At 44.8% G+C, this 72,089-nt stretch overlaps 4 protein-coding genes across 6 annotated transcripts in view; 1 reads left to right on the top strand and 3 right to left on the bottom strand.

Annotated features, from left to right (window-relative positions):
- Positions 1-15,253: 15,253 nt before the first annotated feature.
- Positions 15,254-20,865, bottom strand: LOC307235190 (uncharacterized protein). 2 transcript variants are annotated; one of them, XM_080007210.1, is made up of 3 exons: positions 20,556-20,865; positions 20,113-20,426; positions 15,254-17,630 (listed from the first exon to the last, which is right to left on the bottom strand). In XM_080007210.1, the coding sequence occupies exons 1-3, from the start codon at positions 20,672-20,674 to the stop codon at positions 16,516-16,518; spliced, it is 1,548 nt and encodes a 515-aa protein (XP_079863336.1). In that variant the 5' UTR covers positions 20,675-20,865; the 3' UTR covers positions 15,254-16,515. The 2 variants fall into 2 exon arrangements, with proteins under 2 accessions (XP_079863336.1, XP_079863337.1); XM_080007211.1 differs by lacking the exon at positions 20,556-20,865 and having other exon boundaries at positions 19,235-20,229.
- A 14,308-nt stretch (positions 20,866-35,173) lies between these two features.
- LOC307238091 (uncharacterized protein) lies at positions 35,174-46,767 on the bottom strand (the record flags this gene model as incomplete). Its single annotated transcript, XM_080010947.1, has 2 exons — positions 35,174-36,450; positions 46,575-46,767. 2 exons carry the CDS (start codon positions 46,765-46,767, stop codon positions 35,174-35,176), a joined length of 1,470 nt encoding a protein of 489 aa, XP_079867073.1.
- Positions 46,768-48,158: 1,391 nt separating this feature from the next.
- Positions 48,159-53,972, top strand: LOC307238083 (uncharacterized protein; the record flags this gene model as incomplete). Its single annotated transcript, XM_080010934.1, has 4 exons — positions 48,159-48,219; positions 50,435-50,561; positions 51,072-51,205; positions 51,533-53,972. The coding sequence occupies 4 exons, from the start codon at positions 48,159-48,161 to the stop codon at positions 52,498-52,500; spliced, it is 1,290 nt and encodes a 429-aa protein (XP_079867060.1). The 3' UTR covers positions 52,501-53,972.
- Positions 53,973-71,007: 17,035 nt separating this feature from the next.
- The window catches only part of rnmt (RNA (guanine-7-) methyltransferase), a 4,705-nt gene continuing 3,623 nt past the window's right edge, over positions 71,008-72,089 (bottom strand). For both annotated transcript variants that reach the window (XM_080007239.1, XM_080007240.1), the window contains exon 11: positions 71,008-72,089. This exon is cut by the window's right edge and continues 2 nt beyond it. In XM_080007239.1, coding sequence (XP_079863365.1) covers positions 72,054-72,089 — 36 coding nt within the window. In that variant the 3' untranslated portion in view covers positions 71,008-72,053.

The following is a 72,089-nucleotide window of genomic DNA, read 5'->3' as shown; positions in this document are numbered from 1 at the left end:
GGCATCCCGCTCCCCAACCTCCAGCCAAGGCAGCCCCTGAAGAAACTCGGCAGCACATTCTTGATCACAGTACTCCACCCTGTAGAGGGTGGTGTAGAAGGCCACCGCATGTCGCATCGTCATCTCTGCCAGCCTGGTGGTCACCCTGCCATCCAGAAGGCAGAGACAGGCCATCTGTCTGGACTGCTGAACAGCCTTCTCCAGGTTGAAGAAATAGGAGCTGGGGGCATCCATATCCCTGATGTTGAGGTAGCGAGCCCTGACCATGGCACCTGTACTCTCTCCTCGAGGAAAGTGCTCAGCTCCTGCCTCTTCTGCTGCAGCCTCCCACTAGCAGGGGCTCTGCCACTAAGGAGGCTTCCCTCAATGTCCCTGATATCCTGCTTTAGTGTGTTTAAAGCCTCCTTAACCCTGCTGGTGCAGTGAGTACAGTGCCGTTGGCAGAAGACACAGATTTGTGCTTCGCCCACCTCCCACCACTGACTCAAGGAGCTAATGTCTCACGGTTTACATTAAAATGCCAATAAGAAGAATGCTTGGTGCCGGGTGCAGAGCATAGCTCCAGAGTGACGAGGTGATGATCTGTGAAACCCACAGGGTCAATGGAATTACTTAGTAGTCTGGAACTAAGTGTGTGTGATGGAAAGCCTGTCCAGCCGAGCTGCACTGACCCTACTGTCTAAAACCTCCACCCATGTGTATTGTCTGTCTGTCGTAAGTTTTGTCCTCCATGTGTCCATGAAGTCATGCTGAGCTGTAAGTTCAGACAGACAGGTGGAACAAACTCTGTGGGGTTCCTCACTGGTCCCATCCAGACTATAGTCCAATGTACAGTTCCAGTCCCCACCCATCACAGTGTAGTCACTCTGATCCCCCCTCTGCAACGTTTTCTTTATTTTTTTTAAAAGCTCCACCCTCTGCGAGCCTAGATTGGGAGCGTAAACATTAATGACACAGAAGGTAGAACCTCCTGCCTCCGCCCTGATCATCTGAGCTCTACCTGCTTCTATGTCGGTGCTGGTCAGAACCTTGATATGTGACCCTTTTGAAAGAGAGAGGGAGAGACTCTTTTCAAAATGGGGGGGGGGGGGGGGTACAAAGTGCTTATAGACACAAACAAAAACATCAAGATGTCAATGTTCAGTAGAGAACTTCAAGACCCCAAATGAGGCCAAATCACCTGAGCTCAGCACTAGTACGTTGACCAGCCTTTTACCTATGATCAACACCTGGATTCAGGTCAGATCTGTCCAACGTGATACAAGTTTTAGAACTATCTCATCTGCTTTCCCTCATTCTACTCCGCTGATTGTTTCACTGCATTTAAAGGCCTTTACACTTAGAAATGGACCATGTCTGGGTTTGTTGTGAATATTCAGCTGTGGAGTATAATGACTGAAACGACACTCATTACTGGAAGTGTACAGTAGACTTCATGTCACTAGACGTTAACGTCTTATTGTCTGAAGGAAACTGGTTAAACATGGAGTGTTGCTGTGAAATAGCTTTGTTTTCAACTATTTAACAGTTGATCATTTCCCCTTTTCAACTCATTTTAAAGGACTCTGCTTCATAAATGTAAAGTTATTTCCAGTGTTGGCCAGGTCTTGTGTTGATTGTGCGTCCGTGGGTTGTGTTGTAAATATGTTTTTGTGTTTCCCTGTAAAGTCTATGTATTTGTAAATGGTGAAATAATTTGTTCAGTGAGTCACAAAGCTGAACATAGTTATTTTATTTACATTTGATCAAAGTGGTTTCAGTTGAACAAGGTCCTTCATGAAAAGATACATCCATATGTCCCACAACATACATTATGACGTGGCTGAAACGTTGGAAAGAGCACAACATACTTTTGTCTAGGTATGTGACATAATTTCCCCTTTCCACACGTACGCTGGGATGAAGTGACGTCAACTACGGGAGCTCTATCATCCTCCACTGCTGCTTCATTTTCCCTTATGACCATGATATTTACTGCAGCATGGTCACCTTCGTAGCAGCACGGTGGCTGAGCCCCGAGTACTGTCGCCTCACATCAAGGACGTCCTGGCTTTGAGCCCGACTGGTGAAATTTTTATTTTGCTAATGATACCCATGTACACAAGGGTTTCCGTTGGTGCTCTGAAATGATTTCATTGAAATATGATTTTTTTTTTTTTTCTTGCTCCGCCACATGGCTTTTTGGAGAAGCACTATTACATTACATTGATCAGACGCTTTTATCCAAAGCGACTTACAATTGTTCAAACACCGACGGACGCAGCCATCAGGAGCAATTAGGGGTTAAGTGTCTTGCTCAAGGACACTACAGCATGCTAGCAGGAGGAGCCTGGGATCCAACCAGCAACCTTTAGATGACTAGACCACCAGCTCTACCTCCTGAGCTACCGTCCCCAACTATTGATTAGTCGTGTGAGCATGAAGCTGGAAATTGATGGGGTGATAATGAATGTGGTCAGTGCATATGCTCCCCAAGGTGGGTGTGAGATGGAAGAGAAAGAAGAAGAAGAGGAATCTTTCATTGTCATGCAACACTACAACACATGCATACACACACACACACACACACATGCACATGCTTTGGATGGTGGCCGGTGAAATAAGGCCTCTGCATTTAACCCATGCTGGCTTATCCTTCCTCCGGGGGGGCAGCCAGGAGCAGTGGGCAGCATTCGTCGACGCGCCCGGGGACCTGGTACCAAGTGTCCATCGCTGGTTAGACGATGCTGTGTGCATGTGGTGGAGGTCCTTACTGATGGTAGGTGGAAACCCCATGTGAGCACCGGGAGAACATGCAAACTCCACACAGAAAGACTCCTATTTGGGAGATAACCCGCCGGAGCACAGTGTCAACAGCGCCCCAGTCGGGAATCGAACACAGGACCTTCTGGTATGTCTTCTGTGCCACAGAAAGAGTCCCCAAGGGAGAGAGAGTCGTCGTTGGAGCAGATCTCAATGGGCATGTTGGCGAAGGGATCAGAGACATAGGTGACGAGAAGGTGATGGGTAGGTATGGTGTCAAGGAGAGGAATGTGGAAGGACACGTGGTGGTGGATTTCACCAAAAGGATGGAATTGGCTGTTGTGAATATGTATTTCAAGAAGAGGGAGGAACACAGGGTGACATACAAGAGTGGAGCAAGGTGCACACAGGTGGACTACATCTCATGCAGGAGGTGCAATCTGAAAGGGATTAGTGACTGTAAGGTGGTGGTCGGGGAGCGTGTTGCTAGGCAGCATTGGATCTGTATGATGATTCTGGAGGCCAGGAAGAGGAAGAGAGTAAAAGAAGAGCCAAAGATAAACTAGTGGAGGTTGAAAAAGGAGGAGTGTTGCATGCATTTTAGGGAAGAGGTAAGTCAGGTGATAGGTGGGAATGAACGGTTACCAGATGACCGGGAAACAACTGCAGAAGAGGTGAGGGAGACGGCCAAGAAGGTACTCGGTGTATCATGCGGGAAGAGGAAGGAAGACAAGGACTCTTGGTGGTGGAATGAGGAAGTACAGTAGAGCATAGAGCAGAAGAGGTTGGCGAAGAAGAAATGGGAAAGTCAGAGAGATGAAGAAAGTAGACATGAGTACAAGCTGATGCGGAGCAAAGCGACAAGAGAAGTGGCAAAGGCAAAGGAAAAGGCGTACGACGAGTTGTATTACAGATTCAAGATTCAAGAGGGTTATTCGTCACATACAGTGGGGCAAAAAAGTATTTAGTCAGCCACCAATTGTGCATGTTCTCCCACTTAAAAAGATGAGAGAGGCCTGTTATTTTCATCATAGGTTCACCTCAACTATGAGAGACAAAATGAGAAAAAAAAATCCAGAAAATCCCATTGTCTGATTTTTAAAGAATGTATTTGCAAATTATGGTAGAAAATAAGTATTTGGTCAATAACAAAAGTTCATCTCAATACTCTGTTATATACCCTTTGTTTGCAATGACAGAGGTCAAACGTTTTCTGTAAGTCTTCACAAGGTTTTCACACACTGTTGCTGGTATTTTGGCCCATTCCTCCATGCAGATCTCCTCTAGAGCAGTGATGTTTTGGGGCTGTCGCAAGGCAACAGGGACTTTCAACTCCCTCCAAAGATTTTCTATGGGGTTGAGATCTGGAGACTAGCTAGGCCACTCCAGGACCTTGAAATGCTTCTTACGAAGCCACTCCTTCGTTGCCCGGGCGGTGTGTTTGGGATCATTGTCATGCTGAAAGACCCAGCCACGTTTCATCCTCAATGCCCTTGCTGATGGAAGGAGGTTTTCACTCAAAATCTCACGATACATGGCCCCATTCATTCTTTCCTTTACACGGATCAGTCGTCCTGGTCCCTTTGCAGAAAAACAGCCCCAAAGCATGATGTTTCCACCCCCATGCTTCACAGTAGGTATGGTGTTCTTTGGATGCAACTCAGCTTTCTTTCTCCTCCAAACACGACAAGTTGAGTTTTTACCAAAAAGTTATATTTTGGTTTCATCTGACCATATGACATTCTCCCAATCCTCTTCTGGATCATCCAAATGCTCTCTAGCAAACTTCAGACGGGCCTGGACATGTAGTGGCTTAAGCAGGGGGACACGTCTGGCACTGCAGGATTTGAGTCCCTGGCGGCGTAGTGTGTTACTGATGGTAGCCTTTGTTACTTTGGTCCCAGCTCTCTGCAGGTCATTCACTAGGTCCCCCCGTGTGGTTCTGGGATGTTTGCTCACCGTTCTTGTGTTCATTTTGACCCCACGGGGTGAGATCTTGCGTGGAGCCCCAGATCGAGCGAGATTATCAGTGGTCTTGTATGTCTTCCATTTTCTAATAATTGCTCCCACAGTTGATTTCTTCACAACAAGCTGCTTACCTATTGCAGATTCAGTCTTCCCAGCCTGGTGCAGGTCTACAATTTTGTTTCTGGTGTCCTTTGACACCTCTTTGGTCTTGGCCATAGTGGAGTTTGGAGTGTGACTGTTTGAGGTTGTGGACAGGTTTCTTTTATACTGATAACGAGTTCAAACTCAAAGGGGATGGTAGCTCAGGCGGTAGAGCTGGTGGTCTAGTGATCTAAAGGTTGCTGGTTCGATCCCAGGCTCCTCCTGCTAGCATGCTGTAGTGTCCTTGAGCAAGACACTTAACCCCTAATTGCTCCTGATGGCTGCGTCCGTCGGTGTTTGAACAATTGTAAGTCGCTTTGGATAAAAGCGTCTGCTAAATGACTAAATGTAAATGTAAATGTAAACAGGTGCCATTAATACAGGTAACGAGTGGAGGACAGAGGAGCCTCTTAAAGAAAAAGTTACAGGTCTGTGAAAGACAGAAATCTTGCTTGTTTGTAGGTGACCAAATACTTATTTTACCGAGGAATTTACCAATTAATTAGTTAAAAATCGTACAATGTGATTATCTGATTCTTTCCCCCCATTCTGTGTCTCATAGTCGAAGTGAACCTATGATGAAAATTACAGGCCTCTCTCATCTTTTTAAGTGGGAGAACTTGCACAATTGGTGGCTGACTAAATACTTTTTTGCCCCACTGTACATATACGTACAGACTTTCACACATTATGCAGTGAAATGTCAATGCAACGCACCTGGTGATTACACAAAATATGTCCTAGAATGAAGTAGCTATCTAAGAATTTCTACTAGACCAACTGACTGATTCCTTAAACGTAATGCAGTAAGTCGAATACGATAGAATAAAATAAAATAAAATAGAATAGATGAAGGAAATAGGCGTATGTATATGGGATAGGCTAATTATGTATATACAGATATGTGCATTAAAGTGGCATGTGAATAAAGTGAGGTAGTGTTTGTGAGATATACAGCACAGTATACAACAGTACAGTGCAGGTTGGCGAAGAAGAAATGGGAAAGTCAGAGAGATGAAGAAAGTAGACAGGAGTACAAGCTGATGCAGCGCAAGACGAAGAGAGAAGTGACAAAGGAAAAGGCGTACAACGAGTTGTATGAGAGGTTGGACGGTAAGGAAGGAGAAAAGGACTTGTACCGATTGGCAAGACAAAGGGACCAAGCTGGGAAGGATGCACAGCAGGTTAGGGTGATGAAGGATTATGATGGGAATGTGCTGACTAGTGAGGAGAGTGTGTTGAGAAGGTGGAAGGAGTACTTTGAGGAGTTGATGAATGAAGAAAATGAGAGAGAGAGAAGAGTGGATGATGTGGGGATAGTGGATCAAGAAGTGCAGCAAAATTAGCAAGGATGAGGTGAGAACAGCATTAAAGAAGATGAGTGGAAAGGCAGTTGGCCCAGATGACAAACCTGGGGAAGCATGGAAATGTTTAGGTGAGATGGCAGTGACGTTCCTAACGAGACTGTTTAACACCATCCTGGAAAGGGAGAGGATGCTGGAGGAGTGGAGAAGTAGCAACTGGTACCCATCTTCAAGAATAAGTGAGACGGGCTGCCGGGGTACCTGTCCTCTGCCGCTCTTGGTGCGTGGGCTGCTCATCGCTGGGAGATCGGGCTGTGTGTGGGGATGCTGTCTGCCACCCTCTGTTCTGTCCGCATGTTCGGTAACTGGGGGCTGACCAGAGGCGGGATGTGGGCGCGGACCTGCGAGGCATGGCGGAGATGCAGGGCAGACCACTCTGCGCCCGTGGCTGATCACTGTAGGTTGGCTGCCAACAAGCACGGGAGGTGGGCATGCTAGGGCACGGTCGCGTCCGGGGGGAGGGGGTCTGTGTGGTTGCTCCCCGGCCGGCTGCGACCCTGGATCGATCTGGTCATGATTCGCCTATCTCTCCCAGTGCCAAAACTCATACTCAGCCCATACACCCCACAATAGGCCAGGGCTTGCGGGATGGGTGGGTGCAAGCTATGTGGTGGAGATGCGGCGGGCAGCAGCCATCTTGCCTGCCACGGGTTCGACTTGCCTGAAGGACTCGCACCCCAAACCCTGCAATGTTAACTGCAGTTACCAACAGCACACATTGAGCACTGGGCTTTTCCGGGGTGGCTGGTGGCTGGCGGGTCAGTGTAGGGGTGTAATGGGCCAGGGGGTGGTTGACCTGGCGGGGCTGTGGAGTGCGCCGCCGGGTGCCTTCCGGGGCCCCAGGGGGGGCTGTTGCTGTTGTGGGTGTGTTTTGGGGTGTGGGGGGCAGCTGTTGGCCTTTCGGGGGGGGGGGGGGGGGGGTGTAACATCCGGGTGCCCCGCAGTGAGCACATGCTTCTACATGTATGGGCACTTGGGCCGCCCCCTTGCGCGGGGCGTGGGTGGGCATGGGAGTCCTGCTGGCTTGCCTGTGGGGCGGGCGGCTCAGACGGGGTGTCGGTCTATCACACACACACACACACACACACACACACACACACACACACACACACACACACACACACACACACACCTGCTTCGAGTGCACCCCATTACCCTCCTTGTTGCATCCCTCTCCTTTCCTCCCTCATTTGCTGCCATAGCTATGACAGGAAGAGGCCACGTCACCAGTTGTAGTTCCAGTTTTCCTGGACCTAATTCACTGTTTTTCAATATATGTCGTCATCCAATGTTTATGTTTTAGTGTAAATGTTGTTTGTTTCTATGTTTATTTGTCTCACCGTGGTGATTCTCCCTCTTGGAGTAGTGATCAGTTGTTTATAGACCCAAACATGATAAATAGTTCTCCAAAGAGGGGGGTTGGTGGTGGTTCACCAAAAACTGTGCTCTGGTCATTCTATAGGTCGTCCACAGGACAGAGTTATTGCAGCAGTTCTTGGTGATTTAAGAATGAATAAAGAGTTTAATTGCAGGTTGAGAACTACTCTGTGTTGTATGTCAAGCATGCTGACAGCACATGGTACAGATCAGCAGTAACTACAGGGGAATGAAGTTGATCAGCCACAGCATATAGCTTCATGCTTTGGCTGATCAACTTCATTGAAGGGTAAAGGGTAGTGGAGGCTCGGTTAAGAGGAGAGGTGGGGATCAGCCAGCAGCAGTATGGTTTCATGCCAGGAAAGAGTACTACAGATGACATGGTTGCTTTAAGAACGCTGATGGAAAAGTACAGGGAAGGCCAGAGGGAGTTGCACTGCGTCTTTATGGATTTAGAGAAAGCGTATGATAGGGTGCCGAGAGAGGAAGTGTGTATTGCATGAGGAAGTCGGGGGTGGCAGAGAAGTAGGTAAGAGTGGTACAGGATATGTATGAGGGCAGTCAGACAGTAGTAAGGTGTGTAGTAGGTGTGACCAAGGCATCAAAGTGGAAGTGGGACTGCATCAAGGATCAGCTCTGAGCCCTTTCTTGTTGCAGTGGTGATGGACAGGTTAACAGATGAAATCAGGCAGGAGTCTCTGTGGAATATGATGTTCACAGATGACATTGTGATCTGTAGCGAGAGTAGGGAGCAGGTGGAGGAGAGCCTGGAGAGGTGGAGGCAGCATTAGAGAGAAGAGCAATGAAAGTCAGCAGGAGTAAGACACAATACATGTGCCTGAATGGGAGGGAGGGCGGAGAAAGGCTGAGAATGCAAGGAGTGAGGTGGAGAAGGCAGATGAGTTCAAGTACTTGGGGTCGACCATCTAAAGCAGTGGAGAGTGCGGGAGAGAGGTGAAGAAGAGAGTACAGGCAGGGTGGAGTGGGTGGAGAAGAGAGTACAGGCAGGGTGGAGCGGGTGGAGTGATGTGTGACAGAAGGGCTCCAGCAAGAGTGAAGGGGAAGGTGTACAGGACGGTAGTGAGAGCAGCCATGTTGTACGGTTTAGAGGCGGTGGCACTGACTAAAAGGCAGGTGGATGAGGTGGAGGTGGCAGAGTTGAGGATGTGGAGGTTTTCATTGGGAGGGACAAGGATGGACAGGATTAAGAATGAGGACATAAGAGGGACAGCTCAGGTTGGACAGTTTGGCGGAAAAGTGAGAGAGTCCAGATTGAGATGGTTTGGACACGTGTGGAGGAGAGATGAGAGTTACATTGGGAGAAGGAGGCTGAGGGTGGAGCTGCCAGGCAAGAGGAAAAGAGGAAGCCAAAGAGAAGCTTGATGGTGGTGCTGAGGGAGGACATGCAGGCGGGTGGTGTCAGGGAGGAAGATGTGCAGAACACAAGGTGTTGGAGGCAGATGATCCGCTGTGGCAACCTCTAATGGGAGCTGCACAAAAAAGTAGAAGAAGATCTAATGTACTGTCTGTAACGTTGTTATTGTTGCGTAATGCATGTTTCGACACAGGCGGGTTTGAGCCACACACACTGTTACAGAGTAGTATTTTCTCATTGGATGAAAGATCTCAGAACGGACCAATCACATGAAGGTAACCTGAAATAGACAATGTCAACTTAAAATATGTCAACATGTAGGTGGAGATAATGAGACAATAAATAGACGTATGGACACTTGTGGCTCTAGAAATAGAAGTAAGAATATGGATGACTATCAAATGCACATAGACATGTGTAAACATTGCACTTTAAAAAGAAATGTGTCACCTCACCTACCTGCAGTTTTAATTTGTTAGCTTAGCCTGTTTACGTTCCCCGCCCGGTGTTAGAACATGGAGGTTGATGATGTAAATGTAAAATACTCCCATGATCTGGGTTGAACCTGTTTGGGACACAGGTATCTGTTGTTTCAGGTCCACAGCTAGTATCCTCTAAGCCTCGTCCACATCATGAGGATGATCACCGATGATTCAAGATTCAAGAGGTTTATTCGTCACATACATATACATACTTTCATACATATATGCAGTGAAATGTCAATGCAACGCACCGGGTGACTAGGCACAATATGTTCTAGACTGAACACAATAGCTACCTAATTTCTACTTGACTATCTAACTGAAACTAACTGATTCCTAAAACTTAATGCAGTAAGTAAATCGAATAATATAGAATAAAATAAAATAACTCAAAAGGTAATGCAGAGTGGGGGAAAAAAAATAGTAATAAAGGTAATAGACTTATGTATATGAGACAGGCTATTATGTAAATACAGATGAGACATGAATAAAGTGAGTATGGAGATATACAGTACAGTATGCAACAGTACAGCACAGATATACAGTAACACTGAACAGAACAGCAATACAGTACAGTATACATTAACCCAGAACAGTGATACAGTATGCAGTACAGTATGCTACATACAGTACAGTGAGGCAGTCTGAGTGTCTCAGTGCTTTTTGTTTGGACCACTGATGAGGTCGGCATTGACAGTCCTTATGTCTTGAGGAAGAAACTCCATCTCAGTCTCCGTTCTCACTGTGGAGGCTCTTGCTCCACCGCAGCAGCTGGAACAGTCCGTTGTTGGGGTGGTGGGGATCCTTCGTGATCCTGCAGCACTGCTCCTACACCTCCTGGTGTATAAGTCCTGCAGGATGGTTGAACGCAGCACCCTCTGCAGGGCCCGCCTGTCCTGAGCAGTACAGTACAAAGCAGGCAGTGGTGTTGCCTGTCAGGATGATCTCCACCGCTCCACAGTAGAAGGACTTGAGGATCCTCACGAGACCCTGAGTTTCCTCAGCTGCCTGAGGTGGTAAAGACGCTGCCTTGCCTTTCTCACCAGTGTCTGTTTGTAAAGTCCAAACAAATCTGACCAAACAATCTTGTGTGTGTAACAATATATCTAAATCTATGTGATCACATATCAGCACACAGTGTTAATTCCCACAGACAGTACACACCGTGAACTATCTAAAGACATAAACTGTACAAAGGGGGAACAACATCCACTCCTTCGCCCGTCACAGAGTTTGCCTGATCTTCAACACGTACCAACCTGTGACCAAACTGACCATATATTCTCTGACTCCCCAAATTAAACTGTTGATCCCAGAGAGCGAACAGGATATAAACATCAGGTCGGACCGTGGGAAACGGAGCATCAGTGGTGATAAGCTTTACTAACAGCTTACAGAGTTTGGGATCAAACGCTGTTTTGGGAATAAACACTTAAAGTAAAAGGCGTCTCCAGGGAGACTGAACTCACGCCAAGAGGACACGCCCCCAGTATCTCAGAGCAGAGAGTATTTAGTCTAATTTATACAATACAGAAAAACAAATTCTACATACGTGGCAAATTTTTCTGAATCTTTCAAATTTGGCTGGGTGGTTAAAAACACATTTTTCTGTGGTGTGGCAAACTCAGAACACAACTTATTTTCACTTTACAGGTATTTTATCGTAAAACTGCAAGTCCTCTAACTCTGAAAATGAGAGTAGGAAGCTTCTCAACTAACTTGGGCCATACTCTGAAGTAGTACTGTTACTCCTAGTTAATCTTACAATGTGATTCCTAGGAGAGGTTCTCAGACGTTTGAGTACAGGCCCTGATCTACTGTGGAGGCCCAAGCACTTGAGAGTGAACAGTTTGGATACAACAACGTCCCTTCATGTCAAACTAATTGACGGGGTATTTGAAAACTGCCATGTTGCTCATCTCTGTCTCACAGCCAAGTCGGGTCCTGACATCCCAGATGACAAAACCAACACTACTGACAAGTAGTGAAGGCCGACAGCTTGGCGCCGCCCCCTGTGGTCACCTGCTCAAACTCCATGTAGATTACGCAATTTTTCGTATTGTTTTACAACGCCATGTCTGCAAAAAACTCATCGGCAGTGATCTCCTACAACCGTGACGCACTCATGGATGTAGAAAAAAATCCTGAAAAAACAACTTCGGACATTTTATCCGCTGATCAAGAGCTGCAGGGGAGATTGTATGTGCCAACATTATCAACAAAGACAATGGCATCAATGGAGTCGCTATTCCCCTGGTGCGGTAATGGAGGAAGCCCCGCGGTAAGCAAGGTGGCATCCAGATCAGAATGAGGACGCAACCTTAGCCCCCACCTCTGCCCAGAATTGTTCTTGCCAATGTCCAGTCCTTGGAAAATAAGATGGATGACCTTTGGGCGAGGATTACTTTCCAACAGCACACGAGAAAGTGTGGCGTCCTCAGACTGACGGAGACATGGCAGAACCCGCTGGTGTCAGACCACGCCATACGTCCAGCCGAGTCCTTCTCCGTGTCCTGCGGCAACGGATTGGAACAGTTGGGAAAATACAAGAGTGGAGGCGTCTGCCTCAAGATAAACAGCCCCTGGTGTAACTCCAACAACATCAAGACTCTCTCCCGCTCCTGCTCGCAGAACCTGGAACAGCTGACCATCCCATGCTACCATTCTACCTCCCCCGGGAATTCAGCACGGTCATCATCACAGCTGTTTATATACACTAGAGCAAACCGACACGACACAGCACTATCGGACCTGTATGACGTGTTGTGCGGACTTCAGAACAAACACCCTGACGCAGCTGTGGTGGTGACTGGGGACTGACAGGGGGAACCTTAAGAAAGTTCTGCCTAATTTCCATCAACACGTCACATGTTGTAAAGCAGCAGCTGGATCTGAGCTACTGGCTGCTTCTGACACTCCCCAGTCCTCTCCATCAGCTTGTGTTTCCATCTGTTGAGTTGAGGTGCTGGCTACAGCTTCTGCCTCTCTCTCCTCCTCAGTTTGGCGCTGATGAAGCTGGGATCACTGAGCGCACTCTTCATCATGTTCAGTCTTCACGGGGAACTCCTCCTCTTCCTCTTTAATGTGTGGGGGCCCTAAGCCAAGGTTCACCGCGATCAGCTGACATCACCTTTAGATCACTAGACCACCAGCTCTACCGCCTGAGCTCCCATCCCCATAAACAACTGTTCTGTATTCAGCGGCTGCTGAAAGAGGAACTTCACCCCCAAAAGGCTACCGTAGATGAATGGTTTCTTATTTAAATTAAGGTTGTTGTTGTATTATGGATGATATTTGGTAATGTTTTTCTGTTTATACCACAGAAAAGATGATTTTGCATTTTTCTATCCATCGCAAATAATATCGAGTATAGGCAATTTTTTCTGATAACCAAATATGACGCCCTAATGTTTACGCATAAAACCCAAAACTCCACACCTGTATTTCTCACATAATTCACTGATCCTCACACGTAACCTATACCCATCACCCACCATATTATTGGACCACATATGTCCTTGTAATTCATGTACTCACTGCAAATGTTGTGTTATGCATTTGCTCCGTATACTCACTATAGTTTTTTTATTATGCATTTCATTATGCATTATGCATATCATGCATTATTATGCATTCTATGTCTACTATGATATGTTGTGGTTTCTCTTTTCTTGAGTCAAATGAATCTATTGTAAGTCACTTTGGACAAAAGCGTCTGCTAAATGCCATAAATAAACAAATTAATTAATTAATACATTTGTTCATCATCATCATCAGGTACATCTATGTTCGCTGTTTGTTTGTGTACCATATATCCATACTCATTGTTACCATTTAAAAGCCATATGTTATCCAGCATAACCAGCGGTACCCCTGAAAGTAATTCATTGATTCTCATTATTCTGTTGAGAATGAATGTTCAGAATGTGACTTTAGAAGTCCCTACGGGGGGGTGATGTGGTTAATTGTGTCGCGCATTTCTGAATTCGCCAGGAGCAGCCAAATAACTTGGAGAATGAAGGAAAATAAGATTTTTCCAGATTGGTGTTGCTTTGTGTTTTTTCTCTCAACGTATTTTCAAAACAAAGTTTGATTCATAAATAGTAGAAAAATGTTAAACCATGGAGTTAAATATTCCCATTTGATTAAAAGGGGAAACGCAGTTTACTTACGAGACGCTGAACAACAACGATCAATGGTTTCCTTTAAAGCAATAGTCCAGGTGAAAATCATTCCTCCATATTCCATGTGATATGAAGTCACAGTGTGAAAACGTTTTGATAGAGTTCAACCTTTAAATCGTACTACTTTCACACACACACACACATTATTGTTGAGGGGGCGTATACCAACGTATACCATTGAAGAAGTAATGCTGACGTCACTTCCGTAAACAAGACAAGGTTTCGGTTTCACTTGTCTGTGATAACTTTTATCTCCGTGTTGTAATGGATCACAAGAAGCGGGTGGCAGAAGATCTTAATCATATTGAGGACCTTAATCTAACTAACTTTGAAGGTGATTACCTCAGAAACACAGTTTGCCACACCCTCGCAATTAAAAGGTCATAGCTTTAAAAATATTTGCTTGATTTGCACAAGTGACAACGTTTTGAAGCTCTGATTCTTCACTCAAATCAAGACATTATTTGTAAAGCTATAACTTGTTAATGACAAGGGTGTGGCAAACTGTTTCTGAGATAATCACCTTCAAAGTTTACCCCCCACACTTGGCTTCATTCGGCCAGCTCCCGGAATGCAAATAAGTTGGAGGACCAACAAAGTCGCATGGCTACTTATCAGATGGCCACTTGACACCCTGCTGAATGGGGCAATCTCTGCATTGTTTTTGTGTTTTAAGGGAATGATTGACAGCGTCATCGTCACAGAACCTTGTTTTTAAAATAGCTTTTATTTAACAGTAAGAATATACATGTTTTATGAAAGTGAAGTTATTTAGGAGTTTAAAAGTGTGGACAACAAAACAAAATATTGAGTTGATCAATAATATGAGTCTCTGTGTCTCATTATGTAGGCTAACCCCAACCCTACCCCAGCTACGCCCTGAGAGCCTGTTTGAGGCGTCTTTTCATTTTCTTTTCACCTCAGGCAGAATTAACAGGCAAACTGGAGAATGTTGTGCATTGCTACTTGGTCATAATCTGCATCACAAACCTCAGCGGACTTCATCATATCATCAACTTCTTCCGTTGTAACAATGGCCGTATCGTCGGTCTCCTCCAGTGGTTCTTCAAAATATTCTTTCATCGTCACATTCAGGTTAAAATCCGCTGTTTGAAATGTTCCCCAAGTCCGGGAGAACGCCGTTATCAGATTCAGCATCGTCGTTCTCATCGTCGTTCTCGGCATCACTGTTGGAGAACTGACTATCTTCGCGGAAAATTAAGTCCACTGCTTAAACTGACTGGGATCTATCGCACTGGTCAGGTTAAGGTCCGAGATATGATTCAGAGCTTCCGCCACATATTCTGCCGAATATGGATAGATGATGTTCACCTGGATGCTCGCTTTAAAGGAAACCATCGATCTGCGTTGTTCAGCGTCTCGGTAAGTGAACTGAGTTTCCCCATGTCATCTAACGGGACTATTCAACTCCACAGTTTAACATTTTCAACCATATATTAATCAACCTCAGCTTTGAAAATACGTTGAGCGATAAAAATCACATGGTAATGCGAATCTGGAAAAATCAAATTTTCCTTCTAGAAAGGTTTTTTCCAAATTATTTGGCTGCTCCTGGCCATTTAAGATGTGCGCGACAATGCAGGTTTCGTTGTGGTGAGTCAATTTATTTTCACTTTACAGATATTTTAACACTTAATGTTAAGTCATGCAAAAAATAAAAAATAAAACACGAAGGTAATTCGATGGATGCAATTCAATTTACCTGGAGTTGTAGACATCATAGTTAGCAGCATATTAGGAAACATACATACGGTACATAATGCATTACATCAGAATACAAAAAAAAAAAAAGCACAAATTACATTTGCATTACAATTACAATTACAAAAAGCCTTTAAAATGCATTAGTGTTTCCATTTTGCATCTCAGACTGTTGTAACAACTGCAAGCCCTCCACCTCTGAAAATGAGTGTAGGAAGCTTCTCACCTAACTTGGGCCCTACTCTGATGTAGTATTGTTATTCCTAGTTAATCTTACAATGTGATTCCTAGGAGACATGGAATATGGAGTAATGATCTTCACCTGGACAGTCGCTTTAAAGGAAACGATCAATCGGCTTTGCTCAGCGCTATTCAGCGTCTTGGTAAGTGAACTGTGTTTCCCTATGTAATCTAACAGGAATATTTAACTCCACGGTTTAACATTTTCTACTTTTTAGTTATCAAACTTGGTTTTGAAAATATGTATCTGGAAAAATGTCATATTTCTTCTAGAAGGGTTTTTTCAACTTATTTGGTGGCTCCTGGCCATTTTAGAAATGCGCGACAATGCCGGTTTCGCTGTGGTGGGTCACAATTTAGTTTCACTTTACAGATATTTTAACTCTAAATGTTAAGTAATGCGCAAAAAAAAAAAAATACACATTAAGGCAATTGAATGCACTAAATTCAATTTCCCTGGAGTTGAAGAAGTCATAGTTGGCATCAGGATACATACATATATTACGAACTAACTACTCCCCGGGCGCCTCTATATATATCCTCTATAAGCCCACTGCTCCTAGATATGTTGGCTACTAGGATGGGTTAATGCAGAGACATTTCAAATGTCCCCGTTGTGGGACTGATAAGGGTAGATAAAATAAAATAAAAAATAATTAAAATAATGCATTACATCAGAATACATAAAAGATTACAAAAAGCCTTTAAAATGCATTAGTGTTTCCATTTTGCATCTCAGACTGTTTAAACAACTGCAAGTCCTCCACCTCTGAAAATGAGAGTAGGAAGCTTCTCAACTAACTTGGGCCCTACTCTGAAGTAGTACTGTTACTTCTAGTTAATCTAACAATGTGATTCCTAGGAGAGGTTGTGGAGGCCCAAGCACTTGAGAGTGGACAGTTTGGATACAACAACGTCCTTCATGTAAGATGAGGAAGCGATTTATCACCTGTGTGAGTACGTTGATGTATTTTGAGATAACTACTTGAACTAAACATCTTCCCACACTGTTCACAGTGGTACGGTTTATCACCTGTGTGAATACGTTGATGTTTTTTGAGATAACCACTTGAGCTAAACACCTTCCCACACTGGTCACAGTGGTACGGTTTATCACCTGTGTGAATACGTTGATGTATTTTGAGATCACTACTTGTACGAAACATCTTCCCACACAGTTCACAGTGGTATGGTCTGTCTCCAGTATGAATCCGCTGATGTCTTTTGAGATAATCACGTGTACTAAACATCTTCCCACATTGTTCACAGTGGTACGGTCTCTCTCCAGTATGCATCCGCTGATGTGTTGTGAGATAATCACTTGTATTAAAGATCTTCCCACACTGGTCACAGCGGTACGGTTTGTCACCTGTGTGAATACGTTGATGTCTTTTGAGACTACAACTTGAATTAAACATCTTCCCACACTGGTCACAACAGTACGGTTTCTCTCCGGTATGGATACGCTGATGTATTTTGAGCTCACTACTTGTATTAAATCTCTTCCCACATTGGTTGCAGCAGTACGGTTTCTCTCCGGTATGAATACGCTGATGTATTTTGAACGCACTTCTTGAATTAAACATCTTCCCACACTGGTCACAGTGGTGTGGTTTCTCTCTGGAATGAATCCTCCGGTGTATTTTGAGATTACTATTTCTATTAAATCTCTTCCCACACTGGTCACAATGGTACCGTTTCTCTCCTGTATGAATACTTTGATGTATTTTAAGATCACTACTTGTATTAAACCTCTTTGCACACTGGTCACAGCGATACGGTTTCTCTCCAGTATGAATACGCTGATGTCTTTTAAGGTCGCCAGACTTAAGAAAACTCTTGTCACACTGGTTACAACAATGTCTTTGTGTGTTCTTCTGTTCCCTGGTGGTTCCAGAGGTTCCTATTGGCTGAGAGGCTGCAGAGGGGAGGAGACTCTCTGCTCTGATCTCTCCACTCCTCAGCTGTTTGACGTGAAGCTCGCTGTGACTCCTCTTAATGTGCTTAGGACTGGAAAATCCACGAGTCTTCACCGCTGGAAGAACAGAGGCAGAGAAAGAAAAGAGCTGATGACAAAGAAGGTAGGTCATGGCAGAAAGATGGCCGACTGTTGTTGTCGTTCCGTACCACCGTGCTGTGCTGGGACCCGTGAACCCGCTTTGTTTTGCCAACTGAGCCGAGCAAAAGTAGGGCCTGACGGGAGGACCTGGTACTCAGAGTGGAGGACATGTGGAGGGTCTCCAATTATTTTCTGTGCCTGTCTGATACAAAGAGCCTGATGGGTGGGATGTTGCCCCACTCCCAGAATCTTCATGGCTCTGTGTGAGGAGTGTAACCTGAGTGTGGAAGTATTGTCACCACACGCCGCCAAGTGGCATTTTCAGGGACCTCCAGCCCAGAGACGGGGGTTGTTAACACCAGTTTATTGTAGAGATGAGGCTCAGTGGAATTAGCCAGGAGCAGATGGAACATGTCATAGGGCTCCCATCCTGACCGGTTGTGTGGATGGGATTTTTAAACCTGATGCTCGTTAGCCGTCAGGTGTGGCTGCTCAAGCCATCACATCCACCACACTGGGTTTTTAGCTGGACAGACTCTTTGGGGCTAAGTCTTACTCAAAAACGCTACAGCATGCTAGCAGGAAGAGGCAGCGATTGAACCAGCAACCTTCTAATAACTAGACGATCCACTCTTCAACATGTAACTGGCTTCACTTTGCATCATTCAGCAAAGTCCTGTTGTAGCGGTCGCTGGTGGTTACGCTGGGGTGCCAGTCCAAGTCTTGGTCTGACAATTTATAATTGATAAATGCCGCCAGCAGAACCCTACAAAGACCTGATATTGCAACCAGCCACTTAACTAGTGGTGCCACACAACTTAACAAACACAAACAAGCAAATTAGGAAACACACAACACAGCCACATTCAATAAACTCCCAGTGTGTTGTGAATTTTAAATATACACACAGTGCAATAGAACAACACAATATATTGTCCCGTGAAAGCCTCTCCAGGAGTCACTGCCTCGGTACAAACAGTTCCTGCCCCAGGCCGACGTCCCGTGGGAACGAGTCTTTCTAAAGTACATCACTCCATGGTGACGGAGGGATGACGGACTATTACAGCAAACTGAAACGCGCTGCCAGGGATTGGAGGACGATCGGCAGAGTCTCCAGACGGATCCTCTTACAGGTGTGTCTTTGCCGATGGAGCTTACGCCATACGACCTTTCGAACACCCCTACTTCCGCATTGGGCCGTTCCATGTGACATAGAGGACTGAGGCCTTAAAGTCGCAGAGTCCCACACTCTGTCCATGAAATTTTTATATTTGTTTGTTTTTTTAATGGTACATCAGCAAAGTGAAGAACTGAATCATCTGTATGAAGCCAGATACCTTGAGAACTTTGTACCAGTAGAAAGCAGAGGTAAACCTCTTTCTACACCACAAGGTTTTAAGAGACACTCAATGATTTGAACAAACTATAAATGTCAATAACATTGATTTAGTGTTGTGGATATCTGTAGTGCTCCAATACTTTTGCTTATTTTATTGAATGGGGAATCAACAATTAATGAAGTTACTACTTGTTGACATTCATCGAGTCAACAGCTTGGTAGGATAAAAAGTAAAACTTACCTGACGGAGGTTCTGTGGTCTCCTCCTGACCTCCGTCACTGTCCTCAGTGTCAGTTTGAGAGGCGTGTGAAGAGAAGAGCTGCTCAGCACCAGCTGGTTGTAAAGCAGCAGCTGGATCTGAGCTACTGCACTCATCATCATGTTCAGTCTTCACGGGGAACTCCTCCTCTTCCTCTTTAATGTGCGGGGGCTCCTCCTGGCCCAGACCGGGGCCCTGCTCCTGCTGCTCAGGGGGAAGCTCCTCTTTACAGACAGAGAGCTGCTGGAGCTCTGGAGGCAACGCTGACAAACAAACACAGAAAGATGACTGAACCAGACCTGCCATCATTGGGGCAATACTTGGAGTACCAACGGCATGAAAGAAAACCATGTGTAACGGGGAAGCGTTCTCTGCGATTCTCTCCCCGATCACCCCCTCTCCGTGCGTAACGCGCAGAAAACAATATTAAAGGTGTCCACGAGTCGTGCCCGGTTCTCCGTGCCTTCACCAGATGGTTTTAGTTGTTTTATCTAGAGGAACGGGGCACGGCGATCGGGACACACGGATAACCCCGCTCACATTTGTGTCCGGACAATTCACACATATAAAAATACATTTATCATTCCTCTTATTATATAGTGTTCAACTGCTGTGAGAACAGTCTGCAACCTGCTCTGTTTCATACCAGATCATATATAGTAATTATTTCACATAACTGTACATGAATAACATGTCATACATAAACCTTTAATTTCCTTCATGCTTTTAGACCACGTACATAGCACCAAGATGGCGGCCGTTGAGGAAAGACTTTGTTTCCGTGGCTGATAATTCATTTGTAATTGCCATGTGGTAGATGTGACATCAGCTTTTGAAAATGTATACGAAGGGTCCAGACCTGCTCTGCTCAGCTGGACTCCAGGCCTCAGGATGGAAGCCAGCACTCTGTACAGCCTCCGCATCTCCTGCTCCGAGCGCCTCCGTCCGCTCTCCCAGTGCAGCACAGAGCCTTCAAACTCTCTGAAAACGTCTCCTCCTGCCGCTATCACCTTGTCGCTCAGCGCGTCTCTCACTTCTTCTCTCACCTTCACCTTGTCGCACAGGAACAGAAGCTCTCCCACCGCCGCAGAGATTCGCTCTCGTACCGAGAAGGTGACGAGTTGGAGCCGCTCCGCCATTGTTGTTGTCGTCGTGGAGCTTCTGGTCACGTGTCTGTGTCGGAGGCGGCGGGAGAGTGAGCGCTGTGATCTACTTCCGGGTCAAAGAGCCTCCACCCAAGAAAAGGTGTAGAAGCCGAGTTGGAGCAACAAGAAGGAAATAAAAGCAGTGATCAACACTGACCTCAGCTGAGCTGGGCTCAAAGCGCCGCTGTCTGGCTGCGGGACTCCCCGCTCTCCGGTGCCCCCTGCTCGGGCTCCCTCTGCAGGACGGGTCGGGGCTCCGCGGCGGCCTGCTAGCATGCAGCTAATGCTAAGGGAAGCGATATAGCGCTGCTCGTTGCGTGGGAAATGAAATGAAGAAGCCAAAGGATCCACAAGTGAATGGAGCTTTTGTAAAGGTGTGTAAGCGTTTGAAAGCTGGAAGAGATAAAAACAAATAAGTAGGGATGGGAAGCTTGGTTGACTCTGCTGCTGCTGCTGCTGCTGCTTCTTTACTCTTTATTGTGGGTTGGCAAAGCAGCTTGGAGGCGCATTACCGCCACCAGCTGGACTGGAGCGGCAAATACTGCACCGTACTGCACTGTACTACACTGTACTGCACTGTACTGCACTGTACTACACTGTACTGTACTGTACTACACTACACTGTACTGTACTGTACTGTACTACACTACACTGCACTGTACTGTACTGCACTGTACTGCACTGTACTGTACTGTACTGTACTGTACTACACTACACTGTACTGCACTGTACTGTACTGCACTGTACTGTACTACACTGTACTGCACTGTACTGTACTGTACTGTACTGTACTGTACTACACTGTACTGCACTGTACTGTACTGTACTACACTACACTGTACTGCACTGTACTACACTACACTGTACTGTACTGCACTGTACTGCACTGTACTACACTGTACTGCACTGTACTGTACTACACTACACTGTACTGCACTGTACTACACTGTACTGCACTGTACTGCACTGTACTGTACTACACTGTACTGCACTGTACTGTACTGCACTGTACTGTACTGTACTACACTGTACTGCACTGTACTGTACTGCACTGTACTGTACTGCACTGTACTGCACTACACTAAACTGTACTACACTGTGCTGTAATACACTGTACTGTACTACACTGTACTGTACTACACTGTACTGCACTGTACTACACTGTACTGCACTGTACTGCACTACACTAAACTGTACTACACTGTGCTGTAATACACTGTACTGTACTACACTATACTGTACTACACTGTACAGTAATGCACTGTACTACACTACACTGTACTGCATTACACTGTACTGCACTGTACTACACTGTACTACACTACACGGTACTGTACTGCACTGTAATACACTACTGCACTGTACTGCACTGTACTGTACTGTACTGTACTACACTGTACTGCACTGTACTGCACTGTAATACACTGTACTGTACTACACTGTACTGTGCTGTACTACACTATACTGTACTACGCTGTACTGTACTATACTGTAATGTACCCCGTGCTTACATCGAGATTCAAGATTCAAGATTCAAGAGGTTTATTCATCACATACATATACATACTTTCATACATACATGCAGTGAAATGTAATGCAACGCACCCGGTGATAACACACAATACGTCCTAGACAGAACACAGAAGCTACCTAAGAAAATTTCTTTCTACTAGACCAACTAACTGATTCATAAAACGTAATACAGTAAGTCGAATACTTATAGAATAAAAATAAAAATATATAGAATAAAATAAAGTACAATAAAAATAAAAATAAATAAAATGGAATAGATAAAGGGAATATGCTTATGTTTATGGAATAGGCAATTATGTACATACAGATATGTGCATTGAAGTGGCATGTGAATTAAAGTGGCATGTGAATGTGAATAAAGTGAGGTGGGGTTTGGGATAATACAGCACAGTATACAACAGTACGGCGCAGCAATACGGCATCACGAACAACCCTGAACAGTGATACAGTATGCGGTACAGTATGCTACATACAGGACAGTAGGTAGTGGAGCCTAGTGCATGGCTCAGTTAGGACCCCTGGTGAGGTCAGCATTGACAGTTCTAATGGCTTGAGGGAAGAAACTCCGTCTCAGTCTCTCTGTTCTCGCTGTGTGACTGTGGAGGCGCTTGCCTGACCGCAGCAGCTGAAACAGTCCGTTGTTGGGGTGATGAGGATCCTTCATGATGCTGCAGCTCTGCTACTACACCTCCTGGTTTATAGCTCCTGCAAGGGGGGGAGGGTAGTTCCAGTGGTACGTTCAGCTGAACGCACCACCCTCTGCAGGGCCCGCCTGTCCTGAGCAGTACAGTTCCCAAACCAGGCAGTGATGTTGCCTGTCAGGATGCTCTCCACTGCTCCAGAGTAGAAGGACTTGAGGATCCTCACCGAGACCCTGAATTTCCTCAGCTGCCTGAGGTGGTAAAGACGCTGCCTCGCCTTTCTCACCAGAGTGTCTGTGTGAACAGTCCATGTTAAGTCCTCTGTGATGTGGACTCCCAGATATCTGAAGCTGCTCACCCTATCGACAGAAGTCCCATTAATCACCAAGGGCACGTGCGTCCTCGATTGTGATCCACGCCTAAAGTCCACAATCAGCTCCTTAGTTTTGCTGACGTTCAGGTGGAGGCTGTTGTCCTGGCACCAGAGTGACAGGTCAGCCACCTCCTCGCGGTAGGCCTTCTCGTCGCAGTCGGTGATCAGGCCCACGACCACGGTGTCGTCAGCAAACTTGATGATGGTGTTGGAGCTGGACCTGGCCACACAGTCATGTGTGTACAGAGTGTACAGTAGGGGGCTGAGGACGCAGCCCAGGGGGGGATCCTGTATTCAGGGTGAGGAAGCTTGACATGTGCTTCCTCACCTTGACCACCTGGGGGCGGGCTGTGAGGAAGTCCAGGATCCAGGCAACATGGGGTTTCCTCCACCTAACGTCAGTAAGGACCCCCCCAAAAACATGCACACATCATGGTGTGACCAGCGATGGACGCGCGTCAACGAATGCCGCCCACTGATCCTGGCTGTGCCCCCAGAGGAAGGACAAGCCATCCAAAGCATGTGCATGTGTTGTAGTGTGGTGTGACGATTAAAGATTGTTGTTGTTCTTCTTCCATACTAATACAAATCTATATACACTGGGGCAAAAAAGTATTTAGTCAGCCACCAATTGTGCAAGTTCTCCCACTTAAAAAGATGAGAGAGGCCTGTTATTTTCATCATAGGTTCACCTCGACTATGAGAGACAGAATGTGGGGAAAGAATCCAGGAAATCACATTGCAGGATTTTTTATGAATTAATTGGTAAATTCCTCGGTAAAATAAGTATTTGGTCACCTACAAACAAGCAAGATTTCTGGCTTTAACAGACCTGTAACTTTTTCTTTAAGAGGCTTCTCTGTCCTCCACTCGTTACCTGTATTAATGGCACCTGTTTGAACTCGTTATCAGTATAAAAGACACCTGTCCACAACCTCAAACAGTCACACTCCAAACTCCACTATGGCGAAGACCAAAGAGCTGTCAAAGGACACCAGAAACAAAATTGTAGACCTGCACCAGGCTGGGAAGACGGAATCTGCAGTAGGTAAGCAGCTTGTTGTGAAGAAATCAACTGTGGGAGCAATTATTAGAAAATGGAAGACATACAAGACCACTGATAATCTCCCTCGATCTGGGGCTCCATGCAAGATCTCACCACGTGCGGTCAAAATGATCATAAGAACGGTGAGCAAACATCCCAGAACCACACGGGGGGACCTAGTGAATGACCTGCAGAGAGCTGGGACCAAGGTAACAAAGGCTACCATCAGTAACACACTACGCCGCCAGGCTGTTTTTCTGCAAAGGGACCAGGACGACTGATCCGTGTAAAGGAATGAATGAATGGGGCCATGTATCGTGAGATTTAGAGTGAAAACCTCCTTCCATCAGCAAGGGCATTGAAGATGAAATGTGGCTGGGTCTTTCAGCATGACAATGATCCCAAACACACCGCCCGGGCAACGAAGGAGTTGCTTGGTAAGAAGCATTTCAAGGTCCTGGAGTGGCCTAGCCAGTCTCTAGATCTCAACCCCATAGAAAATCTTTGGAGGGAGTTGAAAGTCCGTGTTGCCCAGCGACAGCCCCAAAACATCACTGCTCTAGAGGAGATCTGCAGGGAGGAATGGGCCAAGATACCAGCAACAGTGTGTGAAAACTTTGTGAAGACTTACAGAAAACGTTTGACCTCAGTCATTGCAAACAAAGGGTATATAACAAAGTACTGAGATGAACTTTTGTTATTGACCAAATACTTATTTTCCACCATCATTTGCAAATAAATTCTTTAAAAATCAGACAATGTGATTTTCTGTATTTTTTTTTTTCTCATTTTGTCTCTCGTAGTTGAGGTATACCTATGATGAAAATAACAGGCCTCTCTCATATTTTTAAGTGGGAGAACTTGCACAATTGGTGGCTGACTAAATACTTTTTTGCCCCACTGTACTATACTAATCGGCATGCTACAGGAAAACAAAACTGAGAGTATTAAAGATGTTTATTCTGCATAATAAAGAGAAAGATTCAGAGCTGCTCCAAAGCAGTGTTCTGAGCAGTCTGCTCCTGCTTCTGACGAAGAGGGCTTTATACTGATGACAGGTTGTGTAACATTAATTAGCTTGTCCTTTACAGGATGATGCCAACTCAATCATCAATTGATCAAATCAAAATAATCAAGAACTCCAGTCAACTCAGGTCACAGGTACAGCCTGACTATGCCATAAAACATCAACTCCCACCTTTTTGCGCATCCCGAGGGAGGTTGGGGACATGGAATCCGAGGGGGGTCATGTTCAAAACCTCCATTACAGAGGCGGCTGCTAGGAGCTGTGGTCGGAAGGCAGTCGGTGCCTGTGGTGGCGGTAACCCAAGAACCCGTTGGTGGACACCAGCTGCGAAGGAAGCAGTCAAGCTGAAGAAGGAGGCATTTCGGGCTTGGCTGGCCCAGGGGTCTCCCAAGGCAGCAGACAGGTACCGGCAGACTAGAAGGGCTGCGGCTTTGGCGGTCACTGAAGCAAAAACCCGGGTGTGGGAGGAGTTCGGGGAGGCTATGGAGAAGGACCTTCGGTTTGCTCCAAGGAAGTTCTGGCACACTGTTCGGCGACTCAGAAAGGGAGGCCATAGCTTGGCTCAGGCTGTGTTCAGCCGGGGAGGAGAACTGCTGACCCGGACTGGGGGTATCGTCGGGCAGTGGAAAGAGCACTTTGAGGAACTCCTGGACCCGACCAATACGTCCTCAGGGGAAGAGGCAGAGTCTGAAGACTCGGGGGAAGTCTCGCCCATATGCCTGGCAGAGGTCTCTGAGGCAGTTAAAAAGCTCCTCGGGGGCAAGGCGCCGGGGGTGGATGAGATTTGCCCTGAGATGCTGAAGGCTCTGGACATTGTTTGGCTGTCTTGACTGACACGCCTCTTCAGTTTCATGTGGATGTTGGGTACAGTACCTGTGGAGTGGCAGACCAGCGTGGTGGTTCCCATTTTTAAAAAGGGCGACCGGAGGGTGTGCTCCAATTATAGGGGTATCACACTGCTCAGCCTCCCCAGGAAAGTTGACTCCAGGGTGCTTGAAAGGAGGCTCCAGCCGAGTGTCGAACCTCAGATTCAGGAGGATCAATCCAGATTCGGTCCTGGACGTGGAACAGTGGACCAGCTCTTTACCCTGGCAGGGTTGCTGGGGGGGTCGTGGGAGTTTGACCTCCAGTCTACATGTGTTTTGTGGACCTGGAGAAGGCTTTCGACCGTGCCCCTCGGGGGATACTGTGGGGGGTACTGAGGGAGTATGGGGTACCTGGGCCGTTGGTACGAGGCCTCGTACAACAAAAGTGAGAGCTGTGTTCGTATTCTCGGCACAAACTCAAACACGTTCTCAGTGGGTGTTGGACTCCACCAAGGTTGCCCCTTGTCCCCGATTCTGCTTGTGATATTCATGGTCGGGATCTCAAGGCGCAGCCGAGGTGAGGAGAGTGTCTGTCTGGTTTGGGAACCTATGAATTGCATCTCTGCTTTTTGCACATGATGTGGTTTTGTTGGCTTCATCAGACTGTGACCTCCAGCATGCACTGGGGCTGTTTATATGATTAAGAGGGTGGAATGTAACAAATTAATATCACAATATATACATATATACAGTAAATCTATGTAATTACATAAACATATATGCACACACACATAATGACGAACACAACTTCATATAACCCCAGTCACATAATTTCCACAAACATCCAAACCTTGGAGTCCCAGACGCAGCTGTCATTGTTCAGGCTTCACCTTGACGCAGCTGCAGAGAGCGACAACACTCGTCACATAGTTCACCAATGACCAGTAACTCCAAACTGACTATATATTGTTTCTGACTTCCCACAATAAAGCATTGGACTCAGAGAGTTGCTCCTAAACACATCTCTGATCCGACCCTTGTACATGTAAAACCAACGTCTATCTGCCTCTTCATTTAAGACCACCCACTGACAAACTGCAGATTAAAGTGACACTTTAATTTCTGTAACAGGCCGTGAGTCCGAAAAGGTTGGGAACCGCTGGATTAGATCAACACTAAACATCTTCATCGTCCCATTCTGCGTTTTACATAAGGAAACAGTGATTAACCTAATTTGTAATGAAAATCGAAAAACAGACTAAATTACAATTTTTAGATTAGTCTAAAGTCCCTGTGAATTGATTTCGTGGTTTCTTTCTAAACACATGATGCAGAATAGAAAGTAATTGCTGAAAACATGTGACGGAACGATGTAGGACTGAGTTGCGGAGACCATTAAACTGTTTCTCAACATTTTTGTGGTTCAGATCACAATATAAACACCAGGTCAGACATTCAGAAACTGAGCATCAGTGGTGATAAGCTATACCAACAGCTTACAGAGTTTGGGACCAAACGTTGTTTTGGGAATAAACACCTGGAGTAAAAGGTGTCTTAAGGCAGACCGGAAACTCATGCCAAGTGGACAAGCCCCCAGTATCTCAGAGTGGAGAGTACTGCCTTTTTTATACGATTCTGAAACCTAATTTTATGTACTTGGCAATTTTTTTTGAATCTTTCAAATTTGGCTGGGTGGTTAATAACACATTTTCTGTGGTATGACAAACTCAGAACATCTTATTTTCACTTTACAGGTATTTTAACACTTAATGTTAAGTAGTAAGTAATACAAAAAATAAAACACATTGAGGCAATTTGCTGGATGCAATTCAATTTCCCTGGAGCTGTAGGTGTCATAGTTGGCAGCATCTATGGATACATACATACACAATGCATTACATCAGAATACATAAAAAAAGATTACAAAAAGCCTTTCAACATGGACGACAGTCTTTCCGTTTTGTATCGCAGGCTGTTGTAAACCTGCAAGTCCTCCACCTCTGAAAATGAGAGTAGGAAGCTTCTCAACTAACTTGGACCCTACTCTGAAGTAGTACTGTTACTCCTAGTTAATCTAACAATGTGATTCCTAGTAGAGGTTCTCAGACGTTTGAGTACAGGCCCTGATCTACTGTGGAGGCCCAAGCACTTGAGAGTGAACAGTTTGGATACAACAACGTTCTTCATGTCCTTCATGATGAGGAAGCGATTTATCACCTGTGTGAGTACGTTGATGTATTTTAAGATGAGTATTTGTACGAAACATCTTCCCACACTGGTCACGGTTTCTCTCCAGTATGAACACTCGAATGTCTTTTGAGGTCGCCCGAGTAAAGGAATCTTTTGTCACACTGGTTACAACAATGTCTCGGGGTGTTCTTCTGTTTCCTGGTGGTTCCAGAGGTTCCTATTGGCTGAGAGGCTGCAGAGGGGAGGAGACTCTGCTCTGATCTCTCCACTCCTCAGCTGTTTGACGTGAAGCTCGCTGTGACTCCTCTTAATGTTCTTAGGACTGGAAAATCCACGAGTCTTCACCGCTGGAAGAACAGAGGGAGAGAAAGGAAAGAGCTGATGACAAAGAAGGTAGGTCATGGCAGAAAGATGGCCGACTGTTGTTGTCGTGCCGTATGTGAAAGAAATTCTTCCGCAAAGATCGGTGAGGTTAATCTGCCCGCTACAAGAAAACAACAACAAAAAGACAAAACAAAAAGAAAGACCCAGTACTGCTCCAAAGCAGTGCGCCGATCAATCTGATATCATTTCTAAAGACAGCAGGCTTTATACAAAAAATAGGGTGTGGCTTGGGTCAGAAGTCCCTTACAAGTCTGCGCCCCCCAACTGTTTTCTTGGGTGCCAACCTCAGACAATGAAATTCACAGGTACTTGCAAACTTGACCTGGCAGACGCGGATTGCACGACAATGCACCTTTAGGCTCCCCTGTTGAGTTTCTTCATCTCCATACAACGTAAACAGAGCCAATGTGATCTGATTCTTTCATGTTACAATTGACATTGTAGTAGCAAAACATTTCTCTTTACATTAGCCCTGGGAGGGTTCCTGGGGAAACAGAGACAATTGTATTAAAACCCCCCTCTGGAGTTAGAGGCCTTTGTCCTCATTCAAAATAGTTGATCGTAAGCATTTTTCTCTCACACGTACCACCGTGCTGTGCTGGGACCCGTGAACCCGCTTTGTTTTGCCAACTGAGCCGAGCAAAAGTAGGGCCTGACGGGAGGAGCTGGTACTCAGAGTGGAGGACATGTGGAGGGTCTCCAATTATTTTCTGTGCCTGTCTGATAAAAAGAGCCTGATGGGTGGGATGTTGCCCCACTCCCAGAATCTTCATGGCTCTGTGTGAGGAGTGTAACCTGGGTTTTTAGCTGGACAGACACTGAGGGGTAAAGTGTCTTGCTCAGGACACTACAGCATGCTAGCAGGAAGAGGCGGCGATTGAACCAGCAACCTTCTAATAACTAGACGATCCACTCTACCTACTGAGCCACTGCCCCAGTTAGTCACCAAAGTGAATGCCCAGATATCTGTAAGAGCTCACCTGTCCTATCCACTGGTCATGGATGACCACAGGAGAGTGGTCACCAATGGATTTAGGGTCCAACATTAGCTTGTTTCATTAACGTTGAGGGTGAGAAAGTGTTCACCACACCACTGAACAAAGCTCTGGATCATAGACTTATGGAGTTGACGATCAGAGTAGCTCAACTTGAGACCTAGGATGGCTGCATCATCTGAGAACTTCAACATGTAACTGGCTTCACTTTGCATCATTCAGCAAAGTCCTGTATCCATGAAATGTTTATATTTGTTTGTTTTTTTAATGGCACATCAGCGATGTGATGAACTGAATAATCTGTATGAAGCCAGATACCTTGAGAACTTTGTACCAGTAGAAAGCAAAGGTAAACCTCTTTGTACACCACAAGGTTTTAATAAACACTCAATGATTTGAACAAACTATAATTGTCAATAATGTTTATTTAGTGTTGTGGATATCTGTAGTGCTCCTATAATTTTGCTTATTTTATGTTGTTCATGTTTTATGTTATTTCATGTTCAGTCTTCACAGGGAACTCCTCCTCTTCCTCTTTAATGTGCGGGGGCCCCGGCTCCTCCTCCTCCTGCTGCTCAGGGGGAAGCTCCTCTTTACAGACAGAGAGCTGCTGGAGCTCTGGAGGCAACGCTGACAAACACAGAAAGATGAGTGAACCCGACCTGCCATCATTGGGACAATATTTTGAGTACCGTAATAGTGTAACACGGAATCTCTGTGGCTCTAACTTGCTAATTCTGATTTTGGCCGATTCTGATTTTTATTCAATTGTATGTTCATAATAAAACATTGACAATTAAATAACGTTTACTTCGTTTTACGATCTGAACCTTTACCCCAGCACTTCTCAGCCCAAGCCGCCGAAATTGTTGCACTAACCAAAGCATGTAGAAAGGTAAAGGCAAAATGATTACAATCTATACCGATAGTCAGTATGCCTTCTCCACCCTACACGTCTTTGCGGCACAATGGAAGAACAGAGGTATGGTCACATCCACGGGAAGCCAATCACACATGCAGAACTAATATTAGCACTACTAGACGCGGTTCTCCTACCAAAAGCTGTAGCAGTCTGTAAATGCGCCGCACACAGCAACAGAATAGATCCCGTTTTCACAAGGCAATCGCTTCGCTGACAAGGAAGCGAAATTCGCGGCCGCCCGACCACACACGAACATAGACACATACACAGCTGAAGCTGCGGTGACATATCGATCAAGATATTTTACGAGACATGCAAGAGACAACTACCGACAACGAAAAGACACAGTGGAAAAACAAGGGAAACAGATAATGGCATTTGGAAATGACCAAACGATAAACCTATCCTTCCTAAATCTCTTTTTAGATTTGCGGCTATTCTGAGCCATGGGTATACCCATGGCTCAACAGGAGGGATGGTCAATATGGTTGAATGTCAGTTCACAACATACAGACTTCATAATTACCCTAAAAGAGTTTTGTGCATCATGTCTAATATGGATAGACTGGCGACCTGTCCATGGTGAACCCTGCCTCTCACCCAATGACAGCTGGGATTGGCTCCAGCGCCCCCCTCGACCCCACGAGGATAAGATAGGTAAAGATGAGGTATAGATAATGGATGGATAGATGGATGTCTAATATGCTCCAAACAAAACTCACAGGGCAGATTACGACCAAAGAGAGGCGCATTCCCACCGGCTACCTACCCGTTTCAAACAATATGCATGGAATTTTATAGAACTAAATAAAGCAGAAGGTAGAAAGTATTGTTTAGTGATAATAGACATGTTTTCTTAAAGGGTAGAAATAATACCAACAGTAATTAATGACTAATGACTAGTAACTTAGCTTACACATTTTACCAAGCTCCCTAGGCATATCACCATTTGAAATGTTATATGGAAGACCCTATAGAATACCTCTCATACAAATTAAAGGAGATGATACAGAATTGACAGAAACAATTGTTGATTATATGAGTAAAATGTTGAAAAACAAAGATATTACAGCTAGAGTGTCTCCCCCGACAGAACCAGTGACGCAAGGTGAGACCCCGGTGAAACCACGGTGAAACCAGGCGATTGGGTGTTCTTCAAGGTCCTAAAGAAGAAGTGTTGGTCTACACCCCGGTGGGAAGGGCCATACCAGGTCCTGCTGTCCACCCCCAATGCAATCTGCATCGCTGAGAGAAAAACCTGGGTCCACCTCTCACACTGCAAAAAGACATGCATCACGCCAACGGATTCCGATAAGTAGACACCATGGCTAAAAGGCTGTGGCACCCCTTTAGAAGGATGGGATGTGGGTTTAGGGGAACCATCTGTATATAGACGTCAATATCACTACTGATAGGGGTACCCATACTATGGTACAAGATACAGGAGTCTAAGGGACAACCCACTGATGCCAGCACCTCCGCAGCACCAGAGTTGCTGTTGATAGCACCGAGCACTATCGAGTAAGAGAACTGCACACCCCTAATCTGATAGAAACGTACGCCAACCTAAAAGAGCTGTAAACCCGCATCTAGGGATGGCAACCCCTTTATTATTTTGGACTTTACGGAAGGACAAACAGCTAGTGTCCAATTTGACCCATGTTCGGTAATTCTCTGTGGGAACCAACAGTCGGGACATGTGTGGAGCATAAAGTATGTTTGCAAAGTACCCAATTCCATAACAAATTATCCCAGTACATCTATTCGCGTCCAGGAGAAAACTTGGTATGTAGGATGTAATAGCTGGAACCAAGTCATATGCAACTCTGGCCCTAGTGACTGGGGGTATAGCCTTCAAAGAGCCTCCCAAGGACAATATCCTCTAAAAGATAGATTGTCAATTATACAAACTTCCCTCCCGACAACCTGCGTTAAGAATAAATGCAACCCCTTATTAATCACCTTAAAATATCCCAAATCGGAGGATTTGGGATTCTACTTATTAGGTACTTACGAGAGCGGATCAGATCCATTGGGTGCTTTCAAAATTATCGTCCGTAAAAGGGCTATCCCGCCCGCTACTCCAACTGCCAAAACACCTAACACCACGGAGACACCCTCTAAGGCTTCACAGCCAAGTGACCCCGACGACCTCGTCAGAACTCTCCAGATAACGACCATGAGAGAGACATTTGATATAGAAACAGGCTACCAACAAAAGAATGAATGGCTTGATTGATTGATGGACACCGTTAAACAATGGAACCTTAATTCGGACTGCGTGGCCTGTGCCAAAGCCAGAGCTAACTTAGGGATGGTGCCATTCCCCTTAAATCCTTATAAAAATCCACAAGGTTTTAAGTGCATATTACAATGATATGCCCCTACCGCCACCCTGAAAATTGTGGTACAGTGGCTCACCTGTTTCCTCCCGTGTCCCCTAAGGTTAGACCCCCATGGTTCATGTTGTATGATGGTAACTTTATCTGTCTGCAGAGAGGCGGATCAGGACCGGACGTGGGAAGACTGATGTCCTGCAACACGACCTTAAAAGTATCTGCGGGTGATGAAGGGGTTATCGATACTTGGGTGGGAAACCAGGCCACAGCAAGAGCGGACATCTGGTGGTTCTACGGAGGGAAGACCCTCCACCGGCTACTACCCACAGTTTGGCGTGGGACCTGTGCTCCACTACAGCTGGTAATGCCTTTTATGTCCTATCAGTAAGTGGCAGTAGTAACCATGTCCTGCCAACTACAACCAATCTTAAACGATACAGGAGAAGTTCTCCTGGAGGAACGTTTGATAATCGAGTATATATTGACGCTATCGGAGTACCTCAAGGGGTTCAGCCTCTTTTTGGATTATTGTTCCCTTCATCACAACAAACCTGCTCTTTATCCCTTATTTCAGATATTAATTCAAACCAAATCGAATTTCAGATCAATATGGAAATTCTCTTTTTTTCAATTTTTGTATGATGAAAGAAAGTTTCCCTAAGGCCCATTTTTTTGATTTTTTTGTGTTCTGTGCCAGAGTTGAGTTTCCTGTCAAAATGCTTTATTTATCCCCTCCTTTTTTATTTGAGCTATCATTTTGCTTCTATTGACGGGATTATTTATCCCATTTACATTCAATGAGAGCATGTTATCATGTTGGTTGTTAATTACCTTTCCAGTTGAAACATTGCACTTGTAGCACCGCAGACCTGGAGAGAGATATCATACAAGTAGGTATCAGCCTTCATCAGCCTTTCATTATACACCGAATAAAAAGGAAAAAAAGAGGCTGGACGGGTTTTTAGGAACATGAAGTCCACTTTATAGGAAACGATCAAATCAATAACCAATAATACAATAATGATGAAAATGAAACAAACTGAGCCAGACTCTACTTGAAGGTCAAGAAAGTTGTAAAAAAGATTTATTTATTAAGGCCATGAAATACAATCCAATGGGATTTGAACTCACCGCGTATGTAGGTGCGGGTATCACCACATGCAGTATTAAAGTGGTAATCCATGAGATCACTGGGTTGAGAAACCCGGTGTTTGTTGTAAAGTGCCTGCTGAGTAAAGCAGCGTCCGTTCAGCTCCTCTCTTTGCCGTGTGTGGTGCTGGCGGCGGGGCTGGCCACGCGGCGGCTGAACCGTGGACGTGGAGGAACGTTCCCAAAAACATCCAAGAATAATGGGGATGGTAGCTCAGGCGGTAGAGCTGTTGGTCTAGTGATCTAAAGGTTGCTGGTTGGATCCCAGGCTCCTCCTGCTAGCATGCTGTAGTGTCCTTGAGCAAGACACTTAACCCCTAATTGCTCCTGATGGCTGCGTCCGTCGGTGATTGAATAATTGTAAGTCGCTTTGGATAAAAGCGTCTGCTAAATGTAAATGTAAATGTAATAAACAAACGGATCCGAAGAAGAAAAGAAGGCAAGAGCGACGAGGAGGGGAAAGCCCCACCTCACGTGCTCTGTGTACTTCCACCAAACCAGAACGTGTACATGTACCACTCTGCTTCTCTTCAAAAGGAAAAAAAACTTGTATTTATTTCTTTTGGAGAAGTACTCAGAGCTTCCACTGCAGTAACAGTACAAATACCCCAATGCTGAATGACTAGTGGAAGTACCACAGTGACATTTCTACTCTAGTAGAAGTATATAAGTACTTGCTCTTAAATGCACTAAAAGTGGTGAAAGTTAAAGTACTGACACAATAAAAAACTACATGCGGAGTCATTGCATTTACAAATATAAATGAATGAATCCTGATTTCTTTCAGACCGTGCTGGAGATGTCACAGAGTAAAAGTAAAGAGTTTCCTGAATAATTCCATACAGTAACAAAGTACTAAGGTACTTTCCACCGCTTTTGGTTTTGTCGCCAAAGTCTTTGTTCCACCGGTGTTAAACCCGAGTGCGTGACCCACCGAACGTTCTCCCTGCATTTCCTGCGTCTGGAGACCAGTCTGATGCACGAGAACATGAATAAGTACTTTTAATGTAGTAAACTGTATTTAAAAAAAAGATAAAAACTGTGTGAAAACTGCGTTCCACAAATTCCTGTCAAATGACCTCGCACACAAACAGAGGAAATGCGTCAAAAAGCGTTGGAACGTCCAGGAGAATTAAAGAAGTGATGACGTGAGGGAGCAGCAGGCACTCCTTCAAAAGTCAATCATTCCTTTCAAGGTGCAGCAGCTGGAGCGCCGGCAGGTCGGGTGGAGGTGAAACCAGAAGAGTCACTTTGGGATTCAGCCTCAGACACAGGGCGTCGACGTGAGGCCGAGGGTCCCGGGTTCAGGAAGTCCGAGTCCGGTCTCTGTGTTTCCCCTCCCTCCCTCCCACGTCTGGGATGACGACCCCTCTACTCCTTGGACCCCGGGAGCACGGAGCCGGAGCCGGAGCTCCACCCTGAGGCCCCGTCGGGCCGGCACCTCAGGGTGTGGGTGTTGAGCGAGGACTGCTGGCTGAAGCTCCGCCCGCAGATGCTGCAGCTGTACGGCTTCTCCCCGGTGTGCACCACCCGGTGGCGGCTGAGGCTGGAGCCGTCGCTGAAGGCCTTCCCGCAGACGGCGCAGCGGAAGGGCTTCTCTCCGGTGTGGAGCCGGGCATGCGTTGCCAGGTTCCCGCGGACGTTGAAGCTCCTCCCGCAGACGGGGCAGCGGTACGGGCTCTCCCCCGTGTGCACCCGTCCGTGGGTGGTGAGGTTGCCTTTGGTCTTGAAGCGCTTCCCGCAGACGGAGCAGCGGAAGGCCTCGTCGCCGGCGTGGAGCCGGGCGTGCCGGTCGAAGTGAGACTGGGAGTGGAAGGTTTGGCCGCACGGTGAGCAGACGAGCGGCTCGCTGTGCCGCTGCTCGTGCTGCTTCAGGTTCCCCTTGAGGGAGAACTCCTTACCGCAGACGGAGCAGGCGAATGGCTTGAGGCCCGTGTGCACCTGCATGTGGCGCTCCAGCAGGCTGAAGTAGGGGAACCTCTTGCCGCAGACGCCGCACGTCTTGTGGGTTTCCACGTGGAGCTTGAGGCCGTCGCTGGAGTGGTGGCGTTCTCCGCACAGGCCGCAGTCCGTGGGATGGGCGGCGACGTGGACCATCAGGGCGGCTCGGCCGGCGAAGCGCTTCCCACACACCTTGCAGGAGAAGGACAACGCCTCGCGGGACACCTGGAGCTCGTTGAAGAGTTGCACCGATCTCCTGAACGCCCGACCGACGGGCAGAGCCTGTGCAACGGCTCTGCGCCTCGTCTCGGGTTCCAGTGTTTGGGAACCTGACTGAGGTTCTGCGGTCTCCTCCCGACCTCCGTCACTGTCTTCAGTGTCAGTTTCAGAGGAGTGTGAAGAGAAGAGCTGCTCAGCACCAGCTGGTTGTAAAGCAGCAGCTGGATCTGAGCTACTGGCCACTTCTGACACTCCCCAGTCCTCTCCATCAGCTTGTGTTTCCATCTGTTGAGTTGAGGTGCTGGCTACAGCTTCTGCCTCTCTCTTCTCCTCAGTTTGGCGCTGATGAAGCTGGGACCACTGAGCGCACTCTTCAACATGTTCAGTCTTCACGGGGAACTCCTCCTCTTCCTCTTTAATGTGCGGGGGCCCCGGCTCCTCCTGGCCCAGACCGGGGCCCCGCTCCTGCTGCTCATGGGGAAGCTCCTCTTTACAGACAGAGAGCTGCTGGAGCTCTGGAGGCAACGCTGACAAACAAACACAGAGAGGAGAAACATCTTGTTGGTCACTTGGTCACGAACGACAAAACGCAACAAAAACAACAGAAGCTGGAATTTACAGCAGGGGGGCATTCAAAAACAGTATATTCAGACTTTTACTTGTTAGTGGTGATGGTTTCGATAAAGATTTAAAGGTGCAGTCTGTATAATTTAGTGGCATCTAGCGGTAAGTTTGCAGCTCACCACCAACTCAACACCCCCCCAGGTGGTGCAATATGGCGGCTTCGGTGGAGGAGACGGTGAGCGCTAAACTCATCAAAGTCCCTCTCTAGAGCCAGTGTTTGGTTTGTCCCTTCTGGACTCCTGTCCAATCATGGCGGTGCAACACGGCGGCCTCCGTGAAGCGTACCCGCTCCCAATGTAGATGAAAACAGCTCATTCTAAGGTAACGCCAGAACAAGCATTCTTATTTTCATGTGATTAAACACTAATTAAAACATACTTATAAATGTTATATTCCATTTCTGACAAGTCCGCTCTGTAAACTCTACAAACTGCATCTTTAAACAGAAACAGTTTCTTTAACGCTTGAGGGAAAATCATCACCACGTCCAGGTTGGGCCACGTGGTGGAACATCTACTTCCCAGACGCCACGTTCATCTCACCGAGGTATGTAGTAACAAGGCTTCAGTAAAAAACTGGTATTTAATAACAACACTTCAGTAAACAACTGGTATTTAGTAACAAGGCTTCAGTAAACAACTGGTATTTAGAAACAACGCTTCAGTAAACAACTGATATTTAGAAACAACACTTCAGTAACCAACTGGTATTTAGTAACAACGCTTCAGTAACCAACTGGTATTTAGTAACGACGCTTCAGTAAACAACTGGTATTTAATAACACAACACTTCAGTAAACAACTGGTATTTAGTAACAAGGCTTCAGTAAAAAAGTGGTATTTAGTAACAACGCTTCAGTAAACAACTGGTATTTAGTAACAACACTTCAGTAAACAACTGGTATTTAGAAACGACACTTCAGTAAACAACTGGTATTTAGAAACAACGCTGCAGTAAACAACTGGTATTTAGAAACAACGCTTCAGTAAACAACTGGTATTTAGTAACAACGCTTCAGTAAACAACTGGTATTTAGAAACGACGCTTCAGTAAACAACTGGTATTTAGTAACAACTGGTATTTAGTAGCACCTGGTATTTCGTAACAACTGAACTAAACGAACAACTAAACGAAACGACACTTCAGTAAACAACTGGTATTTAGTAACACAACGCTTCAGTAAACAACTGGTATTTAGTAGCAAGGCTTCAGTAAAAAAGTGGTATTTAGTAACAACGCTTCAGTAAACAACTGGTATTTAGTAACAACACTTCAGTAAACAACTGGTATTTAGAAACGACACTTCAGTAAACAACTGGTATTTAGAAACAACGCTGCAGTAAACAACTGGTATTTAGAAACAACGCTTCAGTAAACAACTGGTATTTAGTAACAACGCTTCAGTAAACAACTGGTATTTAGAAACGACGCTTCAGTAAACAACTGGTATTTAGTAACAACTGGTATTTAGTAGCACCTGGTATTTCGTAACAACTGAACTAAACGAACAACTAAACGAAACGACACTTCAGTAAACAACTGGTATTTAGTAACACAACGCTTCAGTAAACAACTGGTATTTAGTAGCGAGGCTTCAGTAAACAACAGGTATTTAGTAACAACGCTTCAGTAAAAAACTGGTATTTAGTATCAACTGGTATTTAGTATCAACTAGTATTTAGTATCAACTGGCATTTAGTATCAACTAGTATTTAGAAACGACGCTTCAGTAAACAACTGGTATTTAGTAACGACGCTTCAGTAAACAACTGGTATTTAGTAACAACACTTCAGTGAACAACTGGTATTTAGAAACGATGCTTCAGTAACAACTGGTATTTAGTAACAACGCTTCAGTAAACACCTGGTATTTAGTAACGACGCTTCAGTAAACAACTGGTATTTAGTAACAACGCTTCAGTAAACAACTGGTATTTAGTAACACAACGCTTCAGTAAACAACTGGTATTTAGTAGCAAGGCTTCAGTAAAAAAGTGGTATTTAGTAACAACGCTTCAGTAAACAACTGGTATTTAGTAACAACACTTCAGTAAACAACTGGTATTTAGAAACGACACTTCAGTAAACAACTGGTATTTAGAAACAACGCTGCAGTAAACAACTGGTATTTAGAAACAACGCTTCAGTAAACAACTGGTATTTAGTAACAACGCTTCAGTAAACAACTGGTATTTAGAAACGACGCTTCAGTAAACAACTGGTATTTAGTAACAACTGGTATTTAGTAGCACCTGGTATTTCGTAACAACTGAACTAAACGAACAACTAAACGAAACGACACTTCAGTAAACAACTGGTATTTAGTAACACAACGCTTCAGTAAACAACTGGTATTTAGTAGCGAGGCTTCAGTAAACAACAGGTATTTAGTAACAACGCTTCAGTAAAAAACTGGTATTTAGTATCAACTGGTATTTAGTATCAACTAGTATTTAGTATCAACTGGCATTTAGTATCAACTAGTATTTAGAAACGACGCTTCAGTAAACAACTGGTATTTAGTAACGACGCTTCAGTAAACAACTGGTATTTAGTAACAACACTTCAGTGAACAACTGGTATTTAGAAACGATGCTTCAGTAACAACTGGTATTTAGTAACAACGCTTCAGTAAACACCTGGTATTTAGTAACGACGCTTCAGTAAACAACTGGTATTTAGTAACAACGCTTCAGTAAACAACTGGTATTTAGTAACAACTGGTATTTAGTAGCACCTGGTATTTCGTAACAACTGAACTAAACGAATAACTACACGAAACGACACTTCAGTAAACAACTGGTATTTAGTAACACAACGCTTCAGTAAACAACTGGTATTTGGTAGCAAGGCTTCAGTAAACAACAGGTATTTAGTAACAACGCTTCAGTAAAAAAATGGTATTTAGTATCAACTGGTATTTAGTATCAACTGGTATTTATTATCAACTGGCATTTAGTATCAACTGGTATTTCGTATCAACTGGTATTTCGTATCAACTGGTATTGAGTAACAAGGCTTAAGTAAACAACTGGTATTTAGTAACAACTGGTATTTAGTATCAGCTGGTATTTAGTATCAACTGGTATTTAGTAACAACTGGTATTTAGTAAAACAATGCTTCAGTAAACACCTGGTATTTAGTAACAACGCTTCAGTAAAAAACTGGTATTCAGTATCAACTGGTATTTTGTATCAACTGGTATTTCATATCAACTGGTATTTCGTATCAACTGGTATTTAGTCACAACTGGTATTTCATATCAACTGGTATTTAGTCACAACTGGTATTTCGTATCAACTAGTATTTAGTCAGAACTGGTATTTCGTATCAACTGGTATTTAGTAACAACTGGTATTTCGTATCAACTGGTATTTAGTAACAACTGGTATTTAGTATCAACTAGTATTTAGTATCAACTGGCATTTAGTATCAACTAGTATTTAGTAACGACGCTTCAGTAAAAAACTGGTATTTAGGAACAACGCTTCAGTAAACAACTGGTATTAAGTAACGACACTTCAGTAAACAACTGGTATTTAATAACACAACACTTCAGTAAACAACTGGTATTTAGTAACAACACTTCAGTAAACAACTGGTATTTAGAAACGACGCTTCAGTAACAACTGGTATTTAGTAACAACGCTTCAGTAAACACCTGGTATTTAGTAACGACGCTTCAGTAAACAACTGGTATTTAGTATCAACTGGTATTTCGTATCAACTGGTATTTCGTATCAACTGGTATTTAGTAACAAGGCTTAAGTAAACAACTGGTATTTAGTAACAACTGGTATTTAGTATCAGCTGGTATTTAGTATCAACTGGTATTTAGTAACAACTGGTATTTAGTAAAACAACGCTTCAGTAAACAACTGGTATTTAGAAACGACGCTTCAGTAACAACTGGTATTTAGTAACAACGCTTCAGTAAACACCTGGTATTTAGTAACAACGCTTCAGTAAACAACTGGTATTAAGTAACGACACTTCAGTAAACAACTGGTATTTAATAACACAACACTTCAGTAAACAACTGGTATTTAGTATCAACTGGTATTTAGTATCAACTGGTATTTATTATCAACTGGCATTTAGTATCAACTAGTATTTAGTATCAACTGGCATTTAGTATCAACTAGTATTTAGAAACGACGCTTCAGTAAACAACTGGTATTTAGTAACGACGCTTCAGTAAACAACTGGTATTTAGTAACAACTGGTATTTAGTAGCACCTGGTATTTCGTAACAACTGAACTAAACGAACAACTAAACGAAACGACACTTCAGTAAACAACTGGTATTTAGTAACACAACGCTTCAGTAAACAACTGGTATTTGGTAGCAAGGCTTCAGTAAACAACAGGTATTTAGTAACAACACTTCAGTAAACAACTGGTATTTAGTAACAACGCTTCAGTAAAAAACTGGTATTTCGTATCAACTGGTATTTATTATCAACTGGCATTTAGTATCAACTAGTATTTAGTATCAACTGGCATTTAGTATCAACTTGTATTTAGAAACGACGCTTCAGTAAACAACTGGTATTTAGTAACGACGCTTCAGTAAACAACTGGTATTCAGTATCAACTGGTATTTTGTATAAACTGGTATTTAGTCACAACTGGTATTTCGTATCAACTGGTATTTAGTCACAACTGGTATTTAGTCACAACTGGTATTTCGTACCAACTGGTATTTAGTATCAACTAGTATTTAGTCACAACTGGTATTTCGTATCAACTGGTATTTCGTAACACCTGATATTTAGTATCAACTGGTATTTAGTATCAACTGGTATTTCGTAACACCTGATATTTTGTAACACCTGATATTTAGTATCAACTGGCATTTAGTATCAACTAGTATTTAGTATCAACTGGTATTTAGTAACAACTGGTATTTAATAACAAGGCTCAGCAACGTGAGCAGCGTCAATGAAGCAGAAGCAGGAAAACAACCTGGAGGGAATCAAACCGGTGACGTGTCAACTGGTATTTAGTATCAACTGGTATTTAGTATCAACTAGTATTTAGTATCAACTGGTATTTAGTATCAACTGGTATTTAGTAACACATGGTATTTAGTATCAACTGGTATTTAGTAACAAGGCTCAGCAACGTGAGCAGCGTCAATGAAGCAGAAGCAGGAAAACAACCTGGAGGGAATCAAACCGGTGACGTGTCAACTGGTATTTAGTATCAACTGGTATTTAGTATCAACTGGTATTTAGTATCAACTGGTATTTCGTAACACCTGATATTTTGTAACACCTGATATTTAGTATCAACTGGCATTTAGTATCAACTAGTATTTAGTATCAACTGGCATGTAGTATCAACTAGTATTTAGAAACGACGCTTCAGTAAACAACTGGTATTTAGTAACGACGCTTCAGTAAACAACTGGTATTTAGTAACAACACTTCAGTAAACAACTAGTATTTTGTAACACAACGCTTCAGTAAACAACTGGTATTTAATAACACAACACTTCAGTAAACAACTGGTATTTAGTAACAAGGCTCAGCAACGTGAGCAGCGTCAATGAAGCAGAAGCAGGAAAACAACCTGGAGGGAATCAAACCGGTGACGTGTCAACTGGTATTTAGTATCAACTGGTATTTTGTATCAACTGGTATTTCGTATCAACTGGTATTTCGTAACACCTGATATTTTGTAACACCTGATATTTAGTATCAACTGGCATTTAGTATCAACTAGTATTTAGTATCAACTGGCATGTAGTATCAACTAGTATTTAGAAACGACGCTTCAGTAAACAACTGGTATTTAGTAACGACGCTTCAGTAAACAACTGGTATTTAGTAACAACACTTCAGTAAACAACTAGTATTTTGTAACACAACGCTTCAGTAAACAACTGGTATTTAATAACACAACACTTCAGTAAACAACTGGTATTTAGTAACAAGGCTTCAGTAAACAACTGGTATTTAGTATCAACTGGTATTTAGTCACAACTGGCATTTAGTAACAACTGGTATTTAGTATCAACTACTATTTAGTATCAACTGGTATTTAGTATCAACTGGTATTTAGTATCAACTGGTATTTAGTAACACATGGTATTTAGTATCAACTAGTATTTAGTATCAACTGGTATTTAGTAACAACTGGTATTTAATAACAAGGCTCAGCAACGTGAGCAGCGTCAATGAAGCAGAAGCAGGAAAACAACCTGGAGGGAATCAAACCGGTGACGTGTCAACTGGTATTTAGTATCAACTGGTATTTAGTATCAACTAGTATTTAGTATCAACTGGTATTTAGTATCAACTGGTATTTAGTAACACATGGTATTTAGTATCAACTGGTATTTAGTAACAAGGCTCAGCAACGTGAGCAGCGTCAATGAAGCAGAAGCAGGAAAACAACCTGGAGGGAATCAAACCGGTGACGTGTCAACTGGTATTTAGTATCAACTGGTATTTAGTATCAACTGGTATTTAGTATCAACTGGTATTTAGTATCAACTGGTATTTAGTAACACATGGTATTTAGTATCAACTAGTATTTAGTATCAACTGGTATTTAGTATCAACTGGTATTTAGTATCAACTGGTATTAAGTAACACATGGTATTTAGTATCAAGTAGTATTTAGTATCAACTGGTATTTAGTAACAACTGGTATTTAATAACAAGGCTCAGCAACGTGAGCAGCGTCAATGAAGCAGAAGCAGGAAAACAAACTCGAGGGAATCAAACCGGTGACGTGTCAACTGGTATTTAGTATCAACTGGTATTTAGTATCAACTAGTATTTAGTATCAACTGGTATTTAGTATCAACTGGTATTTAGTATCAACTGGTATTTAGTAACACATGGTATTTAGTATCAACTGGTATTTAGTAACACATGGTATTTAGTATCAACTGGTATTTAGTATCAACTGGTATTTAGTATCAACTGGTATTTAGTATCAACTAGTATTTAGTATCAACTGGTATTTAGTATCAACTGGTATTTAGTATCAACTGGTATTTAGTATCAACTGGTATTTAGTATCAACTGGTATTTAGTAACACATGGTATTTAGTATCAACTGGTATTTTGTATCAACTGGTATTTAGTAACACATGGTATTTAGTATCAACTAGTATTTAGTATCAACTGGTATTTAGTAACACATGGTATTTAGTATCAACTGGTATTTAGTATCAACTGGTATTTAGTAATAACTAGTATTTAGTAACACATGGTATTTAGTATCAACTGGTATTTAGTATCAACTAGTATTTAGTAACACATGGTATTTAGTATCAACTGGTATTTAGTAACACATGGTATTTAGTATCAACTAGTATTTAGTATCAACTGGTATTTAGTATCAACTGGTATTTAGTAACACATGGTATGTAGTAACACATGGTATTTAGTATCAACTGGTATTTAGTAACACATGGTATTTAGTAACAAGGCTCAGCAACGTGAGCAGTGTCAATGAAGCAGAAGCAGGAAAACAACCTGGAGGGAATCAAACCAGTGACGTGTCAACTGGTATTTAGTATCAACTGGTATTTAGTATCAACTGGTATTTAGTATCAACTGGTATTTAGTAACAAGGCTCAGCAACGTGAGCAGCGTCAATGAAGCAGAAGCAGGAAAACAACCTGGAGGGAATCAAACCGGTGACGTGTCAACTGGTATTTAGTATCAACTGGTATTTAGTAACACATGGTATTTAGTATCAACTGGTATTTAGTATCAACTGGTATTTTGTAACACATGGTATTTAGTATCAACTGGTATTTAGTAACACATGGTATTTAGTATCAACTGGTATTTAGTATCAACTGGTATTTAGTAACACATGGTATTTAGTATCAACTGGTATTTAGTAACAAGGCTCAGCAACGTGAGCAGCGTCAATGAAGCAGAAGCAGGAAAGCAACCTGGAGGGAATCAAACCGGTGACGTGTCAACTGGTATTTAGTATCAACTGGTATTTAGTAACACATGGTATTTAGTATCAACTGGTATTTAGTATCAACTGGTATTTAGTATCAACTGGTATTTAGTAACACATGGTATTTAGTATCAACTGGTATTTAGTAACACATGGTATTTAGTAACACATGGTATTTAGTATCAACTGGTATTTAGTAACAAGGCTCAGCAACGTGAGCAGCGTCAATGAAGCAGAAGCAGGAAAACAACCTGGAGGGAATCAAACCGGTGACGTGTCAACTGGTATTTAGTAACACATGGTATTTAGTATCAACTGGTATTTAGTAACACATGGTATTTAGTATCAACTGGTATTTAGTATCAACTGGTATTTAGTATCAACTGGTATTTAGTATCAACTAGTAGTTCGTATCAACTGGTATTTAGTATCAACTAGTAGTTCGTATCAACTGGTATTTAGTATCAACTAGTAGTTCGTATCAACTGGTATTTAGTCACAACTGGTATTTAGTATCAACTGGTATTTAGTATCAATTGGTATTTAGTAACACATGGTATTTAGTATCAACTAGTATTTAGTCACAACTGGTATTTAGTATCAACTGGTATTTAGTATCAACTGGTATTTAGTAACACATGGTATTTAGTAACACATGGTATTTAGTCACAACTGGTATTCAGTATCAACTGGTATTCAGTATCAACTGGTATTTAGTATCAACTGGTATTTAGTATCAACTGGTATTTAGTATCAACTGGTATTTAGTATCAACTAGTAGTTCGTATCAACTGGTATTTAGTATCAACTAGTAGTTCGTATCAACTGGTATTTAGTATCAACTAGTAGTTCGTATCAACTGGTATTTAGTATCAACTAGTAGTTCGTATCAACTGGTATTTAGTCACAACTGGTATTTAGTATCAACTGGTATTTAGTATCAACTAGTAGTTCGTATCAACTGGTATTTAGTATCAACTAGTAGTTCGTATCAACTGGTATTTAGTATCAACTAGTAGTTCGTATCAACTGGTATTTAGTATCAACTAGTAGTTCGTATCAACTGGTATTTAGTCACAACTGGTATTTAGTATCAACTGGTATTTAGTATCAATTGGTATTTAGTAACACATGGTATTTAGTATCAACTAGTATTTAGTCACAACTGGTATTTAGTATCAACTGGTATTTAGTATCAACTGGTATTTAGTAACACATGGTATTTAGTAACACATGGTATTTAGTCACAACTGGTATTTAGTATCAACTGGTATTTAGTATCAACTGGTATTCAGTATCAACTGGCATTTAGTATCAACTGGTATTTAGTATCAACTGGTATTTAGTATCAACTGGTATTTAGTATCAACTGGTATTTAGTAACACATGGTATTTAGTATCAACTGGTATTTAGTAACACATGGTATTTAGTATCAACTGGTATTTAGTAACACATGGTATTTAGTATCAACTGGTATTTAGTAACACATGGTATTTAGTAACAACTGGTATTTAGTATCAACTGGTATTTAGTATCAACTAGTATTTAGTATCAACTGGTATTTAGTAACACATGGTATTTAGTAACACATGGTATTTAGTATCAACTGGTATTTAGTAACACATGGTATTTAGTATCAACTGGTATTTAGTAACACATGGTATTTAGTATCAACTGGTATTTAGTAACACATGGTATTTAGTAACAACTGGTATTTAGTATCAACTGGTATTTAGTATCAACTGGTATTTAGTATCAACTGGTATTTAGTATCAACTGGTATTTAGTATCAACTGGTATTTAGTAACACATGGTATTTAGTATCAACTGGTATTTAGTAACAAGGCTCAGCAACGTGAGCAGCGTCAATGAAGCAGAAGCAGGAAAACAACCTGGAGGGAATCAAACCGGTGACGTGTGAGGAGAACGCTCAGCACGAGTGATAATAAAAGAACAATAATAAAGCTGCAATGCGCTGTTACGGAGTCATAAACAATAGAAGGAGGTGGTGTTAAACAGGTGGGTGTGGAGGTGTGGAGGCTCCAGACCTGCAGTGTGCAGCACCACCTGAGGACTCCAAGCAGCGCTCACTAACTTGCTCAGCTCCATCTTTTCTCTTTTTAAGCGACAAACTTCCTCCTCGTGTCCTGAAAGCGTTTCTTCCATCAAGCCCCACATGTGCTCCGCATCTGGCCGCACTGGCCGCTGGAGCATCGCCCTCAGCGCCTCCGCCCTCTGCATCCTCTCTGGTGGGTCCGGAGCAGCTAAGCTACCTAGCCGCTAAGCTACCTAGCCGCTAGCCTCCGAGGCGCTGCTGGCGCACGTTGATGACGTTCCTTTGTGTCCTTCTGGTCCAAGAACTGAGAAGGGTCAGAATCTGAGAAACCTAATTTAAAACATACACGAATGAAATAATAACAATTGTAATTATAATGTATATAAGTAGAATAATAATTGTAATAGGTTTAATAAGTATTCTTGTGTATCTCCATTTGTCGTAGTTATTTAAACATACAAAACCCCTGGAAGGCTCCCGGCTGATAAGTCGCAAGGTGTGACGTCACTGAGCGGATCCTTACGTTTTTACATTTACATTACATTTACATTTACATTACATTTACATTTACATTTACATTTACATTACATTTACATTTACATTACATTTACATTTACATTTACATTACATTTAGTCATTTATCAGACGCTTTTATCCAAAGCGACTTACAAGGGAGAATAACATTCAAGCTACATTGCGACAGAGATTAGTGTAACAACAACATTCGTGTAACAATAAATACTGCAAGTGTGTTTTAAACTTCTATGAATCTAAAACATGTATTTGTCAACATTTTGAATCTTAGAGGTAAAGAACAAATGTACCTTCTGCAAAACTGAACAAAATACTCCCGATCGTCTTTTCTAGGGCTGGCCATATAGTCTTTGACATTTTGGGAAGGCTTTGAGAATTATTTACGCTGCAAAACACCACATGACGTCATCGTCGAAGGGACATGTACTGTTACTTCTTCTAGAAAGCCTCTGCAGATGAATGTATTGGTTTCCTCTATTTATTTGACTTATTTATCAGTTCATTTCAATGTTTTTCTTCAAACACGTTGATTAAAACCCCCGAGAGGCTCATAAGTCACGCGGGGTGACGGCACTGTGCCTTTATTTAATAATAACCCTCAAATCTCTCATAAAACGATACCAAATCAATACGTTTTTGAAATATATATTCCAAAAAGGCATTTGAAGACCAAGGATTGGTTTCCTCTATTTACTTGAGTAAATTATCATTTTGTTTTATAAATGTTTCATATTTTTCTATATTACTGTTATATTTATTATTTTTTTTTTTATTTAATAATTATTATTATTATTATTATTATTATTATTATTATTATTATTATTAATAAATTAAATGAGGCTGCTCGTCCCAGACCCTCTTCCGGTCTGGGAGCCCACCCACCGGAAGCATCCGCCCCATGAGCCTGAAGTAAACAAAGGGCCGCCATGTTGGAACGATGCTCCAGCGGCCAGTGCGGCCAGATGCGGAGCACATGTGGGGCTTGATGGAAGAAACGCTTTCAGGACACGAGGAGGAAGTTTGTCGCTTAAAAAGAGAAAAGATGGAGCTGAGCAAGTTAGTGAACGCTGCTTGGAGTCCTCAGGTGGTGCTGCACACTGCAGGTCTGGAGCCTCCACACCCACCTGTTTAACACCACCTCCTTCTATGATCTGTGCCTGACATCAGCCTCCAGGGCTTGATAAAGTCTTATGTTCAACACACAACATGCTTCATCAGGCGTCTGCAGCTCCTGACAAACTCTTTACATGGATTCACTTCAAAGCTTCAACCATCAGCTTCAAGCTCATCAGGACTTTGAATCTTGCCTCCACCTGTTATTAGTGTCTCCACCTGTGGCTGGTTCTCCACCTGTGTCTCCACCTGTGGCTGGTTCTTCACCTGTGGCTGGTTCTCTGGTTATCTCAGGCTTTATTTTGTGCTGGACTCGCATCACTACATGTAGCAGTGTGTTTTTGAGGGCATTCCCTGCTGCTTTCGTAGTATCATTTGAAGCTTATTTCTCATGGAATCAGTGAATAAGTAAACATGTCTTTGTGTGGAGTATGACACAACTAGAAGCAGATGTGGAAGGCAGGAAGGGGCTCCTTCCATCACCCATGGACAAGGAATACAGAGGGTTAGGGGATCCAATCAACCTCATGAAGTACATGTTTGTATGAAGACATGATATAACATGTTTAGATATGAGTAGGATATGACTTATTAAGACATCATATGAACAATGTATTCAGACAATATAAATAAGAGTGAACGTCTTGACAGAGAGGCCTCTGTAAAGCAAGAGGATGGGGGCTTTCTTTGAGTGACCTGTGACCTCTCTCCAAGGTAGAGAGGGGTACTGAGTAATTATCTCCACATGGTGTCTAAGCTCAGAAAAATAGGAGACAAGGAGGAGTCAATGCTTCGAGAAGAATATACAACAATATATAACAATAATTAATAAAGAGTCTGATCTGTGTATCCAACTTACCTCAGGCGCTGCCTATTTGTTGAAAGAACCTGACAGTGGGCTTTCCTCCACCACACTTCCTCCAAACACTTGTTTGCTAACGTGAGGATAGAAGCTTTAATAGTCACATCAGGGCCTCCTCACACTCAGGGCGTGGCCACTTGGAACATCTACTCAGCTGCAGCTTGTCAAATGAAGCTCTGTCCTCCCTCAGCTCTGTGCTGCTCTCTGTGGCTCTAGTGTTTCATCAAGGTCTCTGTGTTTGAATGTGGCCGCCCTTCATAACAATGTGGGAACAAAGTTCAAAAGCTCAAATGTTTGACTGAGTCCTAGTTTTCCTCCCTGTGTTTGTTTGTCAGCGTTGCCTCCAGAGCTCCAGCAGCTTCCCCCTGAGCAGCAGGAGCGGGGCCCCGGTCTGGACCAGGAGGAGCCGGGGCCCCCGCACATTAAAGAGGAAGAGGAGGAGTTCTCCGTGAAGACTGAACAGGATGAAGAGTGCGCTCAGTGGTCCCAGCTTCATCAGCGCCAAACTGAGGAGAAGAGAGAGGCAGAAGCTGTAGCCAGCACCTCAACTCAACAGATGGAAACACAAGTAGTAGAAGTAGAAGTAGAAGTGGATCCACAGACTGAGACTGAAGACAGCGACGGAGGTCGGGAGGAGACGGCAGAATCTGTCAGGTAACTGCTTCCTGTGGCTGTTTGGATCAGTGTCGGCAGGTGATGAGTTCCTCAGTTTTTGATCCCCAGTTCAAGAAAAGTCCAAAGACTAATAAATTGATGTATGAAGTTCTAGGCCTGTTTGAATCCTGTTGTAGTTTTTCCTAAATATCCATAAATGCTTCCATCGTTTGAGTGACTAGTGCACAGGAAAGCAGATCAATTACAATTTCTATGTTTTGCAACAAGATCAGCCTCCTCCTCCATTTTATTCCTATTGAGGTAATATTCCAACCTTGTAAGCGAGGTGTAAAAACCCTGTTCCTCAAAGCTCCTTGTGAATCCTGCCGAATGTTACTGTTTACAGACCTAGATGAATCGGTGCTATTCCGCTCAACGGTGTCACCTTCAAGGGAATCACTCATTTTCAGCATCAAAATGGCCGATGAGGCTGAGCTCTAGTTTCCGGGTAGCGACAGAGCAGTGAGTTGAGCCGGGGAAGGTGGAACTCCATCTCCAATCGCCGAATGAAGAGTGAAGTAAGAAACAAAGTAAAATAAGTGGTGTTGGGAGCTTTCTGTGCTGATAAGATCATATTTCCCGTTGTGAGAGATGCGATGCCGCTCGTTTGTCTGGAAAACCTCAAACTTTCAAGTTTCATTTCAAAGTCTCCGTTCAGAATGGAATTGAGATTGTCCGTTCATCTCTAGGGGGCGCTACGCCACAGTTTCTGGATCGGCCGGAGAGGGCTCTTCTTAGAGCCGGAGAGGTGGAGGACATGGCGGGGAGTAGGTTTGGTGTCCGTTTTGGTGCTGAGAACGGCTGGAGTTCCCCCTTGTAAGCGTTGCAGTGTCGTCAGGAATGCAGGGTTGGTTGTTTGGGAACCAGCGCAGCCTCTTGGCGGCTGCAAAGCTGCTCTCTCACCACACGGTGGGAGAGACGCTGTCGTGTCCTCACCCTGGTTGTCCGGCAACACGTTCCGGCACCTTGTTCTCGCTCGTGTTTGGGCCAACGTGCGCGGTGTGGTTTGGAGACATGGGCCTAGCTCTTTGCTTTCATGCAGATTGTGTTGAGCGTTACGTGTCGCCCGGGGAGCAGTGTCACATTTAGTCGACCACAACAGACAGAAAACATAGAAGAAACACGTTTTTTTTCCCAAACTTAAACACTAAAATATGGATCTGCAATTATAAATCCGTTTTCCAAGCTCATCCTCAAGTCACGCTTCCTTCTGCTTCGTTTCTTCCGTTCGGAAGCCGCCTCGCAAAAGTTCAGCCAACCGGCTTGTTTGCCGTGTTTTGGGAGGTGTGGGCGCCGGCTCCTCCGCGACCTGCGGTGACCCAGCAGCTGGCGCGCGGTGCAGCTCGGCAGAGACGTCCACGTGCTCCTACGCAGAAGCATGAAGCAGGCTGTACAGGTCACACGGGGTGATGTTTCTGAGTCTACGGGAAAGGGAGACGTGGTTGGAATCCATGTTGCCGGTCAGAAAACCACAAAACCAAACAAAGTACTAGTAAAGTAACGAGGAGAGGTCAGAAAGGAAGGCACTAGTAACTAGACTCGTAAGCACTAGAGCCGCGGGTAAGGCGAGGAAACGATGAGAAAGAAGTGCATCAGAGAACACAAAGGCTCATGGGTATTATACCGTACGTCATGGAAACCAGTAAGCATTACATTATCAAACACAAGTTCAAAGATATTTTATTGAATGAGCAACCAACCAACACAATACACTCTGGTGATGGTTCTGTCATCACCCTGCGCTAATCCTCTCTTCTTTCTTTTCCTTTCTCCTTCTGTTCTTCCAGGAGCAAAATCCCAGTCGGCCCGGACTCGGTCCGGCTCCTCCCCTTCGTCATCTCAGCTCTTCCTCCACAAACGCAGGAAGAGGAGTCACCGCGAGCTTCACTTCCAGCGGCTGAGAGGCGGCGTGATTGGAGCAGAGAATCTCCTCCCCTCGGCGGCCTCTCGGCCAATAGGAGCCTCCGGAACCGCCCGCAGCCGGAGCGACGCGCCGAGACCTCACGGCTGTGGGCGCTGTGGGAAAAGCTTTGGTCGGCGAACCGATCTGAAGAGGCACCAGAACATTCACTCTGGGGAGAAACTGCACCGCTGTGCACAGTGTGCCAAGCGCTTCAATAACGTCAGTAATTTAAAGACGCACGAGCGTATTCACACGGAAGAGAGACGATACCACTGTGAAGAGTGTGGGAAGAACTTTCGATTGAACGGCGATCTCAAAGCACATCGGCGTATCCACACGGCGGAGAAGCCGAACCTCTGCGACCGGTGCGGGAAAAGGTTTAGCAAAAAATGTAATTTGAACACACACCGACATATACACGCTGAACGGAAGCGGCACGGCTGTCTTCACTGCGGGAGGAGCTTCCGCGCCAAAGGAGACCTCAAAGTCCACCAGCGTCTCCACACCGGGGAGAAGCCGCACCGCTGTGCACAGTGTGGGAAGAGCTTCAATCACAGGGAAGGGCTGATCACACACCAGCGGAGCCACACGGGGGAGAAGCCCTACCACTGCCCGCAGTGCGGCAAGAGCTTCAGCCAGCTGCAGAACGTGCTGAGGCATCAGCGCACGCACACCGGGGAGAAGCCCTACCCGTGCTCCCAGTGCGGGAGAAGCTTCCGCCAGTTGGAAAACCTCAAGACGCACCGGCGCACGCACACCGGGGAGAAGCCGTACAAGTGCGCCCGGTGCGGGAAGAGCTTCACGCGCTCGTACGGCCTGAGGAAACACCGCTGCGTCCGGGCCGCCGAGTAGACCTCCGGTGGCCGCGGCGTTGTCTTTCCCACCGACGCGCGTCCAAACGGGAATCGCAGAGGAGAGCACGCGCGTCCAGAGGAGCCGACCTCGGCTTGGTTCATCGTCCGGTCACAGGCCTCCACCCAACAGCCCCACGCTCTGGTGCCTCGGGTGTGTGTTCAAATGGAATATAGCGCCGCACAAGCATGACAACCTCACTTGATAAGTGTGAACCGAACCAAACCCAGCGGCGGCGGGGTCATGGCTCCGGCCCGGTGTTCGCGGCCATAACACGCCTGACGTCACGTCAACGGGGCGCCGCTCTGAGGCGGAGTCGGGTTAAACCCCGACCCTGCCGCACACCTCCAACCTTCAAAGTGGATTCCTGCTGAGAAGAAGCTGGTGACCTGAAAACATGAATTCAAGTCAACAGGATTTTTCTGGCTGAATCAAAGAGTTTATAGTGAAATAGTGGAAGTTGATGGAATTGTGTGTTACTCTAAAGACTCTTTTTCATGGTATTCTCTCTCTTATGTGTCCTGAGATTCATTGATTCTCTCCTTCATGAAACATTCCTGTTACTCCTCTGACACCTAGTGGACATCTTAAGTTCATACAATGTATTAGTTAGTGATGGGAAAAATGGATCAGGTTGTGGATTCAAATGATATCTAATAAAAAGGTAAATATGCTCAATAATGGAGGAAATTAATTATCAATACATTATAATAAATGACAGATGTCAATGAATACAAGATGAACAAATATGAAGGAACAGTAAACTGAAGAGAAACACATACTGTATATATCTACCATGTTCAAAAACACGGAAGAAGAAAGTAAAAGATGTTGAGGATAAAGTTAGATGAAGGAATAAAGAAGTACTTCTACAAGCAGCCTGCAATGGTCAAATGGCGAAAGGCCCCAAATCCTCCAGAAGGACAGAGGTTTCTAGTAAAACATGGTCAATCCAACATCCTGTCCACAAAGCCCCCACCCCCCCGTTCCCCTGGCGGCTTTCAACCTCTACAAGGGCTTTCTCTTCTGTGTTTACTGAATGGTTGAAGAACAAAACACAGGTTTTACAACCCTTTCCCAAGCTGTCTCCAGTTAAAAGATACCATGAGTTTAGCAAAAGTAAGAGGGAAAAATTCCCTCAATAAAATCAGACAAATAAAACACGATAGTAATACTAACTCTTACTGATTTGATAATCAGGAACCGAACCAAACCTGGGTAGTTGGAGGTGGCCGACCTGTGTCCTCCTACAGTCTGGTCCTGTCCATTGCCCTCTGGGTTCTTAACCTCTCTGTGGGTTTGGAGTTTTTCTGCATTTGCGGTGCTTTGGGCTCAGAATGTTCTTGCGGCTGTGGGGTGTCTATGCGGCCGCAGCCTTCTGCTGCTTGGAGGCACTATGATACGCTTCTGACCTTATACGCCAGCACTCATTGGGACAGATCCCTTTCACACACAGGTGGACACAAACTGCCAGCAATCCGCCTCATACACTGCCCCGAACCACCTCCTGATTACGTCATGCTCCGTTTTTGCTGTAGTCGTCAGTGGAAGACGCCACGTGCCGCAATCGTTCCAAACATTGTCGATTCAAGTATGATTGGTCAGACACGTTTGTTTCTTTCTGTTTCACTTGCAGTGATCATCTCCTTGTTGGAATAGCAATGAACATTAGTTGCATAATTGATCAAGGCATGATCATAGTCCTCTAAAGAGGGGGATTGGTGGCGGCCATAAATGTAGAACAGAAATGCTGTGCTCGTCATCCCCCAGGTCACCCAGAGGAGTTTTTGGAAGCTGTTCTTAATAATGAATAAAGCTCGGCTTTGCAGGTTGAGAGTTTGAACCCCACTCGCATGAGAAACTCTGTCTTGGATGCAACGGCACAAACACCCTGTGTGTAAGCCCAGCCTGCTGACAGGTAAAAAAGAACAGTGTCAGTTGTGGACAGTCCATGACTTGGCAACCACTAGCCACTAACTGACTGTCTGGCTGTGTAGGAAGGATTTTCAACTCAAAGCTGTATACATAGTTCTGCCCCTTCTAGGTAAGGCTAAGATGTAACAACAAACCATCCCCCAGACAAACAAAGCCATGTACATGTTACATGTTTTATTGGGAATAGATGAATCCTAAATTGATCTACAGGGTGTAGCCAGGCCAACGCGATGTAACCTAGTTAGACGCTTTAGGTCGATCAAAGCCAACAATTTCTAGAATAAACAAACATTGATTGGTCTTACAGCGTCCATATTCTGCAGATTCATTAATTATCATTAATCATTAACACTCAATGCAAAGTCAATTCACTGGTTTCCCTGGAGTTGTAGACGTCATAGTTGGCAGCCTATTAGGATACAGAATGCATTAGATCACGATACATAAAAAAAGATTACAAAAAGCCTTTGAAATGGACGACAGTCTTTCCATTTTGCATCTCAGACTTTTGTAAAACTGCAAGTCCTCCAGCTCTGAAAATGAGAGTAGGAAGCTTCAACTAACTTATTGTTACTCCTAGTTAATCTAACAATGTGATTCCTAGGAGAGGTTCTCAGACCTTTGAGTACAGGCCCTGATCTACTGTGGAGGCCCAAGCACTTGAGAGTGAACAGTTTGGATACAACAATGCCCCTTCATGTAAGATGAGCGATTGAAACTCTTCCCACACAGTTCACCACAGTAGGGTTTCTCCCCAGTATGAATACGCTGATGTGTTTTGAGATAACTACTATTAATAAACCTCTTCCCACACTGGTCACAGCAGTAGGGCTTTTCTCCTGTGTGAATACGTTGATGAATTTTGAGATAACTTCTCGTATTAAATCTCTTTCCACATAGTTCACAACGGTGCAGTTTCTCTCCTGTATGAATGCGTTGATGTCTTTTGAGATTACCTGACTTAAGGAAACTTTTGTCACACTGGTTACAACAATTCCCCGGTGTGTCTCTCTGCTTCCGGGTGGTTCCGGAGCTTCCTATTGGCTGAGACGCTGCGGAGGGGAGGAGACTCTCTGTTCGGATCGCTCCACTTCTCAGCTGTTCGACGTAAAGCTCGCTGTGACTCTTCCTCATGTGTTTGTGGAGGAAGAGCTGAGATGAGAAGGAGAACCGACACCCAGGGCAGGAAAATCCATGAGTCTTCACCGCTGGAAGAACAGAGAGAAAGAAAAGAGAGCGGTTTACCAAGAAGGTGGGCCATGGCAGAAAGATGGCCAACTGTTCTTTTCGTGCCGTACCACCGCGCTGTGCTGGGACCCCTGAACCTGCTTTGTTTTGCCAACTGAGCCGAGCAAAAGTATCCGTGCTGATTTTAGCTCCTTGTTGGCCTGGAACCAAGTGACCCGACTGTGGTCAGCCTGAGATAAGCCAAAGGGAAAATATGGGGCTTTTTTTTTGGGGGGGGGGGGGGGGGGGACAGAAATGTACAACCTCAACCTCTTAAAAGCCTGGAGGGAGGAGGTCCCGGTCCCTTGGTGACAACGGTGGTTGAGAGAGATGAGTTGGCTCCGGATATCCCAAGGTCTAATCCCCCCATCGCCGTCCCTTGTGAGACATCTGTTGCTGTGCCAGACAGCGTAGGTCGCTGTGGTGCAACAGCCAGCCCAAGAAGGGTGTGGTTGGGTGGAGGGGGGTGCGGTATGTGGGGTACCACTTGGGCCCATGGCTAGACAGCACAGCGGTGGCTGTGGCCTGTCCAAGGCACAAGACAACAGATCAGGTCGGGGGGTTCTTGGGGAAGACGGTGTGAAGGGGGCGGTGGCAGGCGGCCGGACCGCTCCTCGGGCAGTGGTGGTATGTGGGTGTAGCGGGGGTGTGGCTTTCAATGTGCTGCAGGTGGGGGAGGGAGAGGTGGCTCAGCTGTGAGTAGACAAACTGATTGACGGGGGTTTTGAAAACTGCCATGTTGCTCCGCTGTGCACCTGGATCCTGGACTTCCTCACAGGCCTCCCCCAGGTGGTCAAGGTGGGGAAGTACATGTCAAGCTCCCTCACCCTGAATACAGGATCCCCCCAGGGCTGCGTCCTCAGCCCCCTACTGTACTCCCTGTACACACATGACTGTGTGGCCAGGTCCAGCTCCAACACCATCATCAAGTTTGCTGACGACACCGTGGTCGTGGGCCTGATCACCGACTGCGATGAGAAGGCCTACCGTGAGGAGGTGGCTGACCTGTCACTCTGGTGCCAGGACAACAGCCTCCACCTGAACGTCAGCAAAACCAAGGAGCTGATTGTGGACTTTAGGCGTGGATCACAATCGAGGACGCACGCGCCCTTGTGGATTAATGGGACTTCTGTCGATAGGGTGAGCAGCTTCAGATATCTGGGAGTCCACATCACAGAGGACTTAACATGGACTGTTCACACAGACACTCTGGTGAGAAAGGCGAGGCAGCGTCTCTACCACCTCAGGCAGCTGAGGAAATTCCGGGTCTCGGTGAGGATCCTCAAGTCCTTCTACTCTGGAGCAGTGGAGAGCATCCTGACAGGCAACATCACTGCCTGGTTTGGGAACTGTACTGCCCAGGACAGGCGGGCCCTGAAGAGGGTGGTGCGTTCAGCTGAACGTACCACTGGAACTACCCTCCCCCCCTTGCAGGAGTTATACACCAGGAGGTGTAGTAGCAGAGCCCGTAGGATCATGAAGGATCCTCATCACCCCAACAACGGACTGTTTCAGCTGCTGCGGTCAGGCAAGCGCCTCCGCAGTCACGTAGCGAGAACAGAGAGACTGAGACGGAGTTTCTTCCCTCAAGCCATTAGAACTGTCAACGCTGACCTCACCAGGGGTCCTAACTGAGCCATGCACTAGGCTCCACTACCTACTGTACTGTATGTAGCATACTGTACCGCATACTGTATCACTGTTCAGGGTTGTTCGTGATGCCGTATTGCTGCGCCGTACTGTTGTATACTGTGCTGTATTATCCCAAACACTACCTCACACTATTCACATTCACATGCCACTTTAATTCACATGCCACTTTAAATGCACATATCTGTATATACATAGCCATATTCCTTCAACCTATTCCATTTTATTTCAATTTATTTTTTTATTGTATTTTATTCTATATATCTTTATCTTATTCTATAAGTATTCCACTTACTGTATTACGTTTTAGGAGTCAGTTAGTCGGTCTATTAGAAAGGAATTTTCTACTTTTTATTTTATTTTATTTTTGTACTTTTTCCTAGGACTTATTGTGTGCTATCACCGGGTGCGTTGCATTACATTTCACTGCATATATGTATGAAAGTATGTATATGTATGTGACAAATAAAAATCTTGAATCTTGAATCTTGAATCTTGAATCTTGCTCATCTCTGTCTCACAGCCAAGCCGGGTCCTGACATCCCAGACGACAAACCCAACACTACGAACAGGTAGGGTGAGGGACGCCAGTGCATACTACATATATACTGTATCATTATATAATTTATTATAAATACACTGATACAATATTCTATAGTATATGTATATTCTATGTTATCTTACATTATATTGTAGCTTATATTATTATATATATTACTATGTGGTTACTGCTGGCTCCGTATACATGGCGTACTGTCATCAAGCTGCGTTGTTTGTTGTTGCTACATAGTTAACTTTGCACAACTAGCTGGCTGCATAGCTAATCGTAGCTATGCATAGCTAATCGAAGCTCAAAGTTCAAAGTGTTTTATTAGTCAAGCGTACAGTAGAACACAAGTTCATTCAGTACAATGAAATACTTGGGGCATGACAGGCAACAACTACGTAGTGGGCATAAAAAGATAAAATAAAAATGGCAAAGATCGTAGTAACCCTAGCTATGCAGAGCTGCTAATCAAATAAATTATGTTTAAGGACAGTTTAACCGGGGGTGTTATTATGAAACCACCTACAGGGCTCAACCCTAACTTTTAAAAGTGGTTGCCAGGCTTGCAAACCAGGCATCAACTTTTGGTTGCCAAAACCGATTATATAGTCGCCATTTTTAGTCACCTTATATTTTGAGTAATTAAGATAGTATGCTGTCTTAGTTTTAACGTAGTATCAGAGAACGAGTCCACTAGTTGATCGATCACAGTTAGCATCGCACTCTTTGGTGGACTAAAAAAAAAAGAAAAAATGCGAAAATGAAACTTTATTTGCTTCGCCATTGTCTATAAAATGCACGTGCAGCATTGTGGTTCCGAATCCAACAGCAATATTTAAATATAATTCCAAGGCTTCAGGTCGTCTGTGTGCATGTGGCACAGAGCCCCGGCTCGCTTGCTGAACAACGCAAACAAAGGGATGTATCCTACAATGTGGTGACCGCTACCCAGAATGCAACAATGCAATCAATCCTTCTTTGCACACATGGGCCTATAGAGGCATAGCACTACGCAAAATATGGCCTGGAGGTCTTGTTAGGTGAACAACTGCCACAACCATCTTGTGTGACACCTTGATCCTTCTTTTTCTACCTTCCTTTCTCCATTTTTGTACATTTAGTATATTTAAGATATTTCTCTATGCAATTGAATAGAAGTGATCCTCCACGGTTGCTATGGACCGGAGTCCATAGCAACCGTGGCAACCGTCAAACCTCACATTCCCTATTGTATATTAGTCTGAATCATAGGTTTTTCAAATGAATAACATAAATCATGTTTTTCTTTAGTCTCATTTAATAGTAATGGCTACTAAGCGATTAATCAACTAATCTTGCCACCGTGGTATCGTATATTACTAAGAGGTCTATGTCTACCTATCATGTGGATCTATCAGAGAGAGAGAGAGAGAGAGAGAGAGAGAGAGAGAGAGAGATTTTTTTTTTTTTTGATTTTTAAAGCATCTTTATTTTAACATTTTCTCTAGTTCACAGTTACAGACAATACCACAAACACACTTGGTTCACTAACAGAGTCCTACACGTTAAAAACAGACTGGAAGCACAGGTCGTCCTCCACCAGGGAACAGATGGCGTCGTTAAAACACCACAGACTGATGAAGACGTCCAGACTCTTCATCAGTCTGTGAAAGTTAAAATCAATCAAGACTCTGGCCCTGACCAACGCTACAAACACTCTTCCTAAAACACTCTCCTTTCCCCTCAGTTTGTTCCTCCTCGTGAGGTAGATGGCCATCTTCGCTTCCCCTACTAGAAAATTAAGCAGTCGCCATTTCTCTGCGTTGGCCCTGTAGTATCTAGCCCCAAAAATAAAACAGTTTCTGGACCACTCCTCCTTAAAGAGCTTAAAACTTTCCTTTAAAAGACTAAAAAGCTCTAAAAGTCTGTCGCACTCTGCAAAACAGTGAAACACGGACTCTGGCAGTTTGCAGAATGGACATTCATTTGCGACCGTGGGATTAAAAACAGAAACAAAGCTGTTGACAGCTATGGCTCCATGTAGGACCCTCCATTGGAGGTCCCCCGTCCTTTTCTTGGAGGGAGCTTTGTAAAAACTCCTCCAACACGGCTCCTCCTGTCCCCCCATCTGGAGCCGTCCCCTCCAGACAGTGTCCTGCCGCCCCTCCAGTCCCTTCCTGTTTAAAACAACCACACACTCTTTGTAAAAAGCCTTCCCGCTGGCTGTGTGCAGGTCCAGTTCTGCATAACGTGCCCTGTGCAGCAGCTTCCCGGAGGACCCCTCCAGGTTGGGGGTCAGGGTCATCTCCGGGAAGGGATCCTCCGAGTTTGGCTCCTCCGCGCCTTCGCCGTACTCCTTCAGCAGGGCCAGCTCCTCCTCCGTGAGCGTCTCCCTCCACCTCTTGAGCACCAGGTGTACGATCCTGGTGGACCTCACCCCCAGCCGCTCCGCCATGGCCTCGCCGTCCTGCAGGTCGCTCCCCGCCGCCGCCACCACCTGCCTCAGGGTCAGGACCCCGCCTCCCTCAGGATACTCCTCAGTCCTGGAGTGGCCCCGTCCTGCACATCCAGCCTGGCTCCTCCGATCACCGGCTCCTCCAGGAGCCAGTGGAGGGAATCTGCGGCCTCCCTTTTCCTGTTCTTAAATAACCCCCAAGCTTTAAAAATCTCCTGATAAAAACGGGGTAAGCCCGACTTGTTTAGAAGACTCGTGTCCATTAAAAACAACGAGCGGTCAAGTCCCATCCTCGCAGTCCTCTTTAAGACCAAGCCCGCCACGTCCTTCCAAACGTTAAAGTACCCCGTTAGAAACTTCTGCACAAACTGTAACCTAAAAGTTGCCACTCTGCTTTTGATGTCCACCACACCGTGCCCCCCTTCCTCTTTAGGCAGAAAGACCCTTTCCTTCCTGACCCAGTGGAAATTCCGCCCTCAAAAGAAATCCATCAGCTCAGCCTGTATCTTCCTTACTAGCAGGTCTGGTGGTTGGACACAGGCCACTCTGTGCCACAGCTGTGAGGCCACCAGGTTGTTATTATGAGCGTCCTGCCCCTATAGGACAGCTGTTGCAGTGCCCACCTCCATTTTCTTAGCTTGCCCTGTATCTTTCCTAACAGTCCTTCCCAATTATTCCCCACCATGCTTTCACTCCCTAAAAACACTCCCAGATACTTAAACCCATCCCTTCGCCACCGTAAGCCTCCTGGCAGTTTTAAAAGTCCCCCCCTCCATCCGCCCACAGCCAATGCTTCGCTTTTGCCCCAGTTGACTTTCGCTGCTGATAGCAGCCCAAAGTCCCTGACGATCCCCTCCAGTTTGCTGATTTCGTTCCTGTTTCTTTATTAAGACAATGACGTCGTCCGCATAGGCTGATAGAATGTGGCTTCTCTCGAGACCGTTTAGAAACACACCCTCCATGTTCGTCCTTAATTGACACAGCAATGGTTCTATGGCCAGAGAGTACAACATCCCTGAGAGGGAGCAGCCCTGTCTCACCCCTCTACGCACTTTAAAAGGGCCGCTCAGCCCTCCATTAATCTTCAGTATACTCTCGATGTCCTGGTACAAAACCTGGATCATGGCTATCAGACCAGGGCTGAGGCCAAAAGCCTCCAGAGTTTTCCAGAGGTAAGGGTGCTCAACCCGGTCAAACGCCTTTTCCTGGTCTAGCGAAATGAGCCCAGTTTCAATGCCCAGAGAACTAGAGACGTCCAAAATATCCCGAATTAAGGAAACATTGTCCAGAATGGACCTACCAGGCACACAGTACGTTTGGTCCTGATGGACGACCAGGTCCATCACCTCCCTCAGCCTGTTGGCCAGCGCCCTCGACAGGATTTTATAGTCCGTGCACAGAAGGGACACAGGACGCCAGTTCTTGATCTCCTGCAGGTCTCCTTTCTTCGGTAGGAGAGTGATGACTGCCCTCCTGCAGCTGACTGGCAATAACTTATCTTTAAAAACTTCATTAAAAACCATTAAAAGGTCCTCCCGTAACTCCTCCCAGAACTCTTTGTAAAACTCTGCAGGAATCCCGTCGATGCCAGGGGCCTTACCCCCCTTCATGCTCTGCAGGGCCGTGGAAAGATCCTGCAGGGTCAGAGGTTCCCCCAGCACCGCACTGACATCTTCCGGGACCCTGGGCAGATTCCCACAAAAGGAGTAAAACAGTTCTTTTTGCTCCTCGTACTCACTTCTGTACAGTTCTGTGTAAAAGTCCACGGCTCTCGTCCGGATCTCCTCCGGCCTCCTGAGCTCCTGTCCTGTGTCTGATCTCAGGGCGTGGATAAACCTGCTCTGCCCGTTCCTCTTCTCCAGGCTAAAAAAGAGACTAGATGGTGCGTCCATCAGTGCTGCGCTCTGGAAGCGAGAGCGGACCAGCGCCCCCTGCGCCTTGGTGCCTAGTAGGTCTGCAAGAGCAGCTCTTTTAGACTTGAGGTCCTTAATGTGATCGCGATTCCGAGTGGGTTCCACTACACCCTGTAACTCCACAATGTCAGTCTCCAGATCCCTCATAGATCTGCTGATGTCCCGTGTGACATTGAGAGTATACTGCCGACAGAGCTGCTCTATCTCCCTCTTCCCATAGTCCCACCACAGTCTTAAGGAAATAAAATCCTGCTTTCTGTCTCTAAAACCTTCCCAAAAAAACCTAAAAGCATCCTTAAAGTTGGAGTCACATAGTAGGGTGGTGTTAAAATGCCAATATGCACTTTTGGGCTTTGCATTGGCGATAAAAACACGGCAAACAACCAGGGAGTGATCGGTAAAACCAACAGGCACCATTCTACATTCCTTAAAAATGTTAAAATGGTGCTTAAAACAGTAAAACCGGTCTAGTCTGGCCAACGATAAAGAGGTGCCTCTGCAGTGCACCCAGGTGTACTGTCTTTCATCCCCGTTGGTTCTCCTCCACACGTCCGTTAGCTCGTTCTCGCTTGAGAGCAGCCTCATCACGTTCTGCGATGCTCTATGAGGCTCACAGTGGTTCCTGTCTAACAGGTCGTTCTCGGTGCAGTTAAAGTCTCCTCCTAGAAACAAAAACTCCCCAGTACGAGTTTTGCTTAAAACCCCATTTAAAACTTGCAAAAAAGTGACTGCTGTGTGGTCCTGTGGTGGGAGCGTACACATTTATAAAGACAAACTTATGATGCTCAAATGCTGCCCTCACCACCATCAGTCTGCCCTCCACCACCTCCTCCACCTCAAAGGATGCTGGGGCAAAGCTCTTAGAAAAGAGAAGAGCCACCCCCCGCTGGTGGTGCTCTTGTGGCTTAGCACCACCCCCCCCCCTCCCCCCCACTCCCTCTTCCAGTCAGCCTCATTGCCAGAGTCACTGTGGGTCTCCTGCACCAACAGCACATCCAGCCTCTTCTGCTCCATCAGCTCATACAGCAGAGACCTCTTAGCTGCGTCTCTGGCCCCATTCGCGTTCAGCGTGCTGATGTTAAAGTCACTCATTGCAACGGAAAAGAGAATCAGCCCGAACAGCAGCACCCACCTCCACCTCCTCCCCATCCTCTCCGTTGTTCAGCTCCTTCCTGATCTTCTGCACTATTTTCTTTAACCTGTACACCTCCTGGTCCGTGAACCCTCCTCTCCCCTTACTCCTCATCTGTTGCTGGGCAGCGTTTGCCAGCAACTCCTTGTCTGAGGAGAAATCCTCCACCTTAATCCCTTTCACATTCTTCGTTCTGTGCAAAAACGCTTTTATTTTGCCCACACTGTAGCTTTTTTTGCCCTTTTTCTTCTTGACGCCTAGAAAAACTTGCCCCTCGCTGTCTGCAGCAGAGTCCTCCTCCATCCAGGACTCTGACTCCGAGCCTGCTCCACCTCCTGACTTGCCTTCCCCTGGCTTGCTGTCCCTCTCTTCGCCTGAGAGTCTCCCCCCATTTTGTTTGACTTTCTTTTGAGACGAGGGACTCTCAACCGATCGTCCTCATCCCTTCCCCTCCTGTCCCCCGATCCTTACCTGCCTGCTTTCCAGACCCTCGCCTGCCTCCCCCGGTGTCTCCACGCTCACCTGGCTGCGCTGTCTACCTCCACCTGTTCCCTCCTGCGGCTCCACATTCCCCTGTCCCCCCCCCCACCCTTTTTTCCACTGCCCCTCACCTGCCCCCTCCTGTGCCCCCACCTTCACCTGTTTCTTCTCCTTTCCTTTCCGCCCTCACCTGTCTCCCCCTGTGCCCCCACCTTCACCTGTCTTTCCCCTCTTTCCTTCTGGCCCCCCCCTCCTTCACCGGTTTTCCCCCCTCTTGACCCCCACCTACCCCCACCTTCGCCTGCTTTTCCCCTTTCTGACCCTCACCTGCCCCCTCCTGTGCTCCCTCCTTGTCCTGTCCATCCTTCTGCCCCTCACCTGTCTCGCCGTCTGCCTTCTTGCCTGGACATGCCCTGACCTGGTGTCCCTCCCCACCGCACCCAAAGCACTTGGTGGTGTCAGTGTTGACAAACACCACGTAGTCGAACTCATCCGCCCTGATTTTGAAAGCTACGTTCAGCTCCGCAGCCCTGTTGTTCAACACCATCAGGACGTGTCTCCTGTGCGACACCACATGCTTGAGCAGCGGCGACTTGCACCCCGACGGGACTTTTTTAACTGGCGACACCACCTTCCCGTGCCTCGCCAGTTCCCTAGTGAGGGTCTCGTCTTTAATAAACGGCGGAACATTCGCCAGATTCACCCTCTTCGCCGGTGTGGAGAGAGGCAGGACGGGAACAAACATTTTGTTCACCGTAACGCCGCTCGCCACCACCGCGTTCACCTTGTCTACGCCATCCAGGAAGATGACCACCGCGCTGTTCATCCGCGCTGCGGACACAACGCTGCTGTAGCCGACAGCCTTCCCCACCGCCAGGCTGCAGTCCTCCACCGAGACCGAGGAAGACACGGGCAACTTAATGCTGTGCTTCCTCGTTAGCTTGGTGAGGTCCGACATGGTTGCGGTCCCGCACCACCACCACCACCACCCCCCCCCCCCCACCCGCTGTGTGCACACCCTACAACCAGTAGAAAACCAAAAAAAAAAACTAACACCGTCACCAACAATAATTATAAACATACAATTGATAGAAAGGTTAGAGAGAAATCACTCACTCTCCCAAACGCTCGCACGCTCCGCTCACTCAGAGAGAGAGAGAGAGAGCGGCTCCATAGGCCCTTTCTCAATCTGTGTGCTTGTGTCTTGTGTGTTCTTGTGGACTTGTGAAAAGTCATCAGTCGCAGCCCAAATACTGTTCATCTTCAACCTACGCATCAAGTCCAGTCCAAATGCCAGGCTGTGGACTTGCTCCGCCCATTTGATGGAGGATGCATGGGTGGTGACTTGTGTGGACTTGGGACAGACAGGTATCCCACAATGCATTTGGCAGAATGACCTTCCTGCGTCGTCCCGTCCCCAGGAATCTACTCCCGAGTCGAACTTGCCAAGTCTGAACTACCAAGTCCGGACTTCGCGTACTTGGTATTGAGAAACGGCCATATGGAAAGTGACGCGTCAGCTCCTCAGAACGCGGAGCACAAACAGAAACAGAATTATAACTTCATAAAATACAAAAACAGAAATGCATTTATTTATCATGTATTTCTTTTTATTATGATAAATACACAAATAATAAATACATCCATTATGAAAACATAAATAGTACATATATTTTTATAACAAATAACACAGAAAAAAATATTTTCCAAAGCATCAATAATGTTCAGTAGTTTTATTTTTATTCATTTTTTATTTTTTTGCTGTGTTCTTTTTCACATACTTTAGTGATTTGCAGTACAGTGATTGTTCTGTCTTTAAAAAAACAATAAGGGCTGTGTCTTAATACATTTATATGTATCGATTAAAAAGGTACTTAATATGAATAAAGTATTCAGCAAAAATGTTTTTTTTAATCCTCAATTTTGATTCCAAATGTAATATAATTTCTGGGAACGGAGGTTTTGATTCCAGCCCATCATATACATCATACCAGAGAATAGAAATAAGAGTTGAAATAATTAACATCCACTCACACACAGGTTGACATTAATCCCCCATATTTTGTTTTATTTGGTTTTCATCTATTTTGACAACACTTACATTGTATTATATTACATTACATAACATTACAAAACATTACATTAATTATATTATATTACATTACATGACATTATATTTTATTATATTATATTATATTTTATTACATTACATTACATTATATTATATTATACATATATTACATTACAACATATTATATTATATTACATTATATTATATTATACTTATATTATATTATACATATATTACATTACAACATATTATATTATATTACATTATATTATATTATACTTATATTATATTATACATATATTACATTACAATATATTATATTATATTATATTATATTATATTACATTATATGATATTACATTATGTTATATTATATTATACATATTATATATACAGTGGGGTAAAAAAGTATTTAGTCAGCCACCAATTGTGCAAGTTCTCCCACTTTAAAAGATGAGAGAGGCCTGTTATTTTCATCATAGGTTCACTTCAACTATGAGAGACAAAATGAGAAAAAAAAATCCAGAAAATAACATTGTCTGATTTTTAAAGAATTTATTTGCAAATGATGGTGGAAAATAAGTATTTGGTCAATAACAAAAGTTCAACTCAATACTTTGTTATATACCCTTTGTTTGCAATGACAGAGGTCAAACGTTTTCTGTAAGTCTTCACGAGGTTTTCACACACTGTTGCTGGTATTTTGGCCCATTCCTCCATGCAGATCTCCTCTAGAGCAGTGATGTTTTGGGGCTGTCGCTGGGCAACACGGACTTTCAACTCCCTCCAAAGATTTTCTATGGGGTTGAGATCTGGAGACTGGCTAGGCCACTCCAGGACCTTGAAATGCTTCTTACGAAGCCACTCCTTCGTTGCCCGGGCGGTGTGTTTGGGATCATTGTCATGCTGAAAGACCCAGCAACGTTTCATCTTCAATGCCCTGGCTGATGGAAGGAGGTTTTTCACTCAAAATCTCACGATACATGGCCCCATTCATTCTTTCCTTTACACGGATCAGTCGTCCTGGTCCCTTTGCAGAAAAACAGCCCCAAAGCATGATGTTTCCACCCCCATGCTTCACAGTAGGTATGGTGTTCTTTGGATGCAACTCAGCTTTCTTTCTCCTCCAAACACGACAAGTTGAGTTTTTACCAAAAAGTTCTATTTTGGTTTCATCTGACCATATGACATTCTCCCAATCCTCTTCTGGATCATCCAAATGCTCTCTAGCAAACTTCAGACGGGCCTGGACATGTACTGGCTTAAGCAGGGGGACACGTCTGGCGCTGCAGGATTTGAGTCCCTGGCGGCGTAGTGTGTTACTGATGGTAGCCTTTGTTACTTTGGTCCCAGCTCTCTGCAGGTCATTCACTAGGTCCCCCCGTGTGGTTCTGGGATGTTTGCTCACCGTTCTTGTGATCATTTTGACCCCACGGGTTGAGATCTTGCGTGGAGCCCCAGATGGAGGGAGATTATCAGTGGTCTTGTATGTCTTCCATTTTCTAATAATTGCTCCCACAGTTGATTTCTTCACAACAAGCTGCTTACCTATTGCAGATTCAGTCTTCCCAGCCTGGTGCAGGTCTACAATTTTGTTTCTGGTGTCCTTTGACAGCTCTTTGGTCTTGGCCAAAGTGGAGTTTGGAGTGTGACTGTTTGAGGTTGTGGACAGGTGTCTTTTATACTGATAACGAGTTCAAACAGGTGCCATTAATACAGGTAACGAGTGGAGGACAGAGGAGCCTCTTAAAGAAAAAGTTACAGGTCTGTGAAAGACAGAAATCTTGCTTGTTTGTAGGTGACCAAATAATTATTTTTCAGAGGAATTTACCAATTAATTCATTAAAAATCCTGCAATGTGATTTCCTGGATTCTTTCCCCTCATTCTGTCTCTCATAGTTGAAGTGAACCTATGATGAAAATAACAGGCCTCTCTCATCTTTTTAAGTGGGAGAACTTGCACAATTGGTGGCTGACTAAATACTTTTTTGCCCCACTGTATATACGACCCCAAGTACTTGAACTCATCCGCCTTCTCCACCTCCACTCCTTGCATTCTCAGCTTTTCTCCGCCCTCCCTCCCATTCAGGCACATGTATTGTGTCTTACTCCTGCTGACTTTCATTGCTCTTCTCTCTAATGCTGCCTCCACTTCTCCAGGCTCTCCTCCACCTGCTCCCTACTCTCGCTACAGATCACAATGTCATCCGTGAACTTCATAGTCCACAGAGACTCCTGCCTGACTTCATCTGTTAACCTGTCCATCACCACTGCAACAAGAAAGGGCTCAGAGCTGATCCTTGATGCAGTCCCACCTCCACTTTGATGCCTTGGTCACGCCTACTGCACACCTTACTACTGTCTGACTGCCCTCATACATATCCTGTACCACTCTTAACTACTTCTCTGCCACCCCCGACTTCCTCATTCAATACCACACTTCCTCTCTCGGCACCCTATCATACGCTTTCTCTAAATCCACAAAGACGCAGTGCAACTCCCTCTGGCCTTCCCTGTACTTTTCCATCAGCATTCTTAAAGCAAACATTGCATCTGTAGTACTCCTTCCTGTCATGAAACCATACTGCTGCTTGCTGATCCCCACCTCTCCTCTTAACCTAGCCTCCACTACCCTTCCCATAGCTTCATGCTGTGGCTGATCAACTTTATTCCAATGTGGTTACTATAGCTCTGTACGTCTCCCTTATTCTTGAAGATGGTACCAGTGCACTTCTTCTCCACTCCTCCATCATCCTCTCCCTTTCCAGGATGGTGTTAAACAGTCTCGTTAGGAACACCACTGCCATCTCACCTGAACATTTCCATGCTTCCCCAGGTTTGTCACCTGGGCCAACTGCCTTTCCACTCTTCATCTTCTTTAATGCTGTTCTCACCTCATCCTTGCTCATTTGCTGCACTTCTTGATCCACTATCCCACCATCATCCACTCTTCTCTCCCTCTCATTTTCTTCATTAATCAACTCCTCAAAGTACTCCTTCCACCTTCTCAACACACTCTCCTCACTAGTCAGCACATTCTCATCATTATCCTTCATCACCCTAACCTGCTGTGCATCCTTCCCAGCTTGGTCCCTTTGTCTTGTCAATCGGTACAAGTCCTATTCTCCTTCCTTACCGTCCAATCTCTCATACAACTCGTCGTACGCCTTTTCCTTTGCCACTTCTCTCTTTGCCTTGCGCCGGATCAGCTTGTACTCCTTTCTACTTTCTTCATCTCTCTGACTTTCCCATTTATTTTTCGTCAACCTCTTCTGCTCTTTGCTCTCCTGTACTTCCTCATTCCACCACTGAGTCCTTGTCTTCCTTCCTCTTTCCGCATGATACACCGAGTACCTTGTTGCCGTCTCCCTCACCACTTCTGCAGTTGTTTCCCAGTCATCAGGTAACCGTTCATTCCCACCTGTTGTCTGCCTTACCTCCTCCCTAAATTGCATGCAACACTCCTCCTTTTTCAACTTCCACCATTTTATCTTTGGCTCTTCTTTCACTCTCTTCCTCTTCTTGGCCTCCAGAGTCATCCTACAGACCACCATCCGATGCTGCCTAGCAACACACTCCCCTACCACCACTTTGCAGTCACTGATCTCTTTCAGATTGCACCTCCTGCATGAGATGTAGTCCACCTGTGTGAACCTTCCTCCACTCTTGTATGTCACCCTGTGTTCCTCCCTCTTCTTGAAATACGTATTCACAACAGTCAATTCCATCCTTTTGGTGAAATCCACCATCTGTCCTCCCACATTCCTCTCCTTGACACCATACCTACCCATCACCTTCTCGTCACCTATGTCTCTGATCCCTTGGCCAACATGCCCTTTGAGATCTGCTCCAACGACCACTCTCTCTCCCTAGGGGACGCTCTCCACCACTACATCCAACTCACTAAAGAATTCTTCTTTCTCTTCCATCTCACACCCAACTTGGGGAGCGTATGCACTGACCACATTCATTATCACCCCATCAATGTCCAGCTTCATGCTCATCACTCCGTCCGACACTCTGGTCACCTCACAAACACTCTTGACATGTTCTTCCTTCAGACCATCCCTACCCCATTTCTCCTGCCATCCACTCCATGGTAGAACAGTTTGTACTTGGCTCCGATACTCCTGGCCTTACACCCCTTCCACCTGGTCTCTTGTACGCATGGTACATAGTGTGGCAGGGGGGAAGAAGGTCCTGGGTTCGATTCCCGCCTGGGGCGCTGTTGGCACCGTGCTTCGGCGGGTTATCTCCTAAAATAGGAGCCTTTCTGTGTGGAGTTTGCATGTTCTCCCCGTGCTCACATGGCATTTCCTCCACCTACCGTCAGTAAGGATGCACACATCACCATCGTCCGACCAGCGATGGACACCTGGTACCAGGTCCCCGGGTGTCGACAAATGCTTCCCACTGCTCCTGGCTGCCCCTCCCAGAGGAAGGACAAGCCAGGATGGGTGAAATGCAGAGGAACCATTACACCGGCCACCACACAAAAAGCATGCGCGTGTTTACATCCGGGCTATGGACCGGCACCGACCATACACGGGCTTGTGCACCCCCAGTGGCTAGATGGCATTGCCTCCTGCAGCTTTCATTTATAATTTCTGTTCTAAGGTAATGCTTGTTCCAATGTTTTTTGTTCATTCATGTTCTTTGCACTTAACAAGGGATATGTTCAACAAAGTTTTATTTTAAAACATTGAGTATTTTAAAAAATAAAAAAGAGCACTTTAGTTCCAGCTTTAAATATAAGGGGGTGTGTATATTGCCTCAGGATTCTACCGTCACTACACGATCATAAAAACACTGCACATCCATAGAATCAGGAAAACGGGTCAGAAACAGAAAGATCCTCAAAGACATCGGGTGGGGCAGGGTGGGCGAGGCCTTCCATGATTTATCACTGAAGCTGGCAACCATAGGGGGCTATCACATTCCAATCTGGGGCGTGGCTTCTCTTTTATTTTTAGTTATTACCTGATTCCATGACCTGTGTCCAACTTCCTGTACTTCCTTATTTGGAGACATCAGGGCGTGGCTCATGCTGACTGGCAGGTGTTTGAGACATTTTCATTATCATATGATGACATATTTATGACATCTTTATCAACAAACTGAGAACAGATCCAACAACTTTATTTATCTGGAGGAAGTAGAAATGAACAAACAGTTGAAACAGTTTACATGAACAGAAAAATAAACATGGACACACACACATTACACACACACACACACATCAGTTACACACAGACCATTACACACACACACACACACACCAGTTACTTACACACACACACACCCCAGTTACACACACACACATTACACACACACACACACATCAGTTACACACAGACCATTACACACACACACACACACCCCAGTTACACACACACTAAAGCACACACACCATTACACACCATAGTGACACGACTGTGCGACTGTGTGTGTAACTGGGGTGTGTAGTGGTGTGTGTGTAACTATGGTGTGTAATGGTGTGTGTGTGTGTGTGTGTGTGTGTAACTATGGTGTGTAATGGTGTGTGTGTGTGTGTTTTAGTGTGTGTGTAACTGGGGTGTGTAGTGGTGTGTGTGTGACTGTGTTTTAGTGTGTTTGTTCTAGTGTGTGTGTGTGCGACTGTGTGTGTAACTGGGTGTTACAGGGTGTGCGTGTGTGTGTGTTACTAGGTGTTTTATTGTGTGTGTGTGTGTGTGTTATTGTGTGTGTAACTGTGCGTGTTACTGTGTTTGTGTGACTGTGTGTGTTACTGTGTGTGTGTGTGCGCGTGTAATTGTGTGTGTGTGTTACTATGTTTGTGTGACTGTGTGTGTTTGTGCATGTTACTGTTTGTGTGACTGTGTGTGTTACTGCGTTTGTGTGACTGTGTGTGTGTGTGTGTGTGTTACTGTGTTTGTGTGACTGTGTGTGTGCGTGTTACTGTGAGTGTGTATATGAGTTAGTGTGTGTATATGTTAGTTAGTGTGTGTGTTCGTGTGTGTGTGTGTATATGAGTTGGTGTTTGTATACGTGTGTGACTAAGTGTGTGTTACTGTTTTTGTGTTTCAGTGAGTTTGTGTGTGTGTGTTACAGTAAGTGTTTGTATGTGTGAGTGTGCGTGAGTGTGTATATGTTAGTTAGTGTGTGTGTGTGTGTGTGTGTGTGTATCAGCAGATCTTCTGGAAGGCGAACACCAAATAGAT

The sequence above is a fragment of the Zeus faber genome (genome assembly GCF_960531495.2).
Source record: "Zeus faber genome assembly, chromosome: 1".
Lineage (NCBI taxonomy): Eukaryota > Metazoa > Chordata > Actinopteri > Zeiformes > Zeidae > Zeus > Zeus faber.
The sequence above is the reverse complement of the archived record's forward strand: the minus strand, read 5'-3'. Positions and strand labels throughout refer to the sequence as shown.

Excerpts from the sequence above, each read along its gene's own strand:
- LOC307235190 (XM_080007210.1), bottom strand. The coding sequence starts at position 20,674 with ATGCTAGCAGGCCGCCGCGGAGCCCCGACCCGTCCTGCAGAGGGAGCC. Across the intron at positions 20,427-20,555 it reads TTGAGCCCAGCTCAGCTGAG|ACACGTGACCAGAAGCTCCA; the intron begins GTCAGTGTTGAT and ends CCTCCGACACAG. Across the intron at positions 17,631-20,112 it reads AGTCCAGCTGAGCAGAGCAG|CGGTGAAGACTCGTGGATTT; the intron begins GTCTGGACCCTT and ends CTGTTCTTCCAG.